Here is a 66980-nt window from a genome sequence, read left to right as displayed (position 1 = left end):
GCGGAAAACATCAGCCGTGATGAAAGGACTGTTCACGAGCGTATAAGTTGTGGGGACGACGACATTTATTTCCGCAGTCGATGACGATTTCGACCAACCATAATTTTGATTTTGGCAGTCACGAGAAATATGACCGAAATTTTGCAATTGTAACAATGGATATCATTCCGAGGAGTCGGGTTACGCTGTTTGAATGTCACTTGCCCGGTTGTAGTTCTAAGTGTACCCAGAGAAGAAGGACGGTTAGTTGTACGTGTCAGAATAGCGACTTGGCTCGTCAATGCCTCAATGGCCTGGAATATCAAATCGTTTTCTTGGTCCTTTTCGTCGATTTTTTCGATCACTTTTGACGCACTTGAGCCGACCGGCGAATCACTGATGCTTTCTAGGCGTCTAGGCGTTGACTGAAATAGGTGGATTACCCATCATAACCGACTTCATTTCAGGGCAAAGAAGTCTTCGAATAATGAAAGGGATTAGTTCCGCATCCGTGAAAGGTGTAGAGCGTTTACGACATAGTTTTACTTTGTCCAAAACGTAAGTTGATCCCAATTAATTCGGTAGTTGCTTTCTTCCTTCAACAAGTAACTGCCATTGACTCTCGGTCAACTGAACCTCGAAGGCTCCACGAAGTCCGTCAATCCAGTCATTCCACAGCGGTAGATGAATTCCAATTTACTCTTGCCACGTAAGCGCATCTCCGAACAAAGAACCTATTGCCACTCGACGCATTTTGTCGTCTCCCCAGTTCTCTGCTAAGGCCTTCCGATTCACCATTTGCAGCAAATCTTGTAAACATTCGTTCGTAGATCCAGTAAATTTCACGTCTACGTTAAGGAAAGCACGGACTGCTACAGCTGGTGCCGGTAGGACGACGGGTGGAAATGGAGGAGGAGCGGCTAGGAGCCGATTAGTCAAGGCCCGCCAGCAAATTCTGTTGCTGTTGCATTTGTTGTTGCTGCAGTTGAAACTGTTGTAGTTGTTGCTGTTGGTAGGCAGCCATTTGTGGTTGCTGCAGTTGAAACTGTTATTGTTGTTGTTGCTGTTGGTTAGCAGCCAGCGCAGCCATTGCCACATTCGTTGCCGCATCCATAGCAGCGGCCCCGATTTCTACCTCTCATTCCGCGTTGAAAATCCTCCACTCTTCTGTTAGCGCAACGTTCCCGGAAACGAAGGCAGTTTTCGTTGCACTGCAGACCTTCTCTATCAAACACACATCTCACACACCGTCCTGCTCCACGGCGACAGCAAAGCATCTGTCAAGTTCTGACGATCAACCGAAAGGTAACGATAAAAAGTATGACGGCGTTACAGTGAAAAATGAAACGAAATAGTCAACAAGCCCAATAAATATCCGACCGAACTGCTCAATGAACAACCGACCAGGAGAATTATGGACCACAAAGACGCTTCAAGAACAAAGAAATGACGACGAAATAATGTGGCGGCTCCCTCTGTCCGACGAGAACAAAGAAGTGACGATAAAACAATATGGCGGCTCTCCCTCGCGCGATGAAAGGAATCCACACTTGTTTACAAACAAGAAATTACGTCGAAATGATGAGGTGATTCCGCAAACGATGAGACAATTTGGAATAGACGAAATGGTCGACAAGCCCAATTAATTATCCGACCGATTTGCTCATTGAACAACGACCAGGATAATAAGGACCCCGACAACGAGATGTCAGGATTTGCTTAGACCCTTCGGAGCTCAACAAGGCTGTCCAACGTCAACATCTTTCAGTGCCAACCGTCGAACAACTTTTTTAGTAAGCTACTAAAGCAAAATACTTTTGCAGCCTTGACGCTGCGTCAGGTTTTTATCAAATTCCGTTGTACCACGCAGCTTCCTACCTATATGCATCATAGCGACACCAAGAGGTCACTATCGGAAACTCCGTTCACCGTTTGGATTGAAGTCCGCCCCAGAAATTTATCTTCAGACCATATCCGAGTTATTTGAAGATCTCCCCGGCGTCTTCATTTATTTGACTACTTTCTGGTCATTGGTGAAACTCAAGAGGAACTTCTTACCAATCTTCGTCTGGTATTTTTGCACTGTCGGCTACACAACCTCAAGCTTCAACTAAAAAAGTAGTGATTTTTCTTACAGCAGCTACCGTGGCTGGGCTATTTCATTGGCCAGGGATCTCTCAAACCAGATCCCAATAAAATCAGCGCCATACTAGAAATGCCCGACCCCAGCAGCCCGTCCGACCTCATCCGCCTTCTGGGGATGGTCACCTATCTCGACAAGTTCTGCAAAAATCTTGCTGGTCTCACCCCACCATTGAGAGACCTGCTGAAGGCAGACGCCATGTGGAAGTGGAAGTGAAGATTGTGGTAAGAGCCTCAAAAAGTCACACTTGCCTAGTTGAAAGGCGCCCTGTCGTCACTTCGGTACTCCGCCTTTATGACCATTCCCTTCCGGTGGTCGTTTCGGTTGACGGATCTCCAGTTAGAATTGAGGCCATTATACTTCAAGAACTAGCCGTTTTACCCACCGCGTACTCCTCCACGTCACTCTCAGTGAACCAATAGCGCTACTTTCAGATTGAGAAAGAGCTGCTCGCAGTCCAGTTCAGACTCATGATGTTTCGGCAATATGTATATGGACAAACAGTTGTGGTTGAAACCGACCACATGCCGCTGGTTTGCCTGTTGGAAAAGCCAATAGCCTCGTGCTCCCCACGGATTCAACGAATGCGCCTACAACTACAGCGGTTCGATTTTCTCTTCATCTACAAGCCAGGACGAGAACTTTTTATAGCTGACAGGCTTAGCCGCACCCCATCCCCCCGCCTGTTCTATGATGAAATCACGCAGGCCTGCGAAGAGCAAGTATATGCCATGCTTAATCTCGTCATTCCACGGGAGTCTACACGTGCCAAGTTTGCGTCCACCACGGATGCTGATCCAACTCTTCTGCTCGTTAAACAGCTTCTGCTACGAGGTTGGCCGGACCACAAGTAACAATGCCCGGTCGCTGCTAAACCATTTTGGGCCGTGCGACACAACCTGGCTGAGGCGGAAGGGCTCTTGCTCAATGGCAGCAGGCTAGTGGTTCCAGTGTCTCTCCGTCAAGAAGTAATTGCCGGAATTCATGATGGCCACTTTGGCGAGGTAAAGTGTGTCTTAAGAGCAAAATCGGCCGTTTATTGGCTCGGTTTTGACGACCAAATCCGGAATATGGTGGCCAGCTGCCCTACGTGTCAAACGCAATCGAAAACGAATCGCAACCCTCCCCAGCCACTGCGTCCCTTCCAGTTGCCAGTTCACGCGTTCCAGTGGGTGTCAGCTGACATTTTTATCTTCGGTGACGTCAATGGCAATATTAATGAAGATTACACATATTTAGGTTTGGGATCTGTGTTACCACATATAACCGGGATTTATGAAATCGATCGCCTTGAGAAAGGGGGTGTTTTTCATACAATTTTTTGGCCGTTTTTTGGCCAAGTGGACCGAGCATGGCATCCCTGTTAGGCATGGAGTGCCGACTCCTCTACTCCTTGAAACAAACATACGACTGCAACAGACAAAGAAGAGAAGATAAGTTTGATTTGAGGGGCGAAACGCTTGTCGTGCCCGATTCATTGACCGAAGAACAAAAAGTTTTGGATCTGGAACAAGTACGTACGTACTGAAATCGTCATAAGAGACTAATAAACTAGTGAGAAACCCAGCTTAGGTTGAAGAGTTTCTATTTTCTAACAAACTTCACCAATCCTATGTACAAAATATGTCATTACAAGTTTGGAGTTGAATGTGATTAGGTAATAACTGGAAAACCAGTGTTCGGTGAGGGACAAAACACAAATTGAGGGTAGTTTGATGTGAACACACACACACATACATACATCAGAAGCACACAAATATGGAAAGGAATATAAAATCAACATGAGTGTCATACACTATACAAATTAACGGATACCTAATAGAGTGTGTGTCAGATGACGCCTTGTCAATATAAAATGTTTCACTGTGGTTACGACTATACATCAAGGGCAACCAGGGCCAATCATTCAAAATAGGAGAAAGTATCTAAAGTTACAATAAGTTGAAATCAGTATGGGTTAATGAGCACAAAGACAATTCACGATACCTGTCAAGTTACACGTCAGTCAGAAGAAGAAGAAAGCAAAACCAAAATGCTCACACAAAAACTACACTGATTGACAGCAGGATGGGAAAACAGGGTAAACAGTCGTCACAAGACAAGTGGGGCCCGAATAATTGTCACAATGAAAACGCTGATGTTAATGATGCTGCTAGCCACTCATGCAGTGCCTTTCGCGGGTCCGACCTCCCCCGACCTCGTTCCTTGTTAGCGCTAGTTGGTTTGCTCCTCTTCTTGGAATTCCGGTTTAGAATTTCACATCCGCTGCACGGACTAAACCGTCGGAACCAAGGTAAGTCAGTACCATCCTCCCCGTGCGCCATCGTCCTCTTGGGGCATCCTTCCAGTCATCTAGGACGTAATCTTCCACAGCTAGATTCGGTGCTGGCGTCTGCCATTTTCTTCGTCCAACCATTGACTGTAAAAAGGCTCCGTGCCACTGGTCCCAAAATAGAGTAGCTAACCGTTGGGTGTAGCGGTAATGATCTCTTGGCAGAGACCGACTGAATTCGCCGGCCGGCAAGTCCGCCACTGGGGCCCGATTTAAAAAGTCATTTGGAGTAAGAGGGCGAAAAACATCCGGGTCCGAACTCACGGATGTGAGCAGACGCGAATTTAACAGACCAGACACTTCGAATAACAGGGTGCGAAGAATCTCGTCGCTCGGTTTCCTCAGACTGAGATTCTCTGAATCGAGTGCTGCATACAGAGCATTTTTCACAGATCGTAACAACGTCTCGTGCGATCCACAAAATGAGGGGTTTGAGCGGGCTGAAAGGTCCAGTGAATTCCAAGAATCTTGAGCTGCACAGTTAAATCTTCATCTCCTTTTAATCGTTTCAGCTCCTCCCGCAGGATCCGCTCTTCTCCCACCAAATTTGTTCCGTTATCCGAAAACATGTGCGCTGGCTTCCGGTAAATCGCTGCAAATAGCCTCAATACCATCAGGAAATCGTCCGAAGAGAGCGAGATGGCCACATCTACGAAGACAGCCCGTGTTACTAGACAAGTGAACAGGGCTCCCCATCTCTTCAGCGTTCCTCTCTCATAGGTGACATCGATTGGGCAAAAATTATCTACCGATGTGTATGTGAAAGGCGGCTCCCGAGCTCCTAATCGCGCCTGATTAACGTTGGACATGATCTGGAGGGCTGCTTTCGGGTGAAAGTGGCGACATGGAATGCACTCGTTTCTGACGCGTTTTACTGCCTCTCTTCCGGCCGTAATCCAGGTGTTCTGCCGGATATCTGAAAGAACGAAATCTGTTCCCACATGATGCATATTGTCGTGGAAGGCTTTTATGATGGCTCGTGTGAGTGGAAAAATTGGAGGATGTAGCTAATCATATGGGAGTTAGGCCCGCCCTAATCTTCCACCTAATCGTAATAGTCCATCGTCGCCGAGGAAAGGAGTCAACGGCATCAGTCGATAAGTGGGTATAATCGGTCGATAAGTCTCTCTCTCCCTGATATCAACTAAATATTAAATTCAGAAAGTAGATCATTAATTCTTCCAAGCTCTTCTTGCATTAAATTTTTTTTGCTCATTCCCGCATCTCATTTCCACAATTTAATCGTTTCTTTTCTTCCTCACGCTCCACTCTAGCGGAGCTCCAAGTCGGGCTCCTTTATCTAGCAAAATTCAGCCCGAGCAAAAGAGAAAGCGGAATTTGGTCCGCCAACGCGGAGAAGTAGCTCCATGGACGGGCCCAATCCGAGAGCCACTCTACAAGAACACCAGAGAAGGTCGGCGTGAAGAATATCGCAACCGGCCGATCGTCCCGTGCGCGGTTCCATCTAACGACCCGGTCATCCCAGCTCCATCACTGGAACAGGAGGCAGTCAACTTCCGCAGGGTCTTGGATCGAATTGCCGCAGCTGACCCTCCTCCACACAGATATTTCCCGACGCCGGCTGATATAGCAGAATATCACAGGCTGAGAAACACTCCTTGCCAGGACTTCCGGATCACCAAGGGGCTGTTACACGGCCCCAGACAACGTCAACCAAACAAACCAGTCCAGGCAGTCCCGCGGGAAGAAGGAGCCGTTGGCGGAGAAAACAAAAAAGAAGAAGGAGCCGTCGGTGGTGAAGAGAGCGAGGAGGAGGAGGCTCTGCAGTTGCTCTACGAGAGCCTATCAATCGAAGAGCCAACACAAGATCCCATCCCGCCAGCACCTAAACCAACAGAGCCACCACGGCAAGGCCGATCAAGAGGAAGAGGAGTATTGATGTACTCGAAAGAGAGCCTCAAGAAGAGACCCAGGGAAAGATCCGTTTCAAGAATCGCCTGGGTGAGACGACTGGCGGAGCAACAAGAGAACAATTAATTTTCCTTCATTGTTCCACTCGCATCACTGTTTTCAAGGAATGTCGTGTTAAACGATAAATACAGAATGTATCTCTCTTCCATTAATTTAGTCTAATATTATCAATAAAAAAAAAAAAACCTTCTTACATACAATCGGGAGACAAGCAACAGCTGACCTCCATAACCAAAAATATTTTTCTTTCAGCACAAGCAACTTCCAGCTTACAGAAGGTAAACGAGGATCGAGCTGAAACTTAGCCGACCCACCGCTCGTCACGCCATCTACTGAGAGAAAGGGGAGACGAAAACTTTCACTCTCCAACAACACCGGCAGAGGCGCTGCAGTCAAACTTGAAGCAGCCACTCTCGCACAACACCACAAGAGGCGCTGCAGTCAAATTTGAAAAAGCCACTCAAGCAAACAACACCGCAAGAGGCGCTGCAGTCAAACTTGAAGCAGACACCTCAAGCAAAACAACAACAATACAGGCTTGCCAATTCACAATTAAACAAAAACAAACTAATAATAAACTTTCTTTCTTCCAAAAACATTCAAGATGACTATTCCAACGAACGAAGCGTCTCGTAGGGGCATCAAAGCGCATGTAACGCGCTGGATAAACAACGTCAAGCAATACGAAAACGTAAAAATGGACCTCACAGTCCACAACTTAGTGCTGGGAGCTGAGTCCAACTTAAGGAACATGTACAGTAAATACAAGCGTCTCTCGGAAGGGGTCGCCAGAGACATGGAGCAAGGACAAGCGACCCAGGAACAATTCGAGGCGGAAGTCGACATCCAAATCCAGGTGGAAGAGGAAGTCGGATCCGCACTCATCATAATCGAACGAAAAAGAAAAGAATTCAAAGAAATCCAAGAAGCTGAAGAAAGAAAGTGGCAAGAAGCGACGCTATTGCTCATGTTCAGCACGCAACAAAGGGCAGCGGATGCCGCCAGGTCCCACGATAAAGCCGATCAAGACGCAGCCAGGGCCCAAGAAAAGGCCGATCAAGACGCTGCCAGGGCCCAAGAAAAAATTGATCAAGATGCTGCAAGAGCACAGGAAAGAATCATCCGTCAACAAGAAATTCAAGATCAACAGAACCTGTTTCGACAACTGATTGCCGCCATTCCAGCAGCAGCTGCACCAGGAGGGCCCGCGGCTCCAGCCGCAGTTACGTCAACTAAGCTACCAAAACGTCAAATCAAACCGTTCAAAGGGGACGTCCTTGAATGGACGTCCTTCTGGGAAGGCTACAACGCAGCCGTCCATGAATCGACCATCCCGGTGGTTCAAAAATTCGGCTACCTCAAAGATTACCTGAAAGGTGAAGCACAGCTGTGTGTGGAAAACCTGGATCTGACGGAAGCCAACTACACCGTTGCAGTGAATCTCCTGAAGGTGATGTACGGCAAAACGGACGTCCTGATCGAGGCCAACACCCAGAAGTTGGGCACGCTTCAACCAGTAAGAGACGTGGCTGATACCGCGGGACTCAGGTGCTTCCAGCTGACTATCCAGTCACATATCAATGCGTTTGGAGACACTGGGAGTTGCAAGAACGAGCCACGGATGTCTCCTTGGATCAAGAATTCTGCGCTCGATCCCACTCAAACTTCAAGCAGAGTGGGCCAAATCAGCAACAAACAAGGTAACAGACATTGATCAAGTCTTAAAATTTATCGAAGAGCAAGTTGAAGCAGCAGAGTGACTAAGCCGTTTGAGAGCTACAAAACCAAAGCCGGCCCAAAATTCTCAACAACCGGCCAAAGCAACACCACCTACAACACCAACAGCTTTTCAGTTCGGAGTCAGCAGCAAGCCGGACTCCACAATCAAAACATCCGAGCAAAACAAGAAGAAATGGCAGTCCACCACCAAGGAGAGAAGCAACAGCATCATCTCCAAGGAAACCAGTGCTGCCCTGCGTGTTCTGCAAGGAGATGCATTGGGCTACGAATTGCCCAATGGAGCTGAAAGAGAAAAAAGCAATCATCGCCAGCCAAAAAAGATGCTCTAACTGTTTTGGTCATCACGAGACCACTGATTGTTTTAATCCCCACAGATGCCAACGATGCGGAGCCAAGCACCACACAGTCTTGTGTGCCGAGAAAGACACCCGATTCGGATCCTCAACTGTAATTCCAAGCAAACCAGCAGCTGGGAGCAGCTCAACAACAGCGTGCGTAAGCTCCTTTGGTGAGATTATTCTCAAAACTGCAACCGTTTACGTTTCAGACACAAATGGAAAACAGATCCGAGCAATTCTCTTCCTTGACGATGGCAGCCATAGAACATGGATTAAAAAGCAGATTTCAAGAGAACTTCAACTGAAGATAATCCAGGCGGAGCAGATCGCGACCAGGGCCTTCCGCCAGACAGAGGCCCCTCCAGCAGAAACTCACAACGTGGTCGAGATGACGGTGCGGGGCACCTAACCAGGAGCCCCAACGGTGCGTATTGAAGCTTTGGAGGCAACTGACAAAGTAGGAAGCACCGGCCCGTACCAAACTACAGAATTTGCAAGAAAGCTGTGGCTGGAGAATGAAAATTTGGCAGACGACCGCTTCGAACGTGAAGGAGGAGACGAGGACGTCGGGATTCTTGTTGGAATGGACCAAATGTTAAACATTATGTTCAATGAGTCAGCAACTACTAGCCCGTGTGGACTCAGAGCCTACACTTCCAAACTTGGAAAAGTTATCGGTGGTCCATCACAAGAAAAAACATCGAAACAAAGTCAAACAATTGTCAATCAGCTCCTAATTAATTCACTTTGCTCTCTACCACAGATCACCTCACAGCCATCGAAATTTTTTAACAGCATCCAATCAAACAAGTCGGAAAGCAGGGAGACATGAAATTCCAGCCTCCTTCCACTACCAGAAAATTCTGAACAAATCTGCTTTTTCGACTCAACAAAAGAAAACAAAAGGTTTGAAATGGAGAAGTTAAATTTTGATCTCTCGTTATTTTGGCGATTAGAAAACTTCGCAAATTTGAACGACTGTGTTGCTGTGGAGAAGGACGATGAATTCCGCTCCTTTTGCGAAGACATCACGCGATTTGACGACGGCAGATATTGCACGCCAATTCCATGGACAACTAACAGATGGAGACTCGAAATCAACCACCAGATGGCAGCAGGAAGACTACGGGGCATGTTGACCAAGCTACGCAAATCTCCAGTCGACTTGGCCAACTACACCAAAGAAATCGAACAACTGATAGCAAACGGATTTGTAGAAGAGGCTGATTTCAATTACGAAGGCCTCCACACTTATCTACCGCATCATCCAGTCTACCGAACAGACAAGGTCACCACAAAAATCCGACCAGTTTTCGACGACGCCGCAAGATCCAGATATGGGCCGAGCCTCAACGATGTTTTGGAGACGGGACCAAATCTTAATCCTGATCTCCTCTCGGTCTTAATGCGTTTCCGGATGAACCGGATCGCCTGGATTGCGGATATTTAAAAAGCATTTCTCAACATCGCGCTGCAGCCCGAAGACGCCGAAGCAGTCAGATTTTTATGGCCGAGGGAGCCGGAAAATCCCAGCTCCGATTTCATCGCATACAAATGGAAAAGAGTTCCATTTGGGCTAAGTTCAAGTCCATTCCTTTTAAGAGTCACCATTAATAAGCATTTGCTCTCAGTCAAACCTAGATTTCCAAAGACAGTCGAACAAATAGAAGAGCAACTTTACGTGGACGACTACCTTGGAGGAGCAGACAACGTGCCGACAGCCATAACTACGGTGGGAAAAACCGTCACATTTTTTTCAGTGGCCCAACTCAACATGAGGAGCTGGGCAACAAACAACAAGCAGCTCCGTGACTTTCTCACCGAAAAAGAAATGTCGAACCAGATTGTCGGAATCCTCTCACCCACGATAGATGGCCAACAAAAGGCACTGGGTCTTAGATAGGACACGAGCTCCGATTCATTCAAAATTGACCCTACATCTGTAATGCAAGCAGCCGTGGAGATAGGAGAAAAAAATCACCAAGAGGAAAATTCTGAACATCTCCGCAAGAATATTCGACCCAATTGGTTTTCTAGCTCCCACAGTTTTACTTTTAAAAATAATTTATCAAAAACTTTGGGAAGGAGACATAGGTTGGGACGATGACGCCACACCCGAAGTGAAGAACACCTGGAGCAGCATCATGAAAGGCCTGAAGAATCTACATCATTTGAAGATCCCACGATGGATTGGATATTCAAAAACTTCCATCGTCTCCGCAGAAATTCACGTGTTCGGCGATGCATCAGAAGCAGCCTACGGAGCAGTAGCCTACGCACGGCTCCAACTGGAGAACGGAATTCCTTAAACCATCCTCCTTGCCAGCAAAACTAGAGTGGCGCCTCTTCCAAAGAAAAAAGTAACATTACCCAGACTCGAACTCGAACAGAACGAAAAAGTTAAAGCCTGTTGAGAGTCGTTTAAGCCTACCCTGAAACGGAAGTCCGAGGTTATCGTAAACCCCACTTTGGATGAATCCATTTATCTACGACTGAAAGCTTCAATGAATTCCAACGCTTCTAAAACCAACAAAGATCCGACGGAGAAGACGCCCAAGAAATTATCTTACAAAATTTTGGATTTAATCAAGCCTCTTTTGTATCTAGCCAGCTACGCCAATTTAAAGAAGAGGAAGAAAAGCGATGCTATCGCAACATAAAGCGCTATCCGGCTTTGGGCCACACTTATTCGATATATTATCAAATCTCGCCGGCAAAACATCCTCACCCAACTCTACCCTGAGTTCATGAATCTTCTGGATAGGAGCGATATCTGGTCGGGAGGAGAAGACATCCTCGGTCAGAAGTTCTTACGTCATCTAGTTAACGAAGCGAAGGCGCAATCTAACCTCGAAGGCATCTCCAAGGTCAACAAGAAGCCTCCACCCACCAAGGATCGCCACCCAGGCCCTGCTAGAGACTCTACTTCCAATTAGCAGCGGCCAAGAAATTCCTACCCTTACGCCGCTCAACGTGACAGGTACATTACTAATTCATCTCACTCTTTTGGCGGTCAAGTCTCCCGTTTCATTGACAATTGAGTTAAAATCACCTCCGACCCGTAAGTTTTGCGTACGGTTGAACACGGCCTCAGTCTCAATTTCATCTCCACTCCCACCCAACAAAAGATCCCACGTAATGCAGTAATGAACGATCAACAACTAGAGATTTGCGACACCGAGATTTCTTCTCTACTTCAAGAAGAGCCCTCCCCCCCCCTCTCAGACGGTGTCGGTTTCATAAGCGGGTTCTTTGTTGTACCAAAATCTTCGGAGGATGGAGACTGATTGTAAATTTAATGGGCCTAAATCAGTTCATCCCAAACCAACACTTTAAAATGGAGGGCGAAAATGCTGTGCGTCACGCAGTGAGACAAGGGGACTGGCTAGCAAAATTAGATTGAAGGACGTCTACCTTACCATTGCCCTCTGCCCGGAACAAAGGTTTCTCTTTCAATTCAAATGGAGAGAGAAGTTTTTTAAAATTCATTTCAATGCCATTTGGCCTTGGTCCAGCACCCGTGTTGTTCACCAAACTGCTGAAACCTATCGTTAGCTTCCTTAGACAGCGTGGCGTGCGTCTCGTCATCTATCTCGACGACGTATTGATCATAGGCCATTCCAAAGAATCAGCTGGAGAGGCCGTATGTCAAGTATTCCACCTCTTCGTATCACTCGGTTTTGTTATTCACGAAGAAAAGTCAATAATGGTGCCAACTCAGTCCCTCGAGTACATCGGCTTAGGCATAGATACGATCTCTATGACTTTCTCCCTCCCATCAAAGAAATTGGACAAATTAAAGGAAATGTGTACTCTTGCGTACAAGTCAAGCTCTCCATCACTCCAAGATTTAGTCTTACTGCTAGGGATTCTAAACTGGGCCGCTCATTTAGTAATTTACGCTCCTGCGCACTGCAGAAATAGTCAGGCCTTCTACACAAAACATTCAAAGTCGGCTAAGGGTGACCTCTCAGCTCGGTTTCGTCTTTCGCAAAAAGCCAGAAGCGACCTAGACTGGTGGATGTCGAAGGCATCCTTCTCGGCAAGGCGGAAACTGACCGCATCTCCCCCTAAATTTTTATATTTTCGGACGCCTCCCTTTCCAGATGAGGAGCTGTCAGTGTTAACATGAGAACCGGTGGCCCTTGGACCACAACCGATTCAGGCCGCCACATTAATGAGTTGGAATTTATAGCAGCCTTTAACGCAATTAAATGCTTCGCCACCTCGGCATCTTTTACATCGATCGAGATTAGGATAGATAATAGATCAGCAGTATCCTACATCAACAAACAGGGCGGCCTAAAGTCAGGCACCCTTTGCGAAACAGCCCTGGAGATTGTGAAGCCAGGTCAATCGATCTTCACGCCATCAACCTTCCAGGCTCATCGAATCTTGTAGCTGACGCAGAGTCCCACAAACCCGTAGCAGCAAACGATTGCAAACTATTCACATCCGCATTCCAAAAAAATCATCAGACATGGAAGACGGAAGTAGATCTATTCGCCAGCGCATGGAATGCACAACTTCCAAGATTTGTCAGCCGTTTTCTTCGGCCGGACGCATGGATGACGGACGCCTTTACATTGAACTGGAAGTCTCTCAAAGCCTTCGCCTTCCCCCCGTTCAACTTAATCGCGAGCTGCCTAACGAAGTTGGTTCAGGAGAAAGCAACAATAATTCTAATAACACCATTTTGGCCGAGTCAACCCTGGTTTCTGGATTTGCTGAAACTGGCGACGGACACCGAACGCATGCTACACCCAGAGAAAGATCTGCTAACATCCCCGTTGGGGGAATGTCACCAGCTCACAGCCAATCATTCAATCCGACTAGTCGCCTGGAAGCTATCGGAGGATGCCTCAAAAGCCAAGGGTTTCCGGATGGAGTCATCGAGCTGTTATTATCCGCACCAAGAGCGAATACCGACGCTGCATATTAGTCGGCGTGGGTCAACTGGTGTGATTAGTGCCATAGACGGGATGCTGATCCCATGTCTAGTGGTGTAAAGGAGGTACTAAGCTTCCTGGCCGGAATGTTTAAATAGGGCAAGACTAATAATGTTTAAATAGGACAACACTGTTCATAGATCTATGTTATCTTCCACCCTTAATTTAACCGCTTCAGGCCTCAAGGATGAAGGGCATCTACCAATGCAAGCCCCCGATTCCTAAATACAACGCTACATGTCACCCATCCGTGGGCATCAATCATTTCATCTCCACAGACGGAAGGACCATTTCACTTATCCATTTGGCCCGCAAAACAGTCACTCTATTAACCTTAACTACAGTCCTCAGATGCTCCGAGCTGAATTCCATCCAGCTCGACTCCGTTTCCTTCTCTGCCAACAAAGTATTTTTTAACGGTCATCTCTTAACAATTCAGGCGTGTTTATTGGTTCCAATAAACCTCATAGCCCCGTAACGTGTTCTACTATAGGCCGCTGGATCAAAGACCAGCTGAAAGAAGCGGGCATAGACACATCTATCTTCTCGGCTCATTCCACTAGAGGAGCGGCTGCATCAAAGGCAGCGTCAGTCGGAGTCTTTATTCAGGTGATCCGCAATCAAGGCCATTGGGCCAGCGAGTCAACTTTCTCAAAGTTTTATCGCCGGAAGACGTTGACTAATCCAAATCTTATAGAGTCAGCGGTCCTGTTGGATTCATCGTCAGACTGGTCTATCCCGATTTCTTTTTGTTTTTTTCTCTTTTTATAACATATTCGGCAGACGGTTAAGCAACCCTTTTACCTGGCGCTAAATGAATAGAAAATAAGACTGATAGACAGATTCTATTAATTGCCAATATTCTGTCACACCACCGTTTAATTCTAGAACTCTTGCTAATCAAGTAATAAAGCGTTCGTAAATTTCATTTTGCGTTCCGTAAAAGGGTTGCTTCACCGTCTCCCATTTCGCGGTAAAATAGTTAGTGATGTTAAAGGGTAGAGTTAAGAAAAGGGTAGAGGGGTTTGGGTTAACAAGGAAAAATGCGCACAAATAACAACCCATTTCTCTTGTGATAGGCTCACACTACCCGCCAATACAGAGTAAAAAGGCGTATATTTGAGCACAAGGTATACAAACTTTCAGCCACGACTGTATATAGTTGATGAGAACGAATTTACAACATTGATGAGGTAATCATTTTTGCTATTCTTTATTATTACTTGTTTGAACGACAAATATGGTGATCATATGTATTATACAAAATAGGAAATAAAATCAAAAAGATATTATAAGATCAAACAAGACGATATCTCTCGAATTGGTGAACTGGTAAGATATAATTTGAACTAGTTAATGTTCTACAAAATGGTAATTCTATTTAGTGATGTCGATAATTCACCCACTCAACCAACTCGGGTACTATACGCCCCTACCCGGGTGAACACCCGGGTAACGGGTAGCGGGTAGAACGTTGCCAAATAATACCAAATATGTCAAACTCCAAACGTTTTATTCCTTTCAGAAATTCAAAAAAATAGACAGAAATCATATCTTCTTGCAATTGTTATGTGACGAATAAATGTTTCTTCTTACATAAATAAGTCAACAATTAATTAATGTGTTATTGCAGTAAGCAATCGAGTATGCTCATTAAAATAAATAACTTCTTGTGCTGAGTTAAAGGCTAAAAATTCTTTTCGTATGGAGTTACATTAAAAGAAATAAATAAACTTAAGATACAAAGTGGATTAATTACTTTCAAGATGTTTAAGATTAGAAGCCACAACGCCAACCAGTGAAGCCTTTTCGGCAGTTAGATTTGTTCTTCGATCGGTTACAACTAAACCCATCTTGCTGAATATACGTTCACATGGCACGGAATTCATGATGATGCAAAGATATCTGCGCACGAGGACCACCAGACGTGGATATCTATCCCGTCTCTCCTTCCACCATTCCAATGGATCAAGCTGATGGCCGAGGGCTGTTTCAGATAAATAGTTGTCAACTTCATTCCTCGAAGCAGTTTGCCGGCCAGCGCCGGAACTAGGCATTCGCTGACTGCAGTTCTGGAAGGTGGTGGCCATGACTGATTCAATGCACGGACGAAGTTTCGAAAAGCCACGCTGTCACTCATGCTGAGAGGCTGGTAATCAGCACACACCAACATGGCAAACAGACGATCCAGGCGGAGATTTTCTTTAGTGGAGACACGTTGTTGTCGTTTTTTCCCCGACGATTCTATAAAAAAAAATATTAAAATAAATGAAATGTAACAATAATAATTTGAAATACTTTTGCCAGATGCACAGCCAGGTTCCTTCTTGTGTACAGTTCGAAGATGACGAATCATATTTGTCGTAGACCCACCCGAGCGGTCTATAAGTTTTTCGCAGAGCTTACGCGTGGCTTTGCTTCTACTTGTCCCATCAGTGGTGAAGTACTGCCAAACTTTACTTTCCAAATTTTCGTTAGGTTCATCATGGTCACCTTCCTTCAGAATAAAGTAAAGAAATTAAAAAATGAAATGCATCAAAAGTAAAGAATGTGCTGTACCACTATGCCAATCTCATCCATCAATGATCTGAAATCATCTGCATCGTTTTCAGTTTGAATTTGAACGTCCTGAAGGACGAAATTGATGCTGTCGTTGGACAAGTTGTCATCGGGTAAGGAGCCACCAGAACTCACACTCGCCATTCTAAAAAATTCAATGCTGAATATTCCAATATAAATTTAAAAAGTTAACAAATGAGTAACACGTGAAAGGTCTTAACTTTTAAAATTTTAACAATGAATACTGCGCAGTAATGTTTGGCTTGGTGTGGCTTTTTGGCAAAAAGTGTTATGCTTTCTGTGAAAAAATATGGAACGCTTGTTTACCAGTCAACTAATGACGTCCTCAATTACAAGAAAATATCTCAGCTTTCAATTGCAAATATTTCAAACAGTACCCTACAATTATTTAAAATTATACGTTTTTATGCCCAAGCATTTTAATTCTACCATCTTCCCCAAAAAATACTGCACAATTGTCACACAATAAAAAAACCGATGGGCTATGCATAAATACTTATGAAAACGTGCTTAACATGAACTTACCTGAAATGCCGAGCTACTCACATGAGCAGAACTCACGAACAGTGAACAATCAAATGAGAAAGATGAGGAGAAAAAATGGAGCGAAATAAAGTCGTGAAAACATGTTGCCAGTTTTTAAGAAGAATTTCATAAAAACTACAGTTTCATTTCCTAAGTTTTAAATTACTTTTATTTTTTGTTCTTTAACATACATTAATAGTTTAATGTGTTGTTTTATTATTGCATCAAAAAATAAAATATTTTATAACGATTTGACATCTACCCGATCTACTCGATTTTCACCCGAGTAGACGGGTAGTAATCGATATCACCCGGGTACACCGGGTATCGAGTAGAGTCGACGGGTAGAACTCGACATCACTAATTCTATTGAATCATTAGGTCACTTTTGCTTTAAACATTGAGAGATGAGTTGAAAGATGAATTGGTGTCAAATCTTAACACCGTGCAGTCTGTTAAAAGGTATTAATGAAATATTCTATGTAGTTCTAGTAACATTAGCTGATTTCTTAAAAAATTATAACATCTTGATTTCTTTCCTTCAATTCAACTAGTTCTTACATTGACCATAAAATGAAACAGCCAGATTTGTACAACAAGGCAGAGTGTGTGTCCCTATTGAACCTCTATTGAACAAAGGAAAGCCTTTAGCCAATGTACTCAATCAAAGTAAAATTGCTGTATCTACTTCAAGTAAGAAACCAGTTACAGTTCCTTTCAATGAATCTATTGAATATGAACCTACATTCACTTATGGTTTTGAGAGCGAGAGTAGGAAAAGAAGTCTGGGTGCTGGTTATAATTGCAAAGCTAAGAAACACTGCTGCGTATTGCCGATTTGTTTGGTGTTCGAAGGTATGAAAGACAGTGAAAAAATTAAAAAACCAAGACATATGTATAATGCATCTATTTGTTATTGTATATTTGTAGAATAGAAAGCGAGCCAAAAGAGACTTTGGCTTTGGAATTACCAAACATAACGATTGCAAGTCACTGGTCCACTACTCTGCCCACTTGGTAGCTTACACCTAAAAAAAGTTATGTCAGAGGAACGTCCATCACTGGCATTATCTACTCAAATCGATTGGATACTCCGCTGGTTCGTATGGGTCTTCCTCTGCAGCCGAGTGAGGTCCCCCTCCGCGTTATCGTCGTATCACCGTTCAGCAAGAACGAAACAATCATTCAAAAAGTCAAAATCGCGGCCATGAAGAAAAATTACATCATTGACCCTAAAGCAATCGAAGATACTTTGAGTTTTTGAAAAGAAGTCGGTAACAAAGTGATGGCAAAAGTTGAATTCAACAAGGCTAATTGTGAACAGCTTCCTATCAACGACGTTTCTCCATCCATTTTTACCATTACGATCACAGACAACGAAGAAGCTGAAACAGAACTCGATGGAAGTTCACATGAAGTCGCGGAGGAGACAGAACACTCATCCGACGGCTCTTCACTATTGCGCACTAACAAAGAAGTGGAAGAAATTGTAATAACATCAGCAACTGCTACTGTTACCATTGGTGGAGACACGGCAGCTGAATGGAACGTCCACGGAAAAGTCGCCGAGGCGTTGTCTAGAAACAAAGTTCTTTCTCCTAGATTTACGTTGTGAGACCTGACAACATTTTCGTTTCAGACTCAAACCCCAACTACCTTGAAATCCATTTTTCTGATTTATTACCTTTTGGCAGAGTTGGAACAGGCGAGACAAGAAGGGTTAAAATTTTGCGCAAGGCCTTACTAGCCTACATGTTGAATATCAGCACACGAAAATTTCAAGAAGTCGATTTCGTTTTGCCAATGTATGATATGGTCACCCGTCAACAACTGTCAACTATTGGTTTTGTGCGCTCGAAAATTCCGTCTCGTCGCAGGGGCGTCGATGGAATTTTATCTACGAAAGCAGAAGGGTTCGGCAAAATAACTTTGGAAGATATGAAGAAAGTATGTGAGCACAAAATTAATTGCGCCAAAACAGCCAGAAAAGGTGGAATTTGCCTCCTCCTCACGTGAGCCTTGATGGAGTGGCAGCCGAATTTTTCAACGACATCACGGTCGCAACAAAACACAATCAACATTCCATGGCCGTTGCCGCTGAAAATCAAGGCGGAGTCTAAGCAGCTCATAATTCCCTCGGAAAAGCTCACATCTGGTTTACTTTTTGCCCAGATAACACAAGATCATTCAAAATCTTGTGGTATGCACTGGGTCCAGAGCAATCGGCCATCTACAAAGACCAAATTCCAAAAGGAATAATTAGATTTGAAACTTTAGCTAATCCTTCAGTGGCCGGAGCTCTCAACTTCGAGCGGTGCTGCAAAATCGCTATCGAGTATCTAGTCGGGTGGGATTGTGAGGCTCCATTGAAAAACCGTGGTGTGTGGGGCATTCCCAGTGGTAATTTGCGGATCGTCGAAGAGCAGTTCCGTTTGACTCTACATTTCCATTAACTGATTTGGCTTCACGGACATCAACAAATTGAAATTCAACTGAAAGCAGCTCAGAGCCTGTCGGCCGAACCAAATTAAATTAACTGTGATGTTCCAGAGATAGGTAAAAAAGCGACTACCGATGAATAAAAAACACAAGCAAATACCATATAATATTTTTTTCCTCGTTAGAATTGAACGAGTTCGAGGCTGTTGTCGAGCGTGTGGTGTGGTGTCTGTTTTATTTCACAAAAGAAGATTCTATTCGGTATACAGGTGATTCGATTTATGAGGAGAGCAACAATTATATGTATGTGTAATAATACGTCCGAAGTGCTGTGTAAAAAATGCAATGCCAACTTCGTAGGTCGGACAAGTTGCCCATTTAAGGTTTCGCAATAAAACGTATTCTTTTGCAAGAATTTTTCATTTTCTATTATTTTTCATGCTACTTTTTACTTAACATAATAAGGTTTCATCTAAGCTAATAATTTTAAAATTCCAATGAAAATTACGATGTGCAGGAGTGAGTGTGAAAAAAAAAGGTAGAAAAGTCTTATACAAAAACAATGTTGGTCCTGGTAGGAAATTTCTTCTTGTTGTCCCCTCTGTCCTTCGTAGGAAAATTCTCACTAGCTCTCATATGGGAGGGGAAAAGACTTTTACGAGGTCTAGTGCGCGCTATTGGTGGCCCAAAATGTTTTTAAGTGTTAAGCAATGTGTGTCTTCTTGTATGTACTATCCGTTGCACAAGCATGCCGTTGGTCAAACCGTCGGAAGATTGCAGCCGATTCCTCCACCAGCTCACTCGTTAAAAATGTTGGGCATCGATCATCTTGGTCCCCTAGAAACTACGAATTCCGGAAATAAATATGTGATTGTGGCAATTGATTATCTAACAAAGTGGGTAGAAGTGGAAGCCGTCCCTGACACTTCTACCTGTCACGTCATCCCATTCATTCAAGACAACATCATTCATCGCCATAGTCACCCGAAAAGACTGGTGACTGACCAAGGTCCTGCGTTTTCATCGAGAGAATTCGACGCCAAGATCTCAGAATGGAGAATCGATCACAGCCCGGCTACCCCCGAGCACCCGAAAACAAACGGTTTGTGTGCAAGGCTGAACAAGACAGCAGCAGTAGCAATGGCAGCGTACCTGAATACGAAACACCCCGATTGGGATACCAAACTTCAAGGAGCAGCGCTCGCCGTCAACACAGTGAGACAGCCAACAACAGAAGTCACCCCCTTAGAAATGGTTTATGGTATACGTCCAGTGATTGCTCAAGAAATTAAGTTCCCGTGTCCACCAGAACGTCCTAAACCGTACGAATTTTTTGCCAGATGAGTTGCCGAGATGAGAGAGGCAGCCATACTTAGAATTTTCGAGAAGCAGTGAAAAGTGAAAGACCGTGTTGACCGTAGTCGCCGAGTAACTCAGGATTTACGTGTCGGTGAACTTTTACTTGTGAGACGCAAATTAATCAAGAAGGGTAAAACAAAAAAGTTTTTGCCGAAATTTGTAGGTCCGTATCATATGGTAAAAAAAGTGTGTGTGAAACAACTTATTTAGTGGAAGACTTGCCCGCAAGGCGGAAGAAAAACAGTTAAGAAGATTTAATGCTCATGTGTTTCAAATCCGTCGTTTTCACGCTCGTGATGATGTCGGAAGAAAATTCCGACACAGAAGAAGAAGAAAAGAAGAAATTTCTGAGTCGGAAGAAGAAAATGGAGTTGTCAACAACACACAAGAGCCAGAGGAAAATTTGCCGGTTGCTGTGTCAGAGGCGGTTGGTGAGGAGAACGAGCCGGAATTCCAGCCGAGAGAAGCAGAGAAAACGAAAACTAGTAGACAAACTCGACCACCACGTTGGCACAACGACTACGCACGATATTGACCACAGGCTTGACTTGCGTTTGTTTTTTTGTTTTTTTTATGCTTTCTCATTTACATTTTTCATTGTTAATTCACGTGGTTTTCATTTCACCCTCATTTCTCAAATCCATCATCATTCCATCCGAAAAAAGCAATCCATTTAGTACCGATCCAGCCAACTTTCAGCTCTTTATTCCATTCTATTCTTCTCTTAAACTCGCTTTAACTATTCTTTTCTATCTGCATTATCCTTCCTTCGTCCATTACCACCATAAGCGACCACAGGGTTGGGCATGATTTATGTCGTATTTATTTATTTATTTATTTCGTGTTGAATTGTTTTGTCTCTCGAATGGTGTTTGTTGTATTTGTGTTGCACTCTTTCACCAAAAGTCAGGAAAGGCCGAATGTTGCGGACTGGCTGCATGTAGTCCAAGAATCGGGCGGTAGCGGGACACCGGCGAGCTCACCTGTCTCTCAAGCCAGGGAAGACAGTCGAGTCAAGCCGTGTGATCCCGCCGGACATAAAGTGTAAGAGGGAGCCCTGCCGTTCTAGCTGGCTACCCCTCGCGTTTGAATCCTCCTTTTGTGTCATCATCCCCTCTGGTTGAGTTCATCAAATACAGGTCGTATGCAAATGGTTATTTTTTGCTATTTTTTATTGGTTGAAAGCCGCTCGGCCCCAAACCCATCCACAACAAACGTGCATTCAATATCAACAACCAAGAACTCGCCATCAATAACACATTTACTACACAACCATATTTTACAAATTAAAAAAATGCTTTCGGGAACCTCTCCAAGGAGCCTCGGCGCACTGGTAGCAGTTTGAAAGACTGATGCACAAGGCTGTGGATAAGGTTATGGATAAGGAGATGGTTTTCAACGAATCTTCATAGATGGCAGCACACAAATTTTTGTTTTGTTTAGGATATCTGGTGGCATACCCCAACCCCCCTCGTCACACTTCACATTAAGACCAACCCCCTCCCTCCCTCTACGACCGTCAGGGCCGCCGAGAGGGGGGGGGGCTAGAGGGGCAAGCTGCCCTGGGCGCCAAGAAGCGGGGGGCGCCAAAAAACGGGGGGCGCGAAAAAAAAAACAGAAATTAAAAAATAAAATAAATAAATGATTGTAAATGATGTGTCTTGAAATAGGAAATCGTCTATGTTATTTCATACTTAAAACTGCAGAGGACAAGGCTATGACAATGGCTCTAATATGGCAGGTACCTACATTGGTGCGCAGGCTCTCGTTCTAAAAAAAAACTCGATGGCAGTGTATGTTCCCTGTAGCGCTCATAGCTTAAATCTAGCTGGAGTTCATGCCGCTGAATCATCCGCAGAAATGAAGACTTTCTTCGGAAATATTCAAGCGCTTTACGTGTTCTTCAGTTGCAGTCCTGCTAGATGGAAAATATTGCTAGAATCAACCGGAATATCCCTTCACAAGCTATCTGACACTAGATGGTCAGCGCGCATCGACGCAGTCAAACCCTTGGCTAAGAGACCGCGAGAAATCATCACGGCACTTGACTATTGTGTCGATAAACTCGACCTCACTGGCGAAATGGTCAATCAAGCCAAATCCTTAAAGAAATGGTTAAAATCTTTTGAGACGGTGGTCCTTCTTACTGTATGGCTCAAGACGCTTCAAGCGGTGGACGACGTCAGTCGTCTCTTGCAATCTAATTCAATTGCAATTGACGACGAAATTATCCTCATCAATCAGCTATTAGATGATTTGGGCCGCATTCGTTCGTCATGGAACGAACTTTTGTCAGAAGCAAAATTGGTGGCCGAATCTCTCGGTTTTGAAAAGGACTTTGAAGTCAAACGAACAAGGAAAACAAAAAGGCACCATGATGAACCTCCGAATACAGCCTACTTCCACGACGGCGCAGAGAAGAAGTTCGAGGTGAGTTTTCAACGTTGGATTGGATCATCTTATACAACAAATCCGATCAAGATTCGAAGTCGTTAAAGAGGTTTATGCTAGATTTGATTTCATATGGTCATTGACTGATGATATTGTTGCTCAAGAACGAAAAGCCCGTGAGCTTGCCAAGTTCTACTCTACCGACGTGAATGAAGAAGATCTTGTGGCAGAAATTCGTCACTTTGATCGCGTGAAAGGGGCCCTGTTTAATCCTGGCAACTCATTGAAACTCCTCAATCAGATCTTTTCTAAGGGGCTAGAACCCATGTTTCCATCGATCTGCATCCTTTTGCGGATTTTCAATACGATGTCAGGGCGCCGGACGACGCCTGCCCCGGGCGCCAAAATAGCTCTCTGCGGCCCTGACGACCGTGACGCTGTATTTGAACGTCTCCTGGTTTTTGATCACAGGAAAATCTAAAAACAACGAAGACTCTTTTTCCAGTGGTTCAGTCAATGGAAAATCGGGGAAAACCTGGGAAATCCGGAAAATTAAGAAAAATTGGTATAATAAACCTTTTTCACAATGCGGAAAGTCTGGATTTTTTAATCCGGTAACTCAGAAATCGGTCATTTTAGTTCCTATTATTTTTCTCCCATGTAAATTCCCATAAGAAATCGGGGTCCCTGTAGTTTAAATTCATTTTTTTTATTTTTGGGTATGTTAAATTTAAAATATTGTTCACAGCCCATGTTCCCCGATGAATTTTCAACATTTTCATGCGTCGGCAAAATTGCCGAATTGTTACCTAATGTACCTACCGATTCGGCCAAAAGTCGATTCGGCAACTACGTATGAAATAATATATAAAAATACACAAGAGATACCTGTCACAGAACTAGTCTACCTTTGTCTACCGTCAATTAAAATGGCTCAAACTGCTGAAAAAGTTTGCATTGTTTGCAATAGTGGATTTCCGGGTAGAATCATTCAATTTATTTCCTGTGTTGATTGTAAAGGTCCCGTTCATCTCACGTGTATTCCTGGAAACAAACGAGGGAAAGGTAGAATTGCTGAATTATTTATAACTTTTAAAAAGAAGTACATGTCATATTATATTTCAGTACTTTCAAAAGCCACATATGTACTTATGAACAAGAACAATGAGGCTTTTTTCTATAAGTGTTCGAAATGTCCAACTGTGCCAGTGCCTGAAATCCGTGTTAACCTGATGGCACAGGTTACCGAGGTGGTTGAGAATTCACGAACTACGCTTGCTGCAACATTTAAGCTTATTTTAGGGCCAGTAAGTTAATGTATCAATAGCTCGAAACCTATAGTAAATAATGTTTTCTATCTATATTAGTTACACTCGAGCCCAAAAAAGGATCTACATCCAAAACCTCGTACAGATGCTACTGACATAATTCCATTTACTCCGATCGATGGTGTTTGCCGTCCTATTATAACTCCTGAGATCGAATTGGCTGATGCATTCGCAGGGCTTCCGGTATATTAATAAGCAACTTAAGTCTTAAGAGTCCTTCACTTTAATTAAACGAATTTTTCAGATGATATCAACTAACGAAGAGGTGAATTCGCCGATGGAGCAGGGGTCAAATAGTTTACTAGAAAGACAGATGGCTACTCTAGAAGACTCTGAAAGATACAATGAAAGGCCAAGCGCCCAGCCAAATTCCCCCATGGAGTTAACAAGTTTTTTCGCCAGGCCTGTTGCTACTCAAGAATCGAGTCTGCCGTCCTTAGCTCAAGAACGCTCTCGTGATCGATCTAATCGATCAATAAATGGGATTCGAAAATGGCATATTGAGCCAGCAGCCGGAAAAAGGTATCTAAATAGTTATCAGTTATTGTGATTCATTACCCTAAAACTATTTTTTTGCTTTCTAGACTTAAACCAATGCTTATCGACGACACTGATCGCGGGCTTGGCATTCGTTACACACGAAAAAATGGAACGGTGATGTGGCGCTGCAACTTCCGGCCCAAAAAGAATCCTTGTCACGGTCTAGTCTCCCAGATTGGGGATAAATTTGCTGAGCATCACCCCCATTCGTGCAACCCAAAGTCGCATCACAAAGTCAACGTCATTTTAGCTGCCGAAGCAAAAAAGTATGCCTTAGATCACCTTAATGAACCTGCTCAAAAAGTTGTTGAGCCCCTTATCGTTAACTTAACGATTCCTTAACGACGTTAAGGTCCTAGATGGGAATCCAAATTGGAACCCTATTAACCCTACTACATTAGCCAGGGCGGTGAATCGGGTAAAAGCTAAGCTTACTGCAAAAAACCCAACTGATCTGTTTTTTCTCAAAAAAATGGAATTTCTTCCCAAACAATTCTACAGAGGGGAAGTCGTTGTAGGAGCGAAAAGGCACCTAATATTCATGACGGACGAACAAATTTCCGTTTTGAAAACTGCAGTAAGATGGTATGCGGACGGAACCTTCAAAGTTATCAACGCTCCGTTCACCCAGCTATTTTCCCTCCATGGGTTTTTGAAAAAAATGGCCAGCTTAAGCAAGTTCCCCTTTGTTTTGTTTTTATGTCCGGAAGGACACAGAGAGATTACAGGAAGGTGTTCGAAAAAATCTTGGAGATATTGGGTGGGGAATGTTCCGTAAAGGAGTTCGTAACTGACTTTGAGCGCGCAATTTGGAGAGGGGTGAAAGAAACGCTGCCAGATGTTACCATTATCGGGTGTGGTTTCCATTGGTGTCAGGCTGTATTTCGTAACTTGAAAAAGATCGGCCTCGTTGGCTTATACAAAAGTCACCATACTGTTCACAAGTTTCTAAAGCGTTTCTTAAGCCTACACCTGATTCCAATGGAAAAAATCCCCAAAATGTTTAAGTACCTTGAAAGGGAGACACTTGCTTTGTGGACGACGGGCGAGGAATTAAAAAAGAAAAAAACCCAACTAGCTCTAGTCAAAAAATTTATAACATACATGCGAGAGAACTGGATTGAGAGTAGAGTGTGGTCACCGTCCAAATGGTGTGTGTTTAATCAGCCCATCCGCACAAACAATGACGCGGAAGGTTGGCATAATCGCATCAATTGCCACACAAAAGATAAAATGAATTTTTACGCTTTGGTCCCCGAACTACATAAGGAGTCAAAACTGATTCCTCTCTACAAAAAATTGATGTGCCGAAACAAAATAGTGAAACGAGCGCTGAAAATAAGCGATTCTGTAAACAAAAAATTGTTCGATTTGTGGGAGTCATATCCTGAAAAGCTTGACGGCAAACAACTGCTGAAAGCTGTGTCTGAAGTTTATTGCGAAACTAACTTTCTAAATGAAGCTTTTTGTTATGACGACGATAAAGATGATTTGAGTGAGTGAAATGTTCTGAATGTGTAAACATAAATGTAAAACTTGTAAACATAAATGTAAAACTAATAGTGTACCACCTGGTGGTGATTCGGCAAATTTTGCCGAATTGGTTGTCCGGTTCGGCAAAATAAATAAAAAATCCAATTCGGCCAAAACCAATTCGGCAAACGTCAAATTTTCCGAATCGTCTGTATACTTCAACTATTTATTACAATATCTGCTTTTGAACTTGTTTGTTTTGATATTTTTCTCGTGAGGACATCAAAAACAAAGGAAACTTGTACTATTCATCAGAAAGTGCCACATCGAGAAATCGCTTGAACAGCTACTAACATGATTTTTAGTAGCCAACAATGCGAAAGTTTTTCTCAGGGGAATCCGTGCACTTTGTCCTGTCGGTCTATACAAACCTAACATCACAGAAGGGGAATTTTTGGATCAAGCTAGAAAATGTTATGCAAAATTGCTAATCTCCTGCTACAACAGAAATTATCAAAAGACGTAATAATTTATCGGCGCGTCGATGAGAACAGGCATCGGAGCAGGGGTTCATTAAATGCACTTGAAGTTATCGTGCTGCCATAGGATGATGAATTCACCATAGAGATAAAAAGTGCATCCCTATCGCCTTAAAGAAAATGAATGACCTTAGCGTTGATGCGACTTGTTCAAATTAAAACGCTCTGCTGGTTTTTGGAAACACAAATGAAGAAGATGAGCAGTGATCGTAACTTGAAAGTGTGCCAGCTTTTTTCGTTCCCTGATGCTACAAAACTGATAGTGAAAACAGTAGAAGAAAGGGAAATCGTGCGGGTTGGTGTCTTTTTCAGACTCTTTCAGGTTCAAAGCGCGATTATTTATTCCTATTAAGCCGCGTTATTCAATTTCAATTTCTGTCGCAGAGTAATAAAAAACACAATTAGAGTGGCAAAGAGGAAATGACAAAAAAGTTAACGAGGACATTTCAGTAATTTGTACTTGGTACCGATTTAATGGGCAAACAGATAAATCGAAGAAAATCTCAACAAACGGAAAAAAAACTAGCTGTTATTGTTCACGATTTCCACCCTTGCAATACTTAGTTTTTCAGTCTACCCTCCTCCAATCATCCCGTCGTATAAAAATATTGTGATGCTTCTCAATTTTTTGTCTCGGATTATTTAGAATCGGAAGCTATTTTTCGGAAACAAATTTTGTAAATAGAATTTTACTGGAAATAGTGGAAATCGAGGAAAATAGACAAAATTGGAAAAATTTTGAAATTTTTGAACATTTTGAAAATTTTTGAAAATTTGGAAAGTTGCGAAAATTTGGGAAAATTGGGAAATATGAAGGGAAAATCGGGAAATTTTTTTTCCTTTCTGATGTTGCAGATTGTTCACGGTTAAAAATTATCTTGACTCCACTACACCCTATAAATCCAATCAATTAGGACGTTGAATCCTGTACACCCAGCAGCACACGTTATACCGACATGGTAAGCGGCAACTGGGCGGAAGATAAAACTTTAACGAGAAGTCCTTTCCGTAAACAACGGACAAATGAGGAGGAGCGATGTTCCTGGTGCATTTGTGTTCTCCCTCAGAACGTCAGAGCCTACGCCAATCGAGAGGGTTGGCGGTTGGCCACCCCAACAGACCCTAAAGGCAAAGAGGGGAAAATGTTGTTTTCGCGAGCGCTAGGTGGCTTATAGGATAAAGCCCAAAATGACCCAAAAACCAAGAAATTTGTAGGAATTTCAAAAATTTCAAACGTTAATATCTCGGCTTCTGAGCCGAGTATCGAAAAAACATGAAAATTTTGTGAAGAGGTGGGCTATCCCATCATTTTTAAATGATCAGAATATTTTTAGGTGCAGCAGTTGACGAGAAAACTGCAGCACAAAAACCGAAAAAAGTCCAATTTTCGGCTACCCCCCACAGTTTTTTGCTAATATCTCAAAAACGACTATAGCTAAGGGATTGTGGTTTTCACCAATCGACTTAGAAAAAAATTTTGAACTAAACCTATTAATTTGTTTATTTTTACAACCCCTAGCGATGATTTCCGCAAAATTAAATACCCCCAAAACGGTCTCTTTGAGTGGCGAATCGCTTGTTAAAAGTATTAAGTGTTAAAAAAATAATATGTAGCTACACACGAGTGTTAAATTAAAAATATTTTTGTAGTACTGTGCGAGTAATGTTTTCATCAAATGTAAAAATTTTATAGGTTCATGGTTTCCGAAAGGGCCCGCTGTGGGCCGTACTATTCGCGAGTTGTGTCGTCTGTTAAACAGTTTAATTTTTCCGAGGCTGTCTGGCACGTGTTCACGACCTGAAAGGCTGAAACTGTTGTATAGAGTTCCTCCTCACTTCCTATTAAGCAGCGTGATTTTGTTCAATATTTAAAAAAAAATCTGCCATGGAGAACGCCGAGGAAAATGAAGCTGGAGAGGTTCTAGCGAAGCCGAAAATCTTAACAGCGAGTGAACGCCTTGCAGCAAAAAAACGTTTTCGTACTCAGAGGAGACTGTCAACGATGAAAAACAAGGTGTTACGGAATGCTCAGTGGGCTACTTTGAAAAAAGAAAAACGAAAGGTGAAATCTTTTTACAGCATGTCAAGAATATTTTATTTAAACTACAATGAGTTCTTAAACAGATTAAAAAAGAAGGTCAAAAGCAGCGAAAAAAGGAAGCTGAAGCTTTAGGAGATAAGGCTCCTCCTAAACAGGTTCCACGTACAATTGAAAATACTAGGGAAGCTGATGTGACAACTGTTGATCAAGAAGATGAAGAAGTTACATTTGACATCACCCATGATGAATATGAAGCATATTTTTCAAAAACCTATGAGCCCAAGATTTTGATAACATCATCAGACAACCCTCACTCAGTAAGTAAATTTCATTTAAAAATTAACTTTAAGATTTATGTTAATAGATTGATGAACTGGTTCATTATTTGATGTTTTTAGAAAACTATTCATTTTATCCGTGAATTAACAAAGATTTTCCCAAAATCTGAATGTCAATGGAGAAAGCGTTCCAGTGTGAAAAAAATGATAGAGAGTGCTAAGGAAAAAGATTACACAGATGTTGTAGTGATAAATGAAGATAGACGAGTTCCAAGTAAGTTCTTTTCAATGTTAATAAAGTTTAGTTTATATTTAAATTATGCTAAATAGATGGAATGTTGGTATCACACTTACCTGATGGCCCAACTGCTTATTTCAAAATAAGCAATGTCAAATTAACAAAGGATATGAAGGTAATTTATATATTTATATAATATTTTTGCAATCTAATATTACTCATATTTATTATCTTTCCTAAAAGTACAAGAACATTATCAAGGAGTTTACCACTCATCGTCCCGAAGTCATTCTTAACAATTTCCAGACACGCCTTGGTCAAGCAGTGAGTCGAATGTTAGCTTCTTTGTTTCACTACGATCCCCAATTTAAAGGTCGTCGTGCGGTGACTTTCCACAACCAGCGAGACTACATATTTTTCAGGCACCACCGGTTGGGAAAGCTTAGACTCTTAATAATAACAAAATAATAATTACTACCTTTGTAATGATAGGTATGAATTCAAATCTCAGAAGAGAGCTGCCTTACGTGAATTGGGCCCTCGATTTACATTGCGACTGAAATGGTTGCAAAAAGGAACTTTCGACACAATTGAGGGTGACTATGAATGGATCATCGCTGGGAAACGGCACGAAATGGAGACGAGCAGGCGCAGATTCTTTCTTTAAAAGTCTGTTGTACGCTGTGTTAAAAGAAATAATACACATGCTGTATGTCATGTAATATGCCAGTTTCTAGTGGTTTTTCAAGTTAATTCCAATCATAAATGAAATGTACAATTCAGTTAGAAAGATTTTGGTCAGCAAACTTCTACAAGTATTGAATTTGTATATAATATTTATGAACAATTTTCTGAGTCCTAAAACCTCTAGTAATAGTCATTGATTGTTTTCGAAAGGATTTGAATTTTGGTAACTTCAATTTTTACCAACAAACTTATGGATGTTCTTCTGAATGCTGCTGCGGAGATCACGATTTTTTTTTTTTAGATCTATTTATTTATTCGTATTTATAATTGTTTTGGTATTTATTATTATTTTTTTTTTATTAAGTGAATTTTTAATTGCTGTGCTGACTGAAATTATCATTTTGTGCTGCGGCCTGCAGCATGGTGCCTGCAGCAGGCGTCGTGTTACCCGTAAATATATAACTGGAAATCATGACATGCTGCTTCAACGAACAAGACAATGCGTCGACTGCTTCCCGGCTTCTTTTTTGAGTTTTTGTGATTTTGTCCACACGTTTGACGTTCTGATCCAAAATTGTTTTTCTTAATATATTTCCTTTCAAAAAATTTAAACGGTTTGTTTACTACATAAATATTTGTCATCCCAAGTATGGCTTCCATCCCCGATGCTTCTTGGCAGCCACCTTTTGCAGTACTTCAAACCACGTAGGCTATACTTATTATTTTTTTATGAATACCACTGTGAAAGATAAGATGTTTGTATGTATATTTTAATATAAAATCTGCTTGTTTGGTTACCATCTCTAATATCTGACCTTGTAGGATGGGAGAAATTGCTATAGAATTGTACTGGAACCATGCCCCCAACACTTGTAGAAACTTTGCTGAACTCTGTCGTCGAAATTACTATGCAGGCACTAAATTTCATCGGATAATCCGAGATTTTATGATCCAAGGTAATTAATTGAAAACTTTTTTTTCATTGATTATGAATTAAGTTAAAAAATTTATAGGTGGTGATCCCACTGGTACTGGAAGAGGAGGAGCATCTATATATGGACGTAATTTTTCTGATGAATTACATGATGAACTGAAACACACAGGTAATAATTACAAATAAAATAAGTAATGGAAACAACATTCAGGGGCCTGAATGACACACATTCAAAGGAAATGACTTTTAACTTTGTGTGTGTTTAACAATAGGCCCTGGTATACTGTCCATGGCGAATTCAGGACCAAATACCAATGGATCTCAATTTTTCATAACACTAGGTATTTAAAAAAAAAAATTAATAAACTTTGAATTCCTACATCAAATGCAAATTTATTTTATATTTATTTTAGCTCCAACCCAATGGCTAGATGGCAAGCATTCCATTTTTGGGAGAATTTATTCAGGCATGTCTGTTGTGAAAAGGATTGGGTTTGTAGAAACAGATAAAGATGACAGACCAACTGATGATGTGAAAATCGTAAAATGTACAATCAAATATGAATGAATAATACATAATTGATCCTGCTTCTAAATCTAGTTTTACACAAAAAATATTAGTACTATGTAGCAATTTCTTTTGTCGAAATTCGGTTAATTATAGCATCCAATAAAGAAACAATTTTTGTTTCTTCTTCTTTGATTTTATAAATTTTCCTCAGCTCATTTTCATCACATGTTTCAAAATTGTCTTGGGTGGGTTCTGCCAATTCTCCTTTGACTTTAGAACAGACAAGTTCCATATCTTCTTCATTAAGTACCACACAAAGAAAATATGTATCTTTATCATTCATTCCAAATATTTTTAAGGAATCTGTAATCTGTTCCAAGCATTAAAAATAATTTCCATATTTAATAAAGTTTGCATGCTGTACAACTGCACATTAAAAAAATACCTTTTTTGTTGGGGACATGTTATAAACAATTTCAGAAAACACAGAATGTGTTTTAAGGGTATGACTTTGATGGCTCATCACAGCAAGTTGGGTGGCCACTAATACTTGAAAGGTGTCCAATACCTAGCAGTCATAAATTTATATTCTTCGTCAAACATAAAATTGAAAATTGAAATGCATACATATCTAGGATTAATTGCAGCGCAAGGAAAGCTAGCTTTCATAATCCTTTCTCGAATTTCACTTGCATTGGTTACATTTTTAAAAAGTAACAACTTGGGCTCGCATTCTTTAAATGCCCACATTTTATTATTGTTTGCTCAAATATGACTAAATAACGACTAAATATGGGAGTCACGAATCGGTAAATTTTTTTATTTCAAAACGTGTTCTGACTGCTGCTGGTTCCCACAGTTTATAGTCTGTCTGCTTCAACCGGCTGTATGTAACCTGGCTGTAACACTGCAAGACGTTGTCATGGCAATTATTTGCAGACTAAAATGCGACTTCAAATCTTCATTTCAGTAGACACTACATCGACTACAGTAAACACTAAACAACAAATTTAAGAACCTGTACGTTTGATGGTGGTCCTTTCTTATTTATTTATTGAAAAGTGATTTGAAAAATTCTTGATACAATTTTCTTTTTTGGTTTAGGTATAAATATTTCCACCTTTTTTAAAAATGAAGGGCTCCAATAACAGCTCTCTAGATAGGCAAGGTAAATGTCAAAATTAATTTACTCTTGATTTACTTATGATTCAAACTAATGAAAATAACTGTTTAGATAGGCATTCTCATCCAATTGGAGCTGCATTAACCTTCATTGTGATACTTTTGGGTCTTGGAGTACCAGTATGGTGGAATACCACTACTGTACAAAGAGCATCTTTACCACTGGAAGAACTGTCCACTATGGCTAAAGTGTCTGGGAGTGAACAAAGTATCCCTATTTTATTAAAAGGCATCAATGATGCTGAAATAATGGCAAAGAAACTGCAAAGTGCACTAGTTCAGTCCAAGGACCCATGTAAGTAACTAAAACAATATAATAAATGTTTAGATTTGAAGATTATGTTAACAATTTTCAAAATTTTTTTAGTAACTTATAACTTCAGTATTGTTCCATATAAATTCAGCCCTGAAGAAGTAAAAATTTTGTTGTCACAAAAGTCAGTTGATGCCATAGACATGTACTTTGAGGAACTATCTGAATCAGAGTTTATTAACATATTATCAATTGTTGAAGTACCATCTAATTATTTGCCATCTGGGAAAGTGTGTGTAGGAAGGCATAACTTTCTGTACTTCTCGGAAGAAACAGGTGTGGAATTAAAAGATTTCATTCACTTATAAATCAAAATTTTTAAATTGATAAATTTTTCCTTTTTTTTTGTTAGATTTTGATTCCCTTGGCCACATTATACGTTCAATTTTGGCACTTCACGATTCAGACCGAAATTCCGATGCGCACCTTCCCATTTCTAATCATTATAATGTTCTTCTTACTTTGGCGACCGCAAATGCAACCCAAGAATATTCTAGTATAGTATCTTTATATGATGGTAAGAATTTTTAAAAAATTTCACAGCTTTAGGCGTACATAAAATTGCATTTTCCCTTTTTTTTGTTAGAAAATTTTGCTGCATTTTCTAAAAAATTTCGGCACGTTGCTGACCTTTCAATTTCATCCCAAATGATTTATCTTGGAAACGGCCATATTGATGCCAATCATGATACTGAACAAAAAATTTTCTCTTTAAATGAAGAAAAAGTGGTATCTCTTATTAATATTCTCGAACCGCGACTAGGTATATGAACGAAGCCTTAAGATACTAAAAGAAAATAGAGTTTAAATGGAATTTCGTGGATAAATAGGAAGTCAGTTGTCGTCGGATCCCACTTTTCATTGGGTGCTTTATGTTCCCCACATAAATCAGTCACCAATGTATATTTTCAAAGGATCCTTGCCAGTTGTGACCAATTCAGTCCTTAGTCCACGGTGGAATGGAGGAGGTTTACAAATTGTCAATGAATTAGATCATTCCTTTGCTGGACTTGCTCTATGCCAGTTAAGAAATGCTCTCGGAATTTTCTCTCTACAGGTGAATATAAATTTGAAATGATAATATTCCTATTTGATCCTGTTTTTGAGCTAATGTTTACTTGCAATTACTATTGCATAATAAAGAATGCAGATACTTCTTACATCTCCTTGAATTATGATGAATCTGGTGTTCACGCGTGGGAGCTGTATTTGTTGACACGGCGACGTACGGTACAATTTTTAAATCAAGCTACCATTACTCTAAAGGTAAACGTGAATTAAAAATTTAAAATACTATACATTCGATGAAGCATGTAACAATTATTTTATTTTTTTTTTCAATCGCTTTAGTCTCTATCACAACTATTAAAACAGATCGGAAACATCGTTGTTAGTGAAGAAATAAGAGATTTGATTGTTGCTTCCGTAAAGATGGGGGACGATTCCAGAATTGCTTTGAAAAATGACGATTTGCAACAAGCGTACCGAGATGCCAAAGTATCTAATTCATGTGCCGAAAAGGCTTTCTTCGATCCCTCTCTTTTGGCATTGTTATACTTTCCTGAAGACCAAAAGTAAGTGATTTAGGTGCACTTAAAACTTTCATTTATCTTCTTTTTGTCTTCTAACTTTAAAATGTATTTTTGTTGTTCAACTCGTTTTAACATCGTTTTATTGTTGTGTTCCAGGTATGCGATTTACATCCCACTTTTTCTTCCCATAGGCATTCCTGTTCTCTTATCGTTGAGATCAGTCTACAAACATTTTCTTAAGCGGTAAAATTTAATTGAATTAATATCATTTGCAATTGAGTTGTGCAGAAATAAATGCAAAGTTTTACTGTATAAATGAAAAAATGAGTAATGAACTTATGATTTCAACCCCTAATTTGAATTAATAATATGAATAGTTTGTAGAAAATTGACAGCATTAATATTCTGCGACAATCGAGAATGGATATTATCGGAGCATACGTAAAGCGCAAAAATGAATTTCTTGATTCCTATAGGCCTATACAAACCTTTGATAACTAAACCCTCTAAGTCAGTAAGACTGCACATCCATTTTTACGTTATTACTATTAAAATGATAAAATCTTTGAAATTTTGTTGAAATCGCTGCCGAAATTTCTTCTATATAGTTGCAATTTCATTGTGCTATTGTTATTGATTGTTATTATTTATTTTCTTTAATCATAGCGTTATTTATTTAAACTTTTACCATTCCAGAAGACGGTGTATTCCATAACAGGGGAAAATGTTACAAGCGTTAAATTTACGCAGAAACTTGAAGTGCTATTTTCGGGCTAACATAAAATATCTAAATGTTGTCTTGTTGTTAAAAGATTAATCAGCAATCAGGATATTGCTTTAACTGATAGCACTGTAACTCAGTTAAGTTATTCTCTTGAACTTCTAGGCCAGTCTGATTTCCGTCATCATCTACACAAAAACAAACCCCCCCTCGGCATTGGATTGGTCGATAGTTCCCGTTGCTGCAACAGATTGGTTTGGCTAATTTTTGATTGGTAAGCCAAAATCTTGTTCGCGCACATTCTATTGCAAAAAAATAACATTGTTTTTTGTGTAGTATATCTTGCATCTTTTAAATTAACATACTGCAATTCATAGAACTGTCATCCGGTTTGTTGATTTCGAAATTTTCAATTTTTTCCCCATAAGGATCTGCACAGTAAAGTCTGAAATTCAAAATTCGTTGTGATTAAGAAATTAAATTTGACTAATTTCACGTTCATTGCCAGTCTAAAGATTCGACGAACACATCTCGCAAAAGTTAACAAATTTTCTCATGCGTTTTGTTACGAAAATACTCGTGGTTTCATGAAAATAAAATTCAGAAAGTAATAAACCGAGTTACTGGTCTGGTGGCCACTCTTTTGTCTTTTCAAGTAAGCCGAAGAGAAAAGAAGAGGTTTGGCAATACATACGTGGATTCTGTCTCAAGAATCGATTGGTAGAATCCATCTGGCGAACAATCCGGTTGTTCCAGTCCAAGTACTGTGATATTCTGGCGGATGTAACTATTCCCAAAAAATTTAGTCTTTAACCTTTTCATTTCGCAAGGCCGGTAGTAATCAGCTGAATGCACGTCAGTGTTATCTGTTCAGAATAGAGATGAGCATAGGTAAATTCGCGAGTACAAATCGCAAAAAGTATTTCTTGAAGATGAAACAATTACAGCACGGTAACTCCGTAATTGCAGTAATGGGTTGGATAGAAGAAGTGAGGGTTTGGTTGGTAGAACTGATGCAAAAACAGGCTTGATTTACACACTGCAGTGTATCATAGTTGCCATTTGGTAGGCAGTGAGGAAACTGTACCGATTGTAGCGAACCCGCCAGTGCCAGTTGATAAGCTCTGGAACATTCTAAAAGTTTCATCGGAATTTATTATTTATTTAGTTATTTTTTGTTTCGTTTTTTTGGGATGGACACATACCACAATTCATGGCTGCGTCAGTTGCAGCATAACTAGGCGGGGATTCCCCAAAAATCCGATTGTTGTTGATATCGACACAATAACAGCTGTAAAAATTGCAATTCAAATTTTAAAAAAAAAAAATAATAATTAATAAACAGAATTTGGACACGGTACTGTACCTGCCACCTGGTTGGCACTTTCTTGCAATAAAGTCACCATTGTCGTCACATCTGGGACGTGTCTCATACATTCCTAGTGAACCACTTAATTTCCGAACTTCATATTCATCTTGAGCTTCGAAGCATTTCGTGTTCACTAAATTCAAAATTTGGGTAATTCATTACTGAAAGCACACAGTGATCTTATTTCGAAGCCAACATTTTTACTAACTTTTTACACATATGTAGTCCGATTTCGAATTCTTAGACGCGGCTGCACAAGTAAGACCTGGGCCACATTCTTGGTTATTCATGTTAAGACTACAAGGCTCATTTTCCCCTACACAATAGCGGGAAAAAAAATATATGCGGGATTTCATTTTATGCTTTGTTAATATAATATTGTAGTCCAATTTTCGTATAACTGACGCCCGCCGCTAGCTCGGCCATTTGCGCTACCATGGAAAACGACACTTTTCTTAAACTTAATTGAACTAATTTGACTAAATTTAAGTTTTAAAGCTTCCTAAACAACCATTACAAGCAACAATAATTACAATAAAAAGTTTCAACTCGATATCTCAAACCCTCTATGAGTTTTCGAAAAGGAACAAATAGAAATCTCTGCATATCGCGCATACGACGCTTCGTAGAGTAGATTGCGACAATGCAGGGAAAAAGAGGAAAAGTACTCATTTGCATGTCAGCAAAGTAAGTTATATAACTGATCCTTCCTTTGAGGTCATGTTACAGTTATATAATTATTAAATTAGTTAATATGAATGGTCAACAAAATCTATACGTTCTTACCTATGTAGCTCAGACACAGCTTACAACATCCACAGGAGCTACTGGGATTGGTCATCAATTTACCAAAACTGCAATCAACACTTTGGCATTCCACTGACTCGCAGCTCCCTTTATAGCAGTTTATATCACCCACTGGAGGGTAAGCAGCATAACTACCACCAATCAATAAAATTGAAATAAAAAACAATTTGGAAAAACAGAAACACTTAAGGTTGAATTCCGTCATCTTTCAAGATTTGTCTATGACTGCGAAACAAAAAATCCGTAAACTTGGTTGCTGTAATTGGGACTGAAGGCTCTTTATCACTTTTATTTGATAGCGTTTTGACATTTTCAACGACTGATAAGCTATCCACGTTGCTTCACTTTAGACTCGATTTTAGATAAGAGTTTAAAAGCGAACTTGTATACGTGCACGATACCTCAACACCAAAAATTTGTCTTTTGCCGAAAATAAAATGGCAAAATGTGAACAAATCTCCTCAGAGTAAGGTGATATAACAAACAAGGATGTAACTGATGGCATTAAGAGAATTTTATTTGGCCGTTTTTTAGTCAGACATGTAAAAAGAAATGATTTGGAATTATGCTATCTAAAATGATTTTCGATTGTTGAATAATAAAAACATGTGCAAATGTCTAAATGCGCGGCCTAAACGCTTTTGATGAAAACAGTTTTTTAAATTGTGTATTTCACAAATTGTTGTCGGTCTTCTTCAGAATTTAGTCTACACTGCACAGCAGAGGAACACAATGGTGTACTAGGCTACTGTCGATCGACAGCGCGTACAGTGGGTTGCACACATAACAGCAGTAGGAAACAACAAAGATTATTTTTCAGTGCAAAAAAGTAGTCCAGTAGACAATGTTGAGAATGATGAAGGCGAGAGGAAAAAAGAGACGCGACCATTGATCAATAAACAAGGCCACTTCGCGACCGTTACAGAAGGTAACATATTGAGGGCCTGGCGGCGGTGGCGGCGGTCCACGGGCAGGGCTAGAGGCTTTTCCTCTCAAGCGAAGGGATGAAGAAGTGCCATTGTAACCGGAAGGCTTTGTGTCCGAACGGATAAAAAAAAAGTCACAAGTTAAATTCAAGTGAGGAAATCAAATGCAACGTAATCCAATTGTTGGAGTGGAGATGGTATAATCGTTAAAAAATAGTTGTTGAACAAATTTAAAAAACAAAACAAACCAGCAACAAATTTAAAACATTGGAAATTTTTCATTATGGAAAACAAAGGATAGCAGTAATTCAAGTTGTGAATAAGCTTAAATAAGCTAAAATAGAGCTGGGAGAAAAACAAAAAAGTTTACGTACTCGATGGATCGTTAAGTCTTCTTCAGAATAGCCCTTCATCGGCTTGGTTGCAACTGTAACGAAGAGGGATTAAATTGGCAAGTAGAGCAGAGAACAATGTAAAAAAATCGTATTACCCGGTCCCATAAAACTGTTAACGACTGCAAATTCCATTAGAGACATAAAGACGAAAACAGTGCAAGAAGACATCCAAACGTCAATCGCTTTGACGTAGGAAACAGGCGGAAGAGATCTCTGGGACTGCGTACTTTGTGTCGCTGTTTGAAAAAAAAAATCAGTTATTCAGCGAAATCTTGTGCCGCTGTCGAATGAAATGTGCATTCATTCTAAACATCAATATAAAAGCATTCCAATATCTTACACAAAGTAAGGAGGGAAGTTACACCCAATGTAGCTCTGGCAGGAATAGCTTCGGGTTTGATCCAGAAGGAAATCCAAGACATAACTACAATTAATCCTGACGGAATGTAAGTATGAAACAAGTGGTAGCCTAATCGGCGGCGAAGGTTGAATACCACGGCCAGGCAGGTGAAATTACCTTTGAGTAAAATAGTTCATTAATAATGGCTAATGATAAATATAAAAAATAAATTTATTTTTTAATTGGAAATTATAACACGTTTTACTTTATAGCGGAAAATTATAACATGTGTCGTACTAGCCTAGATTTCAATTTGTTGAATGTTTAAAAAAATCTTTGATTATGATTACCGGTCGAGTATTCTAGCGTGCAGTCTTCTGTGGAATTTTTTGCGATATCCAATTGCGGCAGCTCAATATCGGGATTGGTTACCAGGGGGTCGGTAAAGTTCCATTTAAATACCAGATCATGTGTGGTGTGGGACACTTGCAAAAGAAGGTTGCGTTATTTATGAAACAGATTACAATTAAACTGGAAGTTTAAAAAAAATCCTCTTACAGCTTTCAATTTGCATGGAACAAACTTGCGTGTCATGCGGATAATTTTCAAATTTCATTGCACAGGACAATACCAAAGTCAACCTAAGTTATAATTTTTAAAAAATTATAGAATTCGATATGGTTTGTTTACAAATTTTGGTGTTTGAATTTAACTTCATTTCAAATTTCTTTTTCATTGATTTATTAAAACTGGATAGAAAGTAGGTCATTACTTGGCCATGTAAATTAGGGTCTTATCGTGATACAACCAGAGATAGTGATTAGGAACACTCATCTCGTGAAATGTTACTTTCTTGGCGTTTTTGAAAAAGCAATCCGGCCGCCAAATGTCTTGCAACCAACCGACATCAAGAATTCTAGAAAAAATACAACACGTTTTCGTTATTGATGAGGCTCTGGTAGTTCTTAAAGATAACGATATAGCAGTGCCTTGTACTGTAGAACTTATTTTTGAAGCTACCGTACAAGAAACGAGCCCTATGTATTGGCTATAGCACTAAATAATCGAGTTAGGGGGATTTCCCGTTACCGGTACTCTTCTGTCATATCTTCTGGTAACCGCAGACGGTGATCTCTCCAGCTCTGTGCAAGGAAAATGTCTGCTACGTACGTCTGTTGGAGGATATATCAGCAGAGTAGAAAGAAATAATTGATTAGTTGATTAATTATTTAATTGTTTCCATAATAATTTTTGTTAAATGTCGGTGCCCCACCATGGATTCCTCATTAATGGTATCAATGGATAAGACGGTTACGTGAAAGTACACCTATAAAAACAAGGATTAGATTTCTATTAAAGTTAAATGTAATTGCAAAGTACTATGGTTGGTTGTCCAAAAAATTTCGGCGCTCTGTTTTTATCATATGACTTGGAATTTCTCGGCAGAATATCTCCAAGTACCAAGCTTGATTCTTCCCTGTATTGTTAATAAAATATCCAAATCACATTAAGAAATTTAGTTAATTAAAAAAAAAAACTTAATTATTTTATTTGAGTTGACTAACCTATGATAGCCACCCGCAGATTTGAGAGGCAATGCTCTCACATCGACGATTCGGGAGCCTGGACCCAGTCCAAGTTGCTGGCACCACCTGCAAGTCAGCAAAATGAAGCATTATACAGAAACAGAACTGATTAGTTTAATTGCATTAAATCTAGCTAGAAAATAACCCAGCCGATCAATACTTACGCATTGGCTTGCGACGACGCATCTTCTAACGAATCCATTTCTCCTGACGCCAAGTGATTGGTGACGCCTTCATTTTCAATGTCGTTCATTTGTAAGACGGACTCGAGAATGATGGAGGCGAAGTCGGCACACGGAGTCAGACGTTGGTTGCACAATTCAGAGAGCCAATACTTGACGTCGTAGGTTAGCGTGAGATGGGTGTCGTTGGAATCGGCCCCATCTTGATGGAATTTGCTGTAAATCGTCATGTCGTTGAAGCCGTTGTGAAGGGCATTGACCGAGGACTGCAAAACATCGATGACCCGTTCTTTGGTCCAATTGGCGTAGTGCTCCAAATTGAAAAGCAAGACGAGACTGGCTGTAATAGAGAATTCTGTATTAGAGACTAGGTATTAGGCCGGTAGGCCGTTAGGCCTGGTAGATGTGTTGGTTGTAGCAATATATAGCAATTGACATTGGTATAGATATAGCTACCCGCTACCGCTATATAGCTGCCGCAATCCCTATATATTGGATTACAACAACTATTTAACATATGTGTACATTGTACAGAGATTTGACCCATCTAACACATATTGCCACATATCTAACACCATCTAACACGGTGGATTGCCGCATATCTAATAGAATGACTCATCTAATAGAATAAGATTCTAATAGATGAGATATTTAAGCATTATGAGTAGAAGAAAAGCCGACTTGCCGCTTGCTTTGTCCTTGACCGTCATCTGCTCATAGAGAGCGTTGAGAAGCAGTTGGACGTCATCGACGCTCTCGATTTCCACCCGCTCCACCGGTGTGCAGATCTGCAAAAAGTCTCGCACCGTCTGATTGTAATGAGCTTCGATCATCAAGACCGACGACGGGAAACGATTATTGCGCTCGGACGTACAGCTGGAATCGTTGTTCTTTCCCGAGCATCTCCGTGGAAGAATTGGTGGACGATTGGAGGTTGGGTCTGGCGGCGTTGTCTCCTCCGTTATTTCGTTTTCCGTTTCATCATCATCACCGTTGGCTGGCTGAGGTGTTGAAGTCAAGCTGTCGAGTTCATGCATGTTGTTACTCGACAGGTCGTGGCCGTCGTCCGTTTCGGCCTCGAATGTCAATTGTTTGTTCTCGACGGAAGCGTGCCGCCGACCAGTTTTGCGCCGATTGTGGCGAATGCGATGATGTTCGTTTTCTTCTGCCGGTAAATGACCAGCTCTGAATTCATTTCGTTTTAAGACATCTGGGTTGACCGTACGCCCCTTTCTCTCAATACCCGTGACGGAAAATAAATCCAGCGCTAATTCGGGTTCTCTAGCTGCTGGCACACTGTGTAATGGCTGCTGGAATGGGCTCGTCGATGAGAACCGTTGGTGGTTTTTGGGTAATTCCGGCCAACGTTTACCTTTTCTCGTTAGAAGAGACATTGCAGGCACTCTGACATGAAAATGAAGAAATAAAAACAAAACAAAAAAAATATATACAGTGAGATTTGAGAAAAGAGGATTAGGAAGGAGAAGAACAAAAGACACTATATACGTAAATACAAGGTACGAACTTTCATTGTCTCTCTTACTTTCTCTTATTATTTTGCAATAATTTCTTTAAACTTAATTTGCTAAACATGTCGAACGGCGAAGAAAGTCACTTTGTACAGCTGGGCTACTACTACTTTTATAAAAGAAGTTGGATTTTTAAATGTTTCTTTGCTGTCGCTCTTTATTGACTACTTCGATTGAAGTAACAATGCGTTTGAAAGATATAGTCGCTCATTTAGAAAATGCACAACATATATTAAAGCGCAAACATTTTAGAGTGAAAATGTCAAATGTCGTGGTAGGCAAAGATGGACAAATATGCTGTATACTGATTCCTTATATTGTGAAATATGACGTTGAAGTATTGAAGAGTGGCGTACAAAATACTGTGTCTGTGCAGCCATAATGTAGCTAGTTGTGTAATCCAAGAAATTAGTTCCATCAGTTGCACAAGGCACAACTACAAATAGGGTATTGCTATCACTAATAAGTAATAACAATAACAGTAATAGTAAATTTTTTTAGTAGAATCGTTACAGAGACTTATTGAATATCAATTTTCATCTAACATTTGGTGAAAACAAATTATGTTGAATGAAATGAATGGATCTGACGCCCACTGGTTGCGATATGTTTCGATACAGATTTACAAATTTCAAAACATGTTATTCTTTTTCTCTATTTCACAAATCATATCCTGGAAAATATCACTATAAACTGTATAAAAGTGGCGAAAAATGACTCACTCATGTCCACCGCCTAGGACGAAAACAGTGAGAACTAGCAGAGCTGCGTGAATTATCCACATGATCTGTGCTAGCTGTTAACAAAAGCAAAGCGAACGAATCCCATCTAGCCTCTAGCGCACGGCTTACACGACTGCAGAAGATTTTCGCTACACGACGTCGCGATGAGGAAGCCCAGCTAGTGAAGGTGTCTACCTACCGCTTCTGCATGGCTCTGAGTTCACTGCAAGAGGTACAGTCGGTGCCCATAATCAAATTACAGAACTGTTTCCTTGTTTTGCCTATCCTGGATGTAAGTCGAAGGGAAAGCGACACAACAGAGCTGCCCAGTGCCCCCTTTCCGAAGACGTTAAGATAGGGATCAATTTCTCTTTTCTTTTTTCCTTATTCTTTTCAACTGGCCAAGAGCGCTGAGGCATCGCAGGTAGAGGGAGACCGGAGACCTTCTTGTATTGATTCCATTCGGAATAAGAATATAGCATTATCAACGTCAGAACTGCCGGAAGGGGTGATATATGATGTACCTTTACCTCTATAAAATGAATTAGAAACCGCTCTTGAACAGTGCCGCCGCCCAGCCTAATGCCTAGAACTAACCGAACTTAAACTTTGGTGAAGTAATCTGTAGGTATTGATTCCGTTACGGACGACGAAATTAAAAATATGGCAATTCTAATATATGTCATTCGCGTGAATTGAATGAATCATGTTTAGCTGATTTCTAACTTACAGAAAATGTAGTACCACACTTAATTTTATTTCGTTTTTTTCACGTTACATCAAATGAAAAGTGAACGTCACGTCAATTTTATTCCGAAAAATTACTGTCTTTTTTCATCCAATCCGCAATTCGGATGTAGAACCACATCAGAGAAATACATGAAAATGGTGTGGAGAGAAAGGATATGGAAAATTCTTCGAGTTGTTTCGAAGGGAAATTAAAGAACTACAAAAAGAAAAGCTAGATTTTACGGTTTGCCCTTCTGCAGACTGCAGAGGGATAAGGTCAAAGAACTCTTTGGTTTAAAAAGGTGCTTAAGAAGTAAAGGTCTCAAATATACGCGGCATTAAATGTCGCGTAGAAAAATCGATTTGTAAATCAGCCTTAAACAAATCTTTAAAAAAACAAAAAAAAAACATTACGCCAAATACCGTGGTCTTATTAAGTTTTGACCAAGATAGATTCTTATGAAGAAATTAACTATCAAATGAATGCTTTGCGTTGATTGGAATAACTCACAATAAGCTTAGTAATTAGCAGTAACACAGGAAATGAAGAATTCACTAGTATTTTTTTACCAACTTGCGAGCACACACACACATATTTGTATCGATTTTTTCTACTTTAAGAGCCTAGCATTTAACAATTCATAAGCGTAAATTTCTTGTTGGTAAAAAAATTGTTATAAATTAAATTTATGATGTGTATATAGTGTTGAAATTTCGTATACTTTACATTCAAAATCTTGACTGTGAATTCAGTTATTTGAATTAATAAGTGTTGCATTTTTTTTTGCCACCATACCAATGATGTCTGATTCTGAATGATGAAACATTGAGATGAAAATCACGCAGACAGATGAAATTAGTCAAGTGTCTCAATTGGTCTTATGATTGGTCTTATTATTTGAAAACGGACAAGGAAAAAAAAAAACAGCCAAAAAATTATTAGGAATTGATTGTCACGTGAGAAAATGTACAAAGAAGAGGGCTACAGAAATGACTGAAATGCTTCGAAATTCTTTGGAAAGTTTTTTTTTCACAAGTTGATGACATTGACATCTTCTAGAAAAGTGGTCCAATAGAAAATATTAAAGACCAAGTATGCGAATGGAAAAGTGAATCGCGACCATTTGTCTATGGAGAGCGCAACCTGCGTAAATTATAAAGACTACATTTGCGGATGCTGAAACAAATATTAGATAACATAGCAACATACCTCGCGACCATAACAAGAAGTGACATATTTGGGAGTCGTTCTCCGCTCTGCTGCATTGGGGGATTTCGCCCGAAAGCGTAGTAGCCCATTGGTATGACCCGGCTGGAAAACAAGCAATGGCATTGGAAACGTTACATAATATTTTTTTCAAATGTATAGTCTCCAGCAACAAAAAAAAAAAAAAAAGAAAAAAAAAATTCTCACCGAATCAAGACCACTATTATGAAGTTCTTCGTCTGATAGCACTTTTGGTTTTGCGGGAGTTCCGGTTCCCATGAAGTGATTGCAAACCTGTGCCATTTATTTGTTGATTATTAAAAAAAAAGAATAGATTGAGTTGTACCCTTTTTTTTAGTGAACATTTAGAAAAATATTACGGCGAATTGCATGAGAGACATAAATACGAAAAGAGTGCATGACGACATCCATACGTCTATAGCTTTGACGTAAGACACGGGAGGCAGTGACCTTTGTGACTGCGTACTTTGTGTAGCTGTGGATTACGTGTACAGATAGAATATATAGAGAGCAATAATAAAACCCGTGAAAAAAAATTGAAGCTAAAGAAGGAATATACCTAGTGTAAGTAGCGATGTCACTCCTAAGGTAACCCTGGCAGGAATTGCTTCAGGTTTGATCCAGAATGAAATCCAAGACATAACGACAATCAGTCCCGATGGGATGTACGTATGAAATAAATGATAGCCTAATCGACGTCGAAGGTTAAATACCACGGCCAGGCAGGTGAAATTACCTTTAGAATGAATAATAAGAATGGTCAATAATTGTAACAAAAAACGCTTCAATAAGTTCCGAAGAAGAAATGACTCACCCGTTGAATATTCCAACGTACAATCTTCCGTGAAATTTTTGGCAATGTCTAATTGAGGCAATTCGATATCAGGATTCGTTACTAGAGGATCAGTCAGATTCCACTTGAACACCAAATCAAACGTCGTGTGAGAAACTAATGAAATAAAATGTAAATGAAGTGCACAGTGACTTATTGTAATTAACAAAAACAAATTGGCTAGAAAAAAAAATAGCTTACGGCTTTCGATTTGCATCGAACAGATTTGTGTGTCATGCGGATAAGATTCGAATTTCATGGCACAGGACAAAACCAGCGTCAACCTTGTAAACATGCAATCATGAGGGATGAATTCATTTAATTCAATTGGGCTAGTATAGGTTCTCTGAACTATAAAGCTCATTAATTCATTTAGGGATCTTAAGACATATATGTCTGAAGGAAACAGTGTTGATGAATTATGATATAAGCGAAGGGAATCCCCGCCGACTTACTTGGCCATGTAGATAAGTGTTTTGTCGTGATAAAGCCACAGATAGTGATTAGGTACACTCATTTCGTGAAATGTGACTTGTTTGGCATTTTTGAAAAAGACATCAGGCCGCCATATATTTTGTAGCCAACCGACATCGAGAATTCTATTGAAATAAAAAAAATTATATCAAATTGTTATTACAGTTGGAATTCACTTCTCAGCACTTAATTAAATCTGAAGAAGGTACCAGTTATTCTAAAGAAGAGAAGCTATACCAATGACGTAATAAAATTCGTAAGTTATTAGGTTCAATATATGTATGGATTGTATGGGGACCTTACACTATTAGTTTAAAAAGAAAAGAAAACAACTTTTTAGGGTTTTCCCTCTTACCGATATTCAGACGTCATATTTTCGGGTAAACGTAGACGATGATCTCTCCAACTTTGTGCCAGAAATATGTCCGCTACATATGTCTATAACATCACATTGCAAAGAAAAAAGTATCAAATTTATACTAGCATAAAAATAATTTTGCAGGAACTTGTACCATTGATTCTTCATTGATGGTGTCGAGTGACAGAACTGTTACGTGGAAATAAACCTTGGTAACAATTTTAAAAGAAAAGATAGGTTTATCGATCAAGAACGCGAAATAGAAAATATTACGACTGTTGGCTGTCCGGAATACTTTGGAGGTCGATTTTTGTCGTAGGTTTTAGTATCCTTTGGCAAGATATCGGTTAATACCAAGCTTGTTTCATCCCTATTAAAGAAATTTTAACTGTGAACTGTGAACGTGACTGACTGCAGCCCCATCGAAAATGAAGTTGTTGGCTGGTAAACTTGGTGCAAACTGATTGTTTAACGATCAGCGACAACCATAATTAGATGAGATTCTACAAGCATCATAACTAAATATTTCAATCTCACATTGTTCTTATATTCCAATGTTGTACACTAAATTTGATATTTTACAGTAGTACTACCGTGCATACGTACGGTGTCGTACCGCTCAAGATTAGCATTACAGTTGCACTTGTATCGATTGTTCTAACACAGAACACATTCAGCTGTTCGACTCTACAAGACAAAAGTGTAAAAACTTACTCGGCTTGGTTTTCAGCAAAAAGGGCGACAAAGATGAGAAGAACGATCTGGAACCATTCTATAGTCCACATCGTTTTCATTTACGCCTGTGATTAACTACTGTGCCTCATACAGTATGCATAAGCCGGACAGACTGGCGAACAGATTGCGTTCGACCCAACTTTCAATTGAAACGGAGCGCAAATGTAACGATACGACGTATCAGGGAGTAACGGTGAAACCCTAGAGTGGGGTGAAGGAGGGGGGGGGGGGATAGTTTCGCTGCCTTTAAGCACACCTTCCAGTAATTCAATTAACTCTTAGCTTGGCTGGTCCCCTTGCCTCCCTCTAACTATACTTCTCGGTTATACAAGACAATATACATACAAGAGTCAGCAGTCGAATGCGCAAGTTTAAACTATGAAGCAACTAATAACAACAACAACAAATAAAAAAAGAATTTTGCTCAAGGAGCGCAAAAAATATTTCAATACAAAATGTATTCAAACTACAGAGTACTTACTTCGTTAAAAAAATTATTTATATTTACCACTTCACAAACATTTTGATAATGGCAATAGTAGCGCTACACGTAAGTCTTCAAGCATCATCCAACGCTCGTTTTAAATAGGATTCAAACTGTTGGCTCTCACAGCGAGATTGCTGCAGTCTTCTTTCCAGCAAATCGAAGTGATCCTCCATACTAACAGGCGTTGTGGAAGATTGCTTGGCCGGTGAACGTTTGAGTGATTTCTTTTCAGGAGTAAGGACACGCAAGAGGATTGCTTCAAAAAGTTTGTTTTCTTCATGACTTTGTCTTGAAGAATCAGCGATGGCGCTACAAAGTGTTGCAATACTGTCTGGTAAATCAAGGGATTTGGGTTGTTGATTGGCGGATATCGAAATTTTTCCGCGATCTGATGGCTGAGCGTTCAATTCCGTACATAGTTGATCTGTCGACGAATAAAACATGCTCATGTAAGTATGGTATAGTGTTGTAATAATAGATTTTGTCTAACCTGTGGGTTCCAAAAAACTTCTAGCCTTTACCCAAGACAGATCGGACTGGATTTCGTCAAATGCTTGAGGAAAATAGCCCATTAATTTGTTCGACCCTTCATTGACAAATGCTTGCAACCGATAATCGATACAGGCCTGGAAGAAAAACAGATTATTGTGGAAGTAATAAAATCCGTCTAATGTTGCTAAAACTACTTGATAAATATCAGTCCAAGGTATGATGTGACTCTGGAGAAGATTTTGATTAGAATGATTTTTCTCAAAACGTTGTTTAGTCTGAAACAAGATGGAATCAACCCTAAAATGCAATAAAAATAAATAAATCATTTATGTCAAGCAATCAACACCACATTTGATTTACCTCGAGAGTAACGCTGTCACATCTGTTTCTACAGAAAGATCGACGCAATAGTTGCGCAATGAAACGCACACTGATAAAAAACTGTCCTCATTAGGATGCCAGAATGGGAGAACCAAGTATCTTTCAAGCGACTGCAATGAGTATTTAGATTAAACTAGATGATTCACATGTGAATGCAACCAACAAGTAAGAACGCATACCTGTTTTAGTTCGTTTTGATATGATTTTGAGTTCCAATTGGTAGGAGGAAAAGTAAGGTGGGGTATGCAAACAAATTCTGAGGCCGGCCAACGAACTTGACTGAGCTCAGAATCTAACACAATGTTTTCAAGAAAGCTCTGGATGGCATGATTATTAAAATCAAGCAGGTGAGATAACGACTGAAAAAGAAAAAGTTAAGACAATTCGAAGTTTCAGATTAATTCAATACAAACAATCTTGTACCTGATGAGGAAGGTTGTACTCCAACCGCAGTTGCATATCACGGTAAATTGTCGGGAGGACTTTGTGAGTAATAAAATTATTTGCCAGATCCCAAACTGTGGTAGTGCTTAAGCGAGTAGAAGGCGGGATGACGGTGGTTTGGCCGACTTCAAAAAGGGTCGAGAAAAGTTCTGTAAGCTAAGCGGGAAAATTAAATAATAGTTTACTTATCATTGGAGGAAAAGTTTGAATACTCACAACATAATATTTATCGAAACCAGGTTTATCAAAACTTAGTTTCTTGTGACAGCATGGCTTTAAAATTTGAACCACGTGATCCATCTTTTGAGAATGATCTTTTGACGCGATCGAAGCCACGGACAGCGGAAAATACTTCGAGTGCAGCAAAACCAACTGAGCCAGATTTTTTAAGGTGTTTTCCACTTCTGAAAGAGGATCATAGACCACCAGAAAAGCGTTTGCACCTCGCAAAAATTCCAATATTTGGTCACAACCATTCACAAAACGGACGCAAAGCGTGATAGGATTTTGATTGGTTTTCGTTTCAGTATACACCCACTAAAGAGATGTGTAAATTTTTTAAGTAAATGACATAATAGCACCGATTTTAATGGCTTACCCCGTTTTTAGTCCGTTTTGTTGTGGAGAAGCCCAACCACTTACGGAAAATATCTCCGACTTTTTCATCCCCAATAGACATAATAACAAGTTTCCAGGAGCGGTTTCTTTCCAAAGAATTCCAAGGCAATTTCTCAAGAAGCAAAAATAAATCGAATATTTTTTCTTCTAATGACGAGTTAATCTTGTTTAAATTAAATTGAAGGTCTAAAAATAGAAAAACAGATTTGAAAACAGAAATGCGATCAATAATGATATGTAGCAACACTTACCAGAGAGAGAATTACAGCGTTTGACAGAGACGGTTTGTTCGACAAGAGATTTGCGCTTTAAAGACACACCCGGCGACTCGCCTTTTGATTTCAAAGAAGCTATTTGTTGATCAAATACTAAACGAGAAGGGCAAGCTGGAAATGTTTGCTTTTCTTTTCTTCGACGGATTTGCAAAGCCGTAAATCTTCGCCATTTTCTAATCCAACGACGAACTCTAAGTTGTTTAACTAGTTCTGAAACTCGTGAAACCATTATTTCCCTAAACAAACGAAATAACATAGAAAAATATTTTCAGTTAATAAAACATAATATATATTTTTTTTTACCTTGTTTCAATGGCTTCAGACGCTACAACCGAGGCAACTGCACGGCTTTCGACCGTAATAATTTCATTTACTAACGCATCGAGCATTCGACGGGCATGCTTTTCTTTCATGATGTTAACACGTAAGCGAGTCGCGGATTGAATTTCTTCAACGCCAATGTATTTCACTTGTTCGCAAATAACGGAATCCAAAATATCGCCAAAAATCTTTATAAAAATAATAGACAGAAAATAAAATTTATTAAAAATAGTAAAAATAAGTTACCTTGCTTGAAAAAACTCGAACTTTACGCTCCAGGTCTAGTTTGTGTTGTAACTGGTACTTTGCAGTCTTAATCTCTGACATAACTTCACTCGCCAGCTCCGTGCAAAAATCTCTAATGAATTGGATAATGTAAGATCAAACGAAACTGGGAAAAAGGCCGCTGAACGGAAGCAGGAATACCTCGTAAACTCCTCAAGTAGTTGTCTGAAGATTCGATGAGTAGTTTTAACTTTAATTTGTTCAACGACTATTTTCTGAACAATTTCTTCAAGGATCTCGTTTACTGTCGCAATTATTAATTCATTCCGAACTCGAACAGACATAGTTTCAACCATGTTTTGTGGAACGGAAGTATACGTGGGTGCAGTGATGGTTGATGAGACGGCTGGAACCTGCGACGCTTTAACAAGTTCAACTTGATCTTCCGTTAACCATGCCTCTGGAAGTAATACACCGTTGCAGTCGAAGCTGTTCAGCGGAGTATGATGTAAGGTAGGATCTTCAGGTACCCCGCTTTTGGCAATGCAGTTGCTGACAGAAGATGTTCGCTTGTTTTCAATGAGAGAAGAACGCCGCATAGGAGGGAATTTTTCAGGAAGTTCAATAAAGCTGGAACGATCAAATTTTACGGTCTTTTTTTGAGGATCGAGGGGTAACCCATGGTAATCGCACCAAATCGCTGCTTCCTCTTCATCTTCATAACCAAGAAGATTTATTAGACTGAACAGCTTCATCTACAGGACAATATCGAAACAATGGAAATTAGAATTACAGTAGTAACTTTCAAAAAAGATGCATGAGATATAAGCAAAGTAAATATACCTGGCCTTTTTTTGGTGGCCCATAGGCCTGTACCATTATTTGAAAAGCCTGGTTACGCATTTGATTAAAGTAGCGTTGAAGTAGACAGCATTGTAAATAATCTCGGTTAGATCTGGCCAACTTGAAAAAGCGAACGTAATTACGGCTGTTTAACGTATTTACAAATTCGAGGGCCGATCGAACTTCGTACGAATCACGGATCTCAGATCGTAACTGTAGTACTTCTCTACAATAATATTAAAAAAAAGTTTAAGAAAAAGTTAAAAAAAAAAAAACGGCTTGCTTTTTCTTCAGTTAATATACCTTAAAATTTCACCGTCGTTTAAGTGCAGGAGGACGTCATAACTTCTAAATTCGGCCTCATTTGGACAATATATGTTTTTTACGGAAAGATCGTAATACATATGTTTGAGTGTTTGTAAGCATTTGGTAAGATTTTCATCGTTGATTTTCTGATCAAAGTCTTGCATATCCAATTCACACAAACGCGATGTGCAATGGATGTGAAACCGAGCACACTTTTCAACCAAATCGACGGATCCTTTTTCGCATAAGCTTTGCTGAGTTATGTCCTAGAAATAGAAAAGGAATAAAATTATTAAAAACCCCATATGTTTCAATTCAGAGTGATAATTATGTAATTATTTTACCTTTCGAATTCCCCTCATTCTATCCCATAAAAAGTTAAACCAATCACCAAGATTTTCACCTGGTTTGTTGCATCGATCAACAATTTTTGCAATAAGGTAATCCATTGTCATTTGTAAAACTGGAAGTGGCCTTAATTCATGAGCCAATGGTTCTGCTTGATCTGCTGAGCTTCTGGAGTATTCTTTTACGGCCAATCGGTGATCCACATCATACTCCTGTCAATAATGATTTAACATGTATGTAAATAATCATACAATTTTGATGAGTACACAACACAATACCATTTTTTCAGGAGAAACCAGCATTTCATAAAGAGCAAGCCTATGTTTCTCTGCTCTTGAATATCTTTCCTTCTCTGGGCACATATCCAAACAAGTACCACTAAGAGTGGTGACTCGTTTGGTACTAATATTTTTATCCTTGGCATCTTTAATCAAACGTACAAGTCTATCTCTAGCATCAAGTAACACTGCTCTATCTCCAACATTTTGGGCTGGCTGGATGAGAATAGCTTTTAGTTGTTCCACACTAACGTTCATTGGTAATCCATCGCTAAACACGGGATTCTTTTTCTGTGGCAGTTTGACAGCTGCTTCAGAATCTTCGCCCTGTTGAGAATTTGCAATTTCATTTTTGCTGCTATGATTTTCATGAGCAGGTTGTTTTCTACTCTGAGATCTCATTTTTACAAGACCAAGAAAAAACGGATCAGAAACTCGAAACACTCAGAAAATACTGCAAAAAATGTGTATACATTCTCTAGTAGTTGCCGGTTTTCAATAAAGATGAATTGTTAAACCCTAAAATCGCCTAAAATCTAGCGGCTCCTGCTCTCGTTCTTCCATGGTTCTTCCTTTCCTTCCCTTTACAGCACAAAATAATTGGAAGAAAAAATATGTAATTTTTTTATTAGTAAAAATTCTTTCATCTCTTTTACAATCGTTACATATTAATCAATCGCCCAGGCCCAGCACGATTTTGGATTTGGATTTGAACAAACAAGTTACTAGGCTAGTTTTTCATTTTTAATCAGCTTTGAAAATTCGTCAAATTTCTTGCTGGGAGTTGGAAGCGGGAACAGCTACGTATAATCACTTTAGTTTCGATATGAGATCCCGAAATTTTGGTGCCGTACGTTACGACAGAGTAATGGTGACGAGGACGACGACAGTTTCTCCTTAATAAGGTGGGGGACCAATATCGCGGAGTGAAGGTCAGGGTACGGGCTATGCCGGCTAGGCAAATGATGTGATCCCTATGGGCATGCACTTGAAAAAATAAAAAATTTTTACTACCAAACCTTAAATAAACTTTTTCCAAAATTTTGAGTTTTTGCCGTAACAAATCTATAGCTATTTGATTAATCCGATAAGCAAACATTAGTTCAGTTTAAAATTCGCCATATAAAAGAATAAAAAATTGAATCTTACATAGGCTTTGAGGAAAAGGAATAGCAAAATAAAAAAGTAGCTCCCGAACACCCGAAGGTCTCCGGGACCTAATAAATCGTAGTCAAACTTTAACGGAACAAATAGAAGTATAACAAAATAAATAAAAATGAAAATCCCCAACAATATATAGACATATATTTCATGTAATTGATGACTCACGTTTAAAATTGATACTCTCTTTATCTTTTACAAACTGCATGTACGCTATTTGGTCACGAAGAGTCATAACTCTGACTCATTGTCACAACTCTGATATCAATGCAAAATGATGACGCATAACTTTCTGTACGACTATCTTTGTGATCAAACTGATCAATACACTGAAAAACAAGATTTTCATTGTTCCCTGTTTGTTATCGCTCGCGATATAAATCGCATAAGTCATACGGAAAACTTGTCACTGTTTCACAGTAGGGTTTATCTCCTCAACAACTCCTCCCCACTTGAGGCGGTAAACTCCTGCTTTCCAGCGGATGGCTGGTCGAAGCAGAGCATTGAGGAACAGAAAAGGTGCGCTCAGCTCTCGCAGAAACCATCCTAGCACAAATTCAAACTTGCTGAAGGGTAGCGGCCCATTCTGTAAAAACAAAAAATAATAAAAATTTATCGATTATTCAAAGTAAAAGAAAGCGTCAGTATTTACTTGTACAATAGAAAGAAGAATCCAATCTAGCAAAAACCAAAAAAGAACGTGCAATAAATAGACTGCAAGTGGATCACATTCAAACAGCCAATAAATGGACCATGCAGCTAAGATACCAAGCATCCTGAAAAATAAATCATTGGATTGGGTAATAAATTAACAGACATTTAATATTGTAGCTACTAATCCTCACATGCACTCTGAAAGCGGTTCAAAGACAATTGTGCTGGGAACCATTGCAATTCTCAGTTTTGCCCAACGAATGATTCGTTTCTGGAAAGTGGGTATGTGGCAGACGCCGGGATTCTGCCACGCAGGTTGGCTGCAAATGCCAATTTTCCAGCCACGGTCTTTAATAGCCTTGGCCAGAAAGAAGTCTTCGGCCAAATAGCATCCAAATGCTTTAAGACCACCGGCGTCGTCAATCAGCTTCTTTCGCATCAAAGCCGACATACCCGTAGCACAATTAACTCCTGCGAAATCAGCTGCCAAATAGATTCGAGCATGGGCTGTTCCAAAATAAATCTAATAGATTGTGAATATAAAAAAAGTGAGTTCCACAAATCACCATAGTAGACGATGCATAAATAATTTAATTGGAAATAAAACAACTTACTTTCTCTAAGACGGCTGGGAACCCGTCGCGGTCACATACGAATGGCATTTGGTGAATTAATCCAACATCTTCTTTCAAATGTTGTACCATATCAAGAAGCGTGTCTTCTTTCACTAAGAAACATCGTAGGTTAAGCATACGTTTTAAAATTTCACAAAAACAAAAAAATACTTACTACGAACACCAGCATCTGAGATCATAAATAATTCGTATTTGGCAGAAGCATAACCAAGCTGAATATTGTTTATTTTGGGATTGATGCCTACTTTTTCGCCACCTGGAATTTCAAAAATTAACATTTTTAAATAGAAAGGTTCTTAGAAAGTTACTAACCAACAAAAATTCGGGCGTCTACTTTGGGGTATTTCTCTATTAACTTTTTGACCAACATCAATGACGGGTCGCTTTCGTCACTGATACAAAAAAGTAATTCGTACTGGAAAGGAAAAATAAGAAAACAAATTCTATATTAAATTTTTGTCGAATCCATCTTTTGGCAATCGAAAACCTACCACCGGATACTCCATTGTAAAAAACGTTTCGAGATTACTAAACAAATTAACATCAACTCCAGTGAGCGGCTTCAGGATAGAAACGGCCGGATATGGTGTTTCCATTGGTAGCTTGCAGCTCTTGTGATGCAACTTCCATTTTCTGAAATGATCAATAATACTTTTATGGATGGAAAACATTATGCATTTATTTCAGTTATCTAGAAATGAATTAAAATATACGTTACCCATAAGCAATTGCTAGAGCATGGACGAACCAGTATCCGATCCAGAAAACAAAAACGGCTACGGCTGCGACTAGGCAGGTGAAATCGACGTAAGAGTGTGACATAACGATGGCGGTGGTGCATCAAATAATTGAGACAATTGTGTGATTGGACAAGTAAATGTAAAAATAACAGTAACTCCGTCTAATGGCAAACGACTGACGGACCAGAAGTGATAATCCATAGTGTTGGCGACATCCGTGTTTAATTAGTGATAATTCAATTTAAAGTAACAAATTTTGAGTAGAGTCTCTTTCAAGCTCACTTGTGCAAACAAAATGTGTGAGAGGTGCTATGTAATTTGTGTTGTGTTGACGTAGATTGAGTAATCGGACTTTGATTGATCGAATTAAGTTTTTAAGTCAATGTATCCCCGAGAGTTTTTGCGATTCACTTTTCTTCCTAGGAAAAATGAAAAGATGTAAGTACATTTTGTTTTTCCAGTCGTTGAATTGTATTAGACAAAAAGGCATTGAATACGTTGAAAACAAAACAACCTTCAGAAGTCTCTGTTGCAAGTGGACAGCACTAATTCACAAAATCCTTTCGTCTACATTTTTATTCACTCGAGACACGAGAACATCACACCGCAATGGCACACTAAGATCATATGACATTTAACACAGTTATAAACGCCAGTTAACCAGACAAAAACTCATCACAACCCTCCGTTTTCGCGCTCTTGACCTGTTCTGCAATGGTTCTGTGCCCTGATTCCGTTTCAACATTTCTCTTCCTTCAAATATTTGACCCTGCCTTCCTTTTGCCCTAGGCTCTTGATCTAGATTGCCATCTAGGTTCTGTCAACAAAAGTAATCATGAATTAATTTTTAAATTTTTAAAAGAAACAACCCCGCGAAGAAAGATGCCTCTTTTTTTCTTTCTAGTTTACGGGGACAGATAAAATTATCTTTTATTCGGATTTATCCATCACTCCTACAGAGTTATTTTTTTTAGTTTCTAGTGCTAGATGAAAGTTAGATTTTTACAGTCGAGTTGTCCTTTGAACTTGGGTTTTCGCTTCTTGCTTTTTGGTCGCACACACCCACCGATAGTTTTCAAATTTGTTACTTTTTCAAAATTGAGTTATTATGTACTGTGCAGAGTTAGACAGGAAAGGGAAGGGACTGGAATGTCGGTTTTAATCAATAATTTGAAATTTTCCCATGTTTAACTTGTTTTAATGTAACTTTTTCTCATACAAGAGTTCAGGGACTTCAATCACATAAGAACAATTAAATATTACAAACCAAAATAGCGTTTACAAAATATTAAGTGCCCAATATCCTACACTAAGGTCTAAGGAGCACTGCAAAAAAATGCTGATTCATTGTATGTTCGTACTTCTTAAAAAAGCACTTTACTCTAAGATTAAAAACATCTTTAGATTAAACGACATCTAAAATTTATTGGGTAATAGAACAGTTGCAGCGAACAGAAAGTTAAACTAATTAAAATTTCGAGTTATTAATAAAAAAATACACGACAAAGCGTTGATATGATAATAAGCAAGTAAAAAAAAAACAAATGGCAAATTTTCAAGAATTAAATTTGGACTGTCACTATTTTCTTCAAAAGAATTCATCTTGAGATCTTTATTTATGATTGATTTTTTTGCTATTTTAGCATATTTAGGCCTATATTAGCTGACAAAACTAGTGTTTTAAATTGTAAAACTAGTCATTGGGCTCTCACGTTTCTGAAACGTATTTTTTTTTTCAAATCACTAGCAATAAAGCTCTTTATTGCAAAGGGAGACAAAATAAATATTCTTACCGTCATCAGACACGGAAAGAGCGCAACGAGGAAAAAAAAGTTTGGGAAATTGTCGTGATCCAGTCAAGGAAATTTACATACAATTTAAACACTACACATTTTTTATTCACCTTGCACCATGGCCATCAGATAACCGAATTTTCATCGACATCAAATACAACGTTACCTTCGCTCTAGAGGTGCAAGTACAACTGATCCTAAATGCTCTTTATCGTGTAGTATGTTTGACCACTAACGTTACCACGACGACAGGCACTCGAAACATGACCCCATCAACGACGTGTTACACACACTCATAGGGACATGTTGGCGGAAAGTGTCCCTTATCTTTACTGAACCCCTCTGATTACATGATAGCTTAGAAACAAAATGCAGTTCCTAGGGGGTATAAACTCAGAAGAAAGTCAACGGTTTTCGTTCCAGTTATCGAGTCTGAAAACGAAACGTTCCACTTAACTAATGCAAAGCCAAAGTAAATACTGACATCCTGCTGTTATTCTTTGGAAGTAGGCTACAGTATTACTACTTCGAATTTCAGTATACAAACCACCTTATCTTATGTTCTCGTTTGAAATGGAATTGGATTTCAATCACACAGTAGTTACGCAAAGTTATGAACAAACTGACAATTAACGACAATTAATTAAAATCATTTACCAGTGAAATGATATGGTTAAAAGGATATTCCAGCTAATATCGAAATCTATAATCCGGCAAAGCACCGGAGTATATATTTGAACAGCTGCAACTAACTGATGACTTCGTCACAACTTGAACTTAGAATAGATGCTAACTGAACTGCAGATCTAGAAACCAGTGAACAGTTTATGAACCAACGACGGACTGCAGGAAATTTGATAAGGCGTTTTAGTTTGTCTCCTCCCACCGAATGTTTCTAAAAACACACTGTAAATAATTGCCTCTACGCTTAATGGTAAAGAACAGGAAAACAAGTTTCCCGCTGTAACACATTTAAATATTTTAGGTATTTATTTACAGATAGGGTGGGAGATAGCAGTGAAGCAGGACTTGCGCAGGTGAAGTAAAAGGACCTACATATGGACCCGATGTTGACCGAATGCTGACTAATATAATAAAACGGAAATGCCCTACAGCGGTGGACAAAGGCAAGAGCGGCTAAAGAGCTGAAAACGAGACTTCCGGAGACGAAGGGAAAGTGAGTTTGCATGTTGAGATATAATGTGATAAAAAATTAATAATGTTGCTTTTATTTTACAGAGGAAATCATTTCAAAGAAAGAAACGGGAAAAATTATACGAATTCTTCAGTTCATTTACTACGATTTACTAAGTAGTTTTTGTAGGTGAGGCAATTAGCTAACAGGAAATAACAGAACCCGTTTCCGCTCCCTAACACAAATAGCATACTAGCAGCATGAGACGTCATTAATACTGGTGTATGCGTACTTCATAAGCAGAAGAACGCTTTTGACAAATAGGATGTCCTTTTTTTATGTACAGGGGCACAACACTTTCAGATACATTTGTTAAAGAAAGAACGTTTTTAATTTTAACACAATATTTCAAATAATAAAATAATAATAACAACATAAATCAGTTCAGGACTTCAAGAACTTAAAGATATGACGCATACCTCCTACGTCAGAATATTAAAAAAAAATCATGGAAATACTGAGATCGCGATGAGTCACTGTAACAGGTCGCCAGCAAAGAAATGTTGGTAAATGCAATCAATATATCTTATGGCAATAAAGCGATAAGATAAATACGAGATAAATTTGGTGATTGTATGAGCAGTTGGGCACGATCCTTGCACGATAGGCCCTAAATGTTTTTAATGGCCTAAATCCCTGCATTACGAAATTACGAAAAATACGACGGCCTTTCTAATAATTGTGTATCCAGAATGTGAATGCCAGAAATATGCAAAGCAAAATTACTTATCGCAATTTAAGCAATATGTTAGACTTACGAATCATAGTTCATGAAACAATCGTAGAAAAAGGGATATCTACTTATGTTGCAGCTTTTTCTGCATGATACTGTACTTCAACCAGCCGCTTTCGCATACACAACCAAACGCAATTTGCATGCTCCACTATAAAGGTATAAGGAGGCTCTAAGTTAAGGTTTTTTGAATATGCAATTCGAGTTGAATTTGAATTGCCTCTATTGCAAAAATTCAATTCGAATCGCTTCGGGAAAACGAATAAAAAAATCCTTTAATTACTCTATAAAAAATTCTACATTCTACACGTACATTCTACACGCACATAAAACTGATTTATTTAGTAGGCCTACTTTAATGGGAATATTTGACAACTTTTAAGGACCCATACAACAAACCGTCCTATCTCTTATACGATACTGAGAAGTGGCTCATCTAGCGGCCAAAATTTAAACTAGAAAGTCTAAATATTCAAAATTTATAACAAGCAATCCACGACTCAGCAGCACCAAATCCATGGACTCCCCTTTTTTCTCCATTCCGCTATGTGACGTAGAATAATGAAAAAGAAATACAGGAAATCCAATTTTCACTCCGGTTTCGACTGTTTTCACACATTTGAAATATTCCCTGTAGTTCAGGAGACATTTAACTTTAAACTTCGGATTTTTTTCCCAATTTCAATTTCGTCATTTTTTTTTCGTTTATTGGTATCGCTTTTCGGAAAGAATCGCATTCAAAAAATAATAATTTACCCAAAAGTTTTCTCAGCCATTCCTATGCAAATAAAAAAGGAATTTATATTCCGGATTTCATTGACCGAGCTAATAGTAATATGGTAGAGGGCTCGTTTGGCCAGTTTCCCACCAGCAAAGCCACAATTTTTTATTACTCTCCCTCGCGCTCCTGGCGGATGACAGTTGAAGCTAGGAGTTTTCGGCAACTCGGGCTTGGGGGTGGGGGTGGCTAAGACTACATGAGAGGCATGTCCTAAGCAGAGATAAGGAGATGGGACACTGCCGTGTTAAAGCGGCCAAGACACTTTTCCGCGCGCCATCTAGCGGCTAATGCCCTCCCTTCATCATCAGCAGACGAATAGAGGCTATTCACCTCGCGGTTTCGCGTGTCAATAGGGATGGTGCATGAATAAGGGATTCGTTTGAATAAAATACCATTAGAATCAGTTTTTCACGCTGATTCTCATGGTATTTTGTTTTAATTTTTAAAATAATAATTCATCCCCGTAATCTCACTTCAAAGTTGAGTTAGGCTCCCCCCATTTTAAAACGGACCCCACGCCATTTTTGGTGGGCGGTCCTTAAAATCTGATAAATTTCCCCCCTTTTCACCCTTTTCGTCTTTCGCCTTTGGGCCATTGGCAAAAGAGGGGGTATAGGCAGCACGAAAAAGGGAAAATTACCCCCTCCCCCCTATTGTGGTAAGCTGAGTAAAATCGGGTACCCCCTCCCCCCTAATTACGTACATACGTAGTAAACGCGAAGACCCCCCCCCCCCCCCTAAAAACCCCAACATAAAAAGTAGGATATAAATTGGTTAAAAAACTGTATTTGAAAAACTTTATAAATTTTACATTCAACATCAGAAATATTGATTGATTGGCAGTTACTGTGTTACAAACAATTCCGGCAGGACAAGTAATTTTTTTAATTCACTCATCGTTCTCCCACGGATTAGAAAAATGCTCTTCAAGCGTCACAACTGGGCACGATTAGATTGAGGGCTTTTCGGCAAATTGTTGGATTCCAGAAATATCCAATTCGTCTTTGTCAATCCATTCTGCGTCTCTGCTTTGGAGCCATTAATGTCATCTGATACAATAATAGCCATCATCTCTCTCTGTCGCATCGCTGCGATGCGAACAGGTCTAGTTCTTGAGACAAAGATCTCTTTCTCAACGACTGCGTTTTCGCTTTGAGTCTTCTTTTTGTGAACGATCATATGACTCTTCAGCATAACTTTTGATGCAAAATAAAGCGAAAATTTTTGGCAAATTCGATCCGATAGCTGTGACTGAACTGAGGGTGTGTACAGATCATAAGGGAGCGTTAGGAATTCTTTAGTTGGAGTAGACAATAAGTCACGTGAAAGATGAAGCGATAAAAAAAAAGATGGAAAGACGTGACTTTCAAAGCAACTTCGATCGGAAGCTTTTATCCCTTTGTTAGTTTGGATCAACGGAATCGGAGGAGGAATAAACCGCGTAGGAACAACGGCCAAGTATGAGCTTCTCGGCTCGTTACAACACATTATATCTTTACACTTAACAATTTGCGTAAAGTACTGGCTAGTGCGAACATGCTCCGAAAACCGATACTGATCTTTCACATTGAGCTGATCTTGACTGAGTGCATAATGATCCGGATCCACATTTTCAGCAACACAAGGATAGCCATCAAATACTACTTCGCTCCATACCTCTGCTAGAGTAGTCCCAGCTTTTTTAAAGTTTTGTTTTTCAAGGGCCACATCGATGGTATTACCAGCTGCGTCGAGGTGGTTTCCGTAGTGATTATGAGGAAGAATTAACCCAGATAGTGGACGACTTAAAGGGGCCATTCTCCGTTCTGCTCGATTATGGGCACTTTATGTGAAAACATATAAATGAAAAAGCGTTTTCGTATTTGTGTATATAAAAAATCTCATCCGATAGGGTTATCATAAAGTCGATATTACCTGGTGCATTTGTAAAGATGAAAATTGCATCAAGATCATGTGACAGAAAGTGATGTATAGCAACTTCAATAACTTTGTTGTAACGAATATTTTCGTCGGGACCCCCATCAATTAGGTAGAAAGAAAACAGTTGTATAGAAAGTGGTAGAAATTACATTTCAATGTGATTTATACCTGAGAACATAACAATCGGCTTCACTTTCTCATCTGAACTTTTTGTTATAGAATTGAATTCAGGGAGGTTCAGTAATCGTTCAAAGTCCATACAATGACTTAAAGCAGTTGATGAACAATGTTTGCCGGAGCGGATGGCGACATAAGTTGGACCTGAATATTCGACGGCACCGGACATTCATAGGTCATTTCTGTCAACAGCTATACCTGCGTATACAGACGGGATGAGCTTGTGCCCGGTTGCGACGACCCAATCATGATCCGGAAGTTTGACCCGATACTGCATGTGCAAGAGCATAGGGGCCTGTATTTTCGCTGCCGTTATCCCTATGGCCACTCTTGTCAAAATAAAAAAATAATTACACGTTAAGTTTACAAACGCAGTAAATAAAACGACAGTGGCAATAGAAAAATAGTTCTAATAACAGACCAGAAAATATTTGAAATTATAAATACCTTGCTTTGTCGTCTTGAGAGATGTAGCACACTTCTGAGGGACCCAAAAGAGATGCAAGTTCATCCATGGCTCGTATAGTTGCTTGACACAGTCGCTGATCGGGATGACTTTTATGAAAGTCGTTCTGAGCCCGAATAAGTCTCACTGGAACCGTGTTAATATGACGCTTTCCTTGGTGGCTACTACTCCTTTTTGGCTGTAATCGAAGGTATACTGATGATCTTTTCACGTGAAATCCGTCTTTAGTTAGTTGCTCAGTTAAATCATCCAAGGTTAAGATACTACGATAGATTTCATCTTGTCGTTTTTCATGAGCCGCTGATCCATGCCTAGCAATTCGAACAATTTCGGACAACAACAAAGGTTGTGTTTCTTCAAGGCGAGGCCTACCTGCACTGCCAGTGTCCTTGATCTTCAGTTTTGATTTTAAATTAGGGTCGCCCATTTAATAGGTCAATTTCATTTTTAGTTGCTTCTTGGGCAGGCGTCTTCGCAGAACTGGTACTTTTGAAGAAATTCTCTACTCTGTTTCAGAGTCCGTCGATACAGGCTTGATCCGAATCAGGTTGAAATTCTAGTTCTTGTGGGCTTTCGACGGCTGTTTTGGTTTTTAAATGAGATGTCTATGAGTTGAGTTGGCGAAAAATTGCATTAGTCCACCTCTCTTTTTCGCAGCAATAGCATTAAGCTTTTTAAGATATTCTTCAGCTTTTAGTTTTATCAGCAACGGTATATTTTCTGAACTTAATTTTATTGACTCCCATTCGTTCTTTTGGTTCCCATAAGTTCTTTTTGGTAAGTTTCTTTTTTCTTGTCTGGATAAGCTTTACAATCAATATACCTGAAATAATTGTTGGTAAATATTAGGCTGATACATTGTTGACCAAGATCGGAGCGAACAACAACTGAGATGAAATGGCACAATTATCAGCATCCGCCGGATTTAGGACGAGATTGTCGCCCATGGCTCAATAAAAAAGAAAACGTCAAGGAATTGTGGATTCCCCCTTACCTGTCGGTCGCAGAGGAACAACTTAAAGGCCTTGAACGAAACGACGCAACCCAAAACGGAATCAGCCGATTGATCTGACTCGATCTGACTCCGTCCGTCCTCCCTTAATGGCGGATTGAACATCCAGCCGACAAGATTTTAGCATTAATCGCTCTTGACACAAGTAAGTTGCGTATTTTCTTTTCTTGGTTTATTTTTTGACCCGCCCAGTATAGAGTAACTTGTTCAGTTCTACTTACGAAAAGTTTCTTTTGTGAGTTTTCTATCAAGTGGCCTTGAGTAAATAATTGTTGAATTCATCGTCGAGTCGAAAGTGAATAAGACCGAAAGTAAATTGGGAAGTGCCAGTGCCTAGGTAGATAACGTCTGTTGTCGACCATCATTTTCCATCCCGTTATGTCATCGAGCGCTTCTTTATGTCAGATTTTCAATTTCGAAATAATAGACGCAATTGTCTAGTCATTTAGACATTTACCTTTATTAACGTTATGCAGACAGCACGCAGCAGTAGTCGGGAATAGCTTACGTCAGCCATTTTTGTTGACGGGACGGGTAGTGGTGGCAATACTAGGTAGTATTACCTAGTTTTACCTAGTTACCTAGTATTACCTAGTTTTTTTTTCTCTACTTTTACCTAGTTTTTGGCCAATTTTTCTACCTAGAAATTACCTAGTAATAGTAATACCTAGTTTTTAAAAATTATTACCTAGATAATTACCTAGGTAATTATCTAGGTAATTTCAATTTTTATGTCATTTTTATGTCACCCACTTGATATTTTTCGCTCCCAACCTCATGGTTTTTCGCGCCAACAGGCACAGTCCCTCACCACGTCTTATGAGTCATGACTATCATCTCTCACACTCTCATGTTTTAAGATTTTTCGCCATTTTTGTCTGAATCTGAAAGAGTGAAGTTGAAAATTGTTGTTCATATATCTTGCTGTTCGGTTTGGCTTAAGACTCGAGTGCTTCTGCGAAATAGAGTTTACTCAGTTGAAATATCCAATCTCCTTCTGTCATTATGTAAGTAGATTCATCTCTTTTTTCTTCGAACAAATTTTAGACTACTCTCTTGCTTGTCCAATCACAGTTCACACAGAGATCTTTCTGTCTTGTGTACTATACTGTGCAGGTCGAAGTCAATGGTCATTTTTTAATTCGTATGAGTACTGCATTTTACATTTCATATTTTGGGAAATTAAAATTTTTTGAAGAACCTAGTTTAAAAGTTGTACCTAGTTAGAATTTTAAAACTAGGTACCTAAATTACTAGGTAATTACCTAGTTAAAAATTTTACCTAGTTATTTTTACTACTTTTTCTATTACCTAGTACCTAGTTTTTTTTTCAATTACCGTACCTAGTTTTAGCAAAAACTAGGTAAAATAACCTAGTATTACCTAGTTCTCTAAAAAAACTAGGTATTTTACCTAGTAATACCTAGTAACAAAAAAAAGCAGGTGCTAGCAGCAAGTGTAGCAGCTGCTCTAGAACTTCGGATCCAATGTCTTCGATAGGAACTTCTCCGCTATTCGTTTCTCTCTTGTCTGTTGCGAACATTTTAGCAAAATACTGGCATCTGGCTTTAAGCATGATTTTGTTGGCTCTATGTTCGCGGTCACCGGCAATCAAAAAGACGTCAACATCTTGCCTTGCGTCGAAGAGTTCCTCATAGTCCTTAGACAGAGAAGAGCTACAGTCTATGTCGGTCGGTTGAGCCCTCTCCATATGCACATGACATAGTATTTCGATATTGAACATCAAGGTGCCATCCAGTTGCTTACAGTTTTCGTTGATGTCATCTTTGTCCAGCGTGAATTTGGCTTTCCACCGTTGTTCTCCTGTCTCAATGACTCGTGCCTCAATGATTCGCATGTGTCGCCGCACCTTGTCTCCTTGCTGGTTAATCAACTGCAATTTGACCACCATTGGCCCATCGGGTTGTTCATTAATCTCCATGGGGCATGACAGACGTACTCGTATCATCTACGAACGGTCCGGTCAGGTTGAATGTAGCATTGGGAATTTCTGGCAGAGAAAATGAAGGCGAAGCCAATGATGTAGCATCCTCGGTGATGGTGGTTAGGAATGGCACTTCGACCCTCTATTTCCAACTGCCAGCTGCAAGTTTATAGCCCGGGCGAACGTACTCAAAGGGGGGCATTGTAAAGTGGAGAAGCTGAAATTCGCGTTGAATAACTGCATAAAAATAAACAAATTCATGGCGTTATTATCAACGATTGCCACTACAAAGAAATGTAAAATACAAAACAACCAAAATAATCAATAGGAATCAGCAAACAAGTAAACAACTTACGAGTTCAAGAAAGGTAAGTTGCTGTTCGTTCAGTGACAGAGGAGAACTGACAATTTCCTCTGTCCCTAGCCTCTTTAAATAGCAAAAATCAGTGCGGCACGTGATGACGTCGATGATAAATGATATCTAACCTTTCCTTCATGTCTAGGACTTAAATTCAGGTAATTGCATAAGAAAGATCTATCTTGTCAAGGTTTTGATCCAAAATTGTGGCCTTGGGAGGTTCCTTCCAACTGCGTTTCAGGGTGCCGGCCTAAAAAGAGGGGGGGGGAATCAAAATGGTTTCCAACCACCACCGAAAGCATAGTTTTTTTCTATCGTTTGTAAAATTTTTATCAAGCTTTATTCTTATTACGTGCGTTCATGCTCGAGATCACGATTATTGTTTTACGCCGTAATCTTCTTATTAGTTATTGGTACAGGTGTTTTAGTTAAAAATTTTGTTAGGGACAAATATCCTAGTCGGCGTGTATCATTTCCCTTCTGCCAACCTTCATCCTGCCTCCTCCCGTACGCTCTCCTCATTTGCATTGGTTTTCCCTAAAGGATGTACTGGATCGTGTTAAATGAATGACCGACGATCAATCTGAGCCGCTTGTAGTAATTAATTAATGCAACGTCTAAACGTGTTTAAATTTCATTGTCCCCTTTATTTATTTATCCCCATCATGTCTAGACCTGTCAGATTTTCGTCTGCTCTTCCATCAGACGTCAGAGTTTTAGTCTCCAATCAATCACTTTTTCGCCCATCATAGTCGCCTGTGGTCTCCTTTTGCTGCCTGAAAACCCGTGATCTCGGTGTAACAAATTTTGAAATGTGTCTGCTGATTGTAATTTTCTGTGTGCCCGAGTGAGTTGTCCCAGCCACCAACATGAACGAAGGCGACGGTGGCGACATCTCCACGCAAGATGTGGCAACTCCAGCACAACAAGTCTGCCTCTACTTCAAATGTCAGGCCCCGTACAAAGGCAAGAAAGATTCAAAATTCTGTAGCAAACCATGCTTTTATGAACATCAGAAGACTACCAACAAGCAGCCTGCGACACTAGCCAGTTGTCTCGCCCAAGTAGCCGGCTCAACCGGTGGAAGTCAAGAGATATTCTCTACCCCGAATGCCAGAAGCAAATCAAAGCGTCCGCTGTCTGGTGACGAATAGCA

At 39.8% G+C, this 66980-nt stretch overlaps 10 protein-coding genes across 19 annotated transcripts; 3 read left to right on the top strand and 7 right to left on the bottom strand.

Annotated features, from left to right (window-relative positions):
- Positions 1–14909: 14909 nt before the first annotated feature.
- On the bottom strand, positions 14910–16615 carry LOC124204070. Of its 2 annotated transcripts, none has more exons than XM_046601077.1 (4): positions 16519–16615; positions 15973–16132; positions 15712–15910; positions 14910–15657 (listed from the first exon to the last, which is right to left on the bottom strand). In XM_046601077.1, exons 2-4 carry the CDS (start codon positions 16114–16116, stop codon positions 15299–15301), a joined length of 702 nt encoding a protein of 233 aa, XP_046457033.1. In that variant the 5' UTR covers positions 16117–16132; positions 16519–16615; the 3' UTR covers positions 14910–15298. The 2 variants fall into 2 exon arrangements, with proteins under 2 accessions (XP_046457033.1, XP_046457034.1); XM_046601078.1 differs by having other exon boundaries at positions 14910–15615.
- An 11708-nt stretch (positions 16616–28323) lies between these two features.
- LOC124205086 (ribosome production factor 1-like) lies at positions 28324–29866 on the top strand. The gene is made up of 6 exons (XM_046602412.1): positions 28324–28649; positions 28712–28945; positions 29027–29180; positions 29237–29319; positions 29388–29575; positions 29637–29866. Exons 1-6 carry the CDS (start codon positions 28473–28475, stop codon positions 29809–29811), a joined length of 1011 nt encoding a protein of 336 aa, XP_046458368.1. The 5' UTR covers positions 28324–28472; the 3' UTR covers positions 29812–29866.
- A 433-nt stretch (positions 29867–30299) lies between these two features.
- LOC124205087 (peptidyl-prolyl cis-trans isomerase-like 1) lies at positions 30300–31361 on the top strand. Its single transcript, XM_046602413.1, has 5 exons — positions 30300–30536; positions 30654–30787; positions 30845–30934; positions 31038–31106; positions 31179–31361. The coding sequence occupies exons 1-5, from the start codon at positions 30481–30483 to the stop codon at positions 31331–31333; spliced, it is 504 nt and encodes a 167-aa protein (XP_046458369.1). The 5' UTR covers positions 30300–30480; the 3' UTR covers positions 31334–31361.
- LOC124205088 (EKC/KEOPS complex subunit Tprkb-like) lies at positions 31142–32163 on the bottom strand. The gene is made up of 3 exons (XM_046602414.1): positions 31904–32163; positions 31722–31844; positions 31142–31646 (listed from the first exon to the last, which is right to left on the bottom strand). Exons 1-3 carry the CDS (start codon positions 32024–32026, stop codon positions 31389–31391), a joined length of 504 nt encoding a protein of 167 aa, XP_046458370.1. The 5' UTR covers positions 32027–32163; the 3' UTR covers positions 31142–31388.
- Positions 32164–32175: 12 nt separating this feature from the next.
- LOC124205081 (GPI transamidase component PIG-S-like) lies at positions 32176–34627 on the top strand. The gene is made up of 10 exons (XM_046602397.1): positions 32176–32296; positions 32381–32444; positions 32511–32753; positions 32826–33047; positions 33124–33288; positions 33358–33534; positions 33602–33828; positions 33915–34037; positions 34122–34345; positions 34460–34627. The coding sequence occupies exons 2-10, from the start codon at positions 32408–32410 to the stop codon at positions 34548–34550; spliced, it is 1509 nt and encodes a 502-aa protein (XP_046458353.1). The 5' UTR covers positions 32176–32296; positions 32381–32407; the 3' UTR covers positions 34551–34627.
- A 358-nt stretch (positions 34628–34985) lies between these two features.
- LOC124205085 lies at positions 34986–37479 on the bottom strand. The gene is made up of 8 exons (XM_046602411.1): positions 37180–37479; positions 36602–36709; positions 36391–36526; positions 36230–36315; positions 35970–36158; positions 35719–35890; positions 35390–35469; positions 34986–35326 (listed from the first exon to the last, which is right to left on the bottom strand). Exons 1-8 carry the CDS (start codon positions 37403–37405, stop codon positions 35121–35123), a joined length of 1203 nt encoding a protein of 400 aa, XP_046458367.1. The 5' UTR covers positions 37406–37479; the 3' UTR covers positions 34986–35120.
- Positions 37480–37851: 372 nt separating this feature from the next.
- On the bottom strand, positions 37852–43024 carry LOC124205080 (gamma-aminobutyric acid receptor subunit gamma-3-like). The gene is made up of 14 exons (XM_046602396.1): positions 42881–43024; positions 41315–42033; positions 40612–40969; positions 40427–40513; positions 40242–40338; positions 40135–40188; positions 39951–40033; positions 39634–39777; positions 39420–39502; positions 39212–39346; positions 38862–39038; positions 38617–38757; positions 38501–38553; positions 37852–38232 (listed from the first exon to the last, which is right to left on the bottom strand). Exons 1-14 carry the CDS (start codon positions 42940–42942, stop codon positions 38017–38019), a joined length of 2409 nt encoding a protein of 802 aa, XP_046458352.1. The 5' UTR covers positions 42943–43024; the 3' UTR covers positions 37852–38016.
- Positions 43025–44134: 1110 nt separating this feature from the next.
- On the bottom strand, positions 44135–47557 carry LOC124205082 (glycine receptor subunit alpha-2-like). Of its 2 annotated transcripts, XM_046602401.1 has the most exons (12): positions 47216–47557; positions 46775–46871; positions 46656–46709; positions 46499–46581; positions 46125–46268; positions 45871–45953; positions 45652–45786; positions 45397–45573; positions 45197–45312; positions 45024–45110; positions 44820–44921; positions 44135–44753 (listed from the first exon to the last, which is right to left on the bottom strand). In XM_046602401.1, exons 1-12 carry the CDS (start codon positions 47293–47295, stop codon positions 44640–44642), a joined length of 1272 nt encoding a protein of 423 aa, XP_046458357.1. In that variant the 5' UTR covers positions 47296–47557; the 3' UTR covers positions 44135–44639. The 2 variants fall into 2 exon arrangements, with proteins under 2 accessions (XP_046458357.1, XP_046458356.1); XM_046602400.1 differs by having other exon boundaries at positions 45652–45953.
- Positions 47558–47675: 118 nt separating this feature from the next.
- On the bottom strand, positions 47676–52822 carry LOC124205079 (germinal-center associated nuclear protein-like). Its single transcript, XM_046602395.1, has 16 exons — positions 52255–52822; positions 51973–52188; positions 51626–51894; positions 51323–51548; positions 50681–51234; positions 50501–50612; positions 50237–50442; positions 49910–50169; positions 49639–49844; positions 49257–49577; positions 49020–49196; positions 48776–48955; positions 48576–48706; positions 48410–48512; positions 48214–48349; positions 47676–48147 (listed from the first exon to the last, which is right to left on the bottom strand). Exons 1-16 carry the CDS (start codon positions 52654–52656, stop codon positions 47795–47797), a joined length of 3852 nt encoding a protein of 1283 aa, XP_046458351.1. The 5' UTR covers positions 52657–52822; the 3' UTR covers positions 47676–47794.
- Positions 52823–53542: 720 nt separating this feature from the next.
- LOC124205083 (ceramide glucosyltransferase-B-like) lies at positions 53543–58292 on the bottom strand. 8 transcript variants are annotated; one of them, XM_046602407.1, is made up of 11 exons: positions 57895–58045; positions 55959–56261; positions 55727–55863; positions 55423–55619; positions 55196–55337; positions 55017–55119; positions 54859–54960; positions 54684–54796; positions 54261–54592; positions 54068–54191; positions 53543–54001 (listed from the first exon to the last, which is right to left on the bottom strand). In XM_046602407.1, exons 4-11 carry the CDS (start codon positions 55524–55526, stop codon positions 53822–53824), a joined length of 1200 nt encoding a protein of 399 aa, XP_046458363.1. In that variant the 5' UTR covers positions 55527–55619; positions 55727–55863; positions 55959–56261; positions 57895–58045; the 3' UTR covers positions 53543–53821. The 8 variants fall into 8 exon arrangements, with proteins under 8 accessions (XP_046458363.1, XP_046458359.1, XP_046458364.1 ...); XM_046602403.1 differs by having other exon boundaries at positions 55423–55863; XM_046602408.1 differs by lacking the exon at positions 57895–58045 and adding an exon at positions 57404–57842 and having other exon boundaries at positions 55423–55863.
- Positions 58293–66980: the final 8688 nt, after the last annotated feature.

This window comes from Daphnia pulex, chromosome 10, assembly GCF_021134715.1.
Source record: "Daphnia pulex isolate KAP4 chromosome 10, ASM2113471v1".
NCBI classification, from domain to species: domain Eukaryota; kingdom Metazoa; phylum Arthropoda; class Branchiopoda; order Diplostraca; family Daphniidae; genus Daphnia; species Daphnia pulex.
This window is presented reverse-complemented; position numbering and strand designations above follow the sequence as displayed.

Excerpts from the sequence above, each read along its gene's own strand:
- LOC124205082 (XM_046602400.1), bottom strand. The coding sequence starts at position 47,295 with ATGAAAACGATGTGGACTATAGAATGGTTCCAGATCGTTCTTCTCATC. Across the intron at positions 46,269-46,498 it reads AATATGACGTCTGAATATCG|AATTCTCGATGTCGGTTGGC; the intron begins GTAAGAGGGAAA and ends TTATTTCAATAG. Across the intron at positions 45,574-45,651 it reads TACGTTGGAATATTCAACGG|GTAATTTCACCTGCCTGGCC; the intron begins GTGAGTCATTTC and ends TTCATTCTAAAG.
- LOC124205081 (XM_046602397.1), top strand. The coding sequence starts at position 32,408 with ATGAAGGGCTCCAATAACAGCTCTCTAGATAGGCAAG. Across the intron at positions 32,445-32,510 it reads CAGCTCTCTAGATAGGCAAG|ATAGGCATTCTCATCCAATT; the intron begins GTAAATGTCAAA and ends ATAACTGTTTAG. Across the intron at positions 32,754-32,825 it reads AGTTCAGTCCAAGGACCCAT|TAACTTATAACTTCAGTATT; the intron begins GTAAGTAACTAA and ends AAATTTTTTTAG.
- LOC124205086 (XM_046602412.1), top strand. The coding sequence starts at position 28,473 with ATGGAGAACGCCGAGGAAAATGAAGCTGGAGAGGTTCTAGCGAAGCCG. Across the intron at positions 28,946-29,026 it reads CATCAGACAACCCTCACTCA|AAAACTATTCATTTTATCCG; the intron begins GTAAGTAAATTT and ends TGATGTTTTTAG. Across the intron at positions 29,181-29,236 it reads TGAAGATAGACGAGTTCCAA|ATGGAATGTTGGTATCACAC; the intron begins GTAAGTTCTTTT and ends TATGCTAAATAG.
- LOC124205079 (XM_046602395.1), bottom strand. The coding sequence starts at position 52,656 with ATGAGATCTCAGAGTAGAAAACAACCTGCTCATGAAAATCATAGCAGC. Across the intron at positions 49,578-49,638 it reads CAAAACGGACTAAAAACGGG|TGGGTGTATACTGAAACGAA; the intron begins GTAAGCCATTAA and ends ACATCTCTTTAG. Across the intron at positions 48,350-48,409 it reads CTTGGACTGATATTTATCAA|GCCTGTATCGATTATCGGTT; the intron begins GTAGTTTTAGCA and ends TTTTTCTTCCAG.
- LOC124204070 (XM_046601077.1), bottom strand. The coding sequence starts at position 16,116 with ATGGCGAGTGTGAGTTCTGGTGGCTCCTTACCCGATGACAACTTGTCC. Across the intron at positions 15,911-15,972 it reads TGGATGAGATTGGCATAGTG|GAAGGTGACCATGATGAACC; the intron begins GTACAGCACATT and ends TTTATTCTGAAG. Across the intron at positions 15,658-15,711 it reads TGGCTGTGCATCTGGCAAAA|AATCGTCGGGGAAAAAACGA; the intron begins GTATTTCAAATT and ends TTTTTTTTATAG.
- LOC124205083 (XM_046602402.1), bottom strand. The coding sequence starts at position 55,526 with ATGTCACACTCTTACGTCGATTTCACCTGCCTAGTCGCAGCCGTAGCC. Across the intron at positions 55,120-55,195 it reads TTACAATGGAGTATCCGGTG|TACGAATTACTTTTTTGTAT; the intron begins GTAGGTTTTCGA and ends TTTCCTTTCCAG. Across the intron at positions 54,192-54,260 it reads GAACCGCTTTCAGAGTGCAT|GATGCTTGGTATCTTAGCTG; the intron begins GTGAGGATTAGT and ends TTTATTTTTCAG.
- LOC124205080 (XM_046602396.1), bottom strand. The coding sequence starts at position 42,942 with ATGTGGATAATTCACGCAGCTCTGCTAGTTCTCACTGTTTTCGTCCTA. Across the intron at positions 39,778-39,950 it reads GATATGACAGAAGAGTACCG|AATTCTTGATGTCGGTTGGT; the intron begins GTAACGGGAAAT and ends TATTTTTTCTAG. Across the intron at positions 39,039-39,211 it reads CACGCTAGAATACTCGACCG|GTAATTTCACCTGCCTGGCC; the intron begins GTAATCATAATC and ends TTTTACTCAAAG.
- LOC124205085 (XM_046602411.1), bottom strand. The coding sequence starts at position 37,405 with ATGACGGAATTCAACCTTAAGTGTTTCTGTTTTTCCAAATTGTTTTTT. Across the intron at positions 36,710-37,179 it reads GCTGTGTCTGAGCTACATAG|GGGAAAATGAGCCTTGTAGT; the intron begins GTAAGAACGTAT and ends GCTATTGTGTAG. Across the intron at positions 35,891-35,969 it reads AATTACGGAGTTACCGTGCT|ATAACACTGACGTGCATTCA; the intron begins GTAATTGTTTCA and ends TATTCTGAACAG.
- LOC124205088 (XM_046602414.1), bottom strand. The coding sequence starts at position 32,026 with ATGTGGGCATTTAAAGAATGCGAGCCCAAGTTGTTACTTTTTAAAAAT. Across the intron at positions 31,845-31,903 it reads CTGCAATTAATCCTAGATAT|GTATTGGACACCTTTCAAGT; the intron begins GTATGCATTTCA and ends TATGACTGCTAG. Across the intron at positions 31,647-31,721 it reads ACATGTCCCCAACAAAAAAG|ATTACAGATTCCTTAAAAAT; the intron begins GTATTTTTTTAA and ends TGCTTGGAACAG.
- LOC124205087 (XM_046602413.1), top strand. The coding sequence starts at position 30,481 with ATGGCTTCCATCCCCGATGCTTCTTGGCAGCCACCTTTTGCAGTACTT. Across the intron at positions 30,537-30,653 it reads TTTGCAGTACTTCAAACCAC|GATGGGAGAAATTGCTATAG; the intron begins GTAGGCTATACT and ends CTGACCTTGTAG. Across the intron at positions 30,935-31,037 it reads TGATGAACTGAAACACACAG|GCCCTGGTATACTGTCCATG; the intron begins GTAATAATTACA and ends GTTTAACAATAG.